Source organism: Triticum aestivum, chromosome 4A (assembly GCF_018294505.1).
Source record: "Triticum aestivum cultivar Chinese Spring chromosome 4A, IWGSC CS RefSeq v2.1, whole genome shotgun sequence".
In the NCBI taxonomy this organism is placed as follows: Eukaryota; Viridiplantae; Streptophyta; class Magnoliopsida; order Poales; family Poaceae; genus Triticum; species Triticum aestivum.
The window spans coordinates 530,235,698-530,307,786 of record NC_057803.1 but is presented as its reverse complement, the minus strand read 5'-3'; the positions used below and the strand labels follow the sequence as shown (position 1 = coordinate 530,307,786).

The 72,089-nt window shown below is 46.3% G+C and overlaps 2 protein-coding genes across 2 annotated transcripts; both read right to left on the bottom strand.

Annotated features, from left to right (window-relative positions):
- Window positions 1-7,869: 7,869 nt before the first annotated feature.
- LOC123086726 (putative receptor-like protein kinase At4g00960) lies at window positions 7,870-10,782 on the bottom strand. The gene is made up of 7 exons (XM_044508501.1): window positions 10,530-10,782; window positions 10,177-10,337; window positions 9,823-10,084; window positions 9,416-9,638; window positions 9,171-9,321; window positions 8,871-9,062; window positions 7,870-8,124 (listed from the first exon to the last, which is right to left on the bottom strand). Exons 2-7 carry the CDS (start codon window positions 10,333-10,335, stop codon window positions 8,098-8,100), a joined length of 1,014 nt encoding a protein of 337 aa, XP_044364436.1. The 5' UTR covers window positions 10,336-10,337; window positions 10,530-10,782; the 3' UTR covers window positions 7,870-8,097.
- A 4,770-nt stretch (window positions 10,783-15,552) lies between these two features.
- On the bottom strand, window positions 15,553-20,616 carry LOC123086725 (disease resistance protein Pik-2). Its single transcript, XM_044508500.1, has 3 exons — window positions 19,420-20,616; window positions 18,123-18,782; window positions 15,553-17,632 (listed from the first exon to the last, which is right to left on the bottom strand). Exons 1-3 carry the CDS (start codon window positions 20,482-20,484, stop codon window positions 15,833-15,835), a joined length of 3,525 nt encoding a protein of 1,174 aa, XP_044364435.1. The 5' UTR covers window positions 20,485-20,616; the 3' UTR covers window positions 15,553-15,832.
- Between the last annotated feature and the right edge of the window lie 51,473 nt (window positions 20,617-72,089).

The following is a 72,089-nucleotide window of genomic DNA, read 5'->3' as shown; positions in this document are numbered from 1 at the left end:
CAAGAGTACCTTGAGTTCAGTTAGGGCATGTTTGGTTGCCATCTCTCAACTAGGCTGCATTGCATGACATTGTGAGTTGGGTCTGGCTAAGTACAAACAACATTAAAACCAACATCTGCAACATGTTTTGTTGTCTACATCGACACTTCCTGCATTAGGGGGTATCTTTGCGCACGGTGTTTGGTTACCTGCATTTTTTGAACTCACACATAAGCACATTGTTTGGTTGCACATAGGGTATGAGAGCATCTCCAACAGGCGCCGGTCACGCCGCGCGCATATCGCCTGGTTTGGCGCGGCGCGCAGCGCTGGCTCCAGCAGTCGCGCTAAAATGTAGCGCACGCGACTCGCACAAACAACATATGCATTCGAAAACAAAAGCAAAAAAATCAAAAACAAACAAAAATAAATAGTTCAATTTCGTTTATTACAACTCAAACAAACAGTTTATCGTTCAATACAACAAATAGTGCGATTAAACACAACAAATAGTTCAACAATACAATAACGAATGCATAAATCATGATGCTCTTTGTCGTCCATTCCATGCCACCACTCCTCAATGAGATCCTTCTGAAGATCATTATGCGTTGCAGGACGTCGAATGGCATGATAGGAGGCAACAAAACGGGCCACCCTTTCAGCCCTCCATCGCACTCGCACGGGATATCCCAAGAGCTCATACTGAGAGTAGTCTACATCTTGGCCACGCTCATTCTCGATGATCATGTTGTGCATGATCACACAAGCGTGCATTATGTACCAAAGCATCTTTTGATCCCAAAATCTAGCCGGTCCTCTCACAATAGCAAATTGGGCTTGCAAAATCCCAAAAGCTCTCTCCACATCTTTTCTAGCCGCCGCCTGAGCATTGTGGAAATCAAGATTTTTCTTACCTTCTGGCTTTTTCAACGGCTTGACAAAGGTTTGACACTTTGGATAGATGCCATCCGCTAGATAATAGCCATAGTTGTATGTACGGCCATTTGCTATAAACTGCACTGGTGGCAACTCCCCATTTGCCATCTTACTCATCAGTGGTGACCGGTTGACAACATTGATGTCATTCAAAGATCCAGGCATTCCAAAGAATGCATGCCAAATCCAAGTCTCTTGATCGGCCACCGCTTCAAGGATTATAGTGGAACCCTTTTTTTGGCCGTGGAATTGCCCATGCCATGCCTTTGGACAATTATTCCAAGTCCAATGCATGCAATCTATTGAGCCAAGCATGCCAGGAAAACCACGAGCTTTGTTCATCGCTAAAAACCTTGCGACGTCTTCAGCATTGGGAGATCTCAAATACTCCTCGCCAAAGACTTGCACAATTCTAACTGCGAAGCGCTTGACACACATGATGGATTGGCTCTCACCCATAGCCAAGTGATCATCAACTAGATCAGCCGGTATACCGTATGCCAACATACGCAAAGCGGCTGTCACCTTCTGAAAGGTGTTATGCCCGAGCTCTCCTGTGGCATTCCTCCTTTGCTGAAAAAAGTGGTCATGGCTCGCTAGTTTCTCTGCAATGCGCCTAAACAACTCGGTGCTCATCCTACACCGGCGATGAAAATACGACTCGGGGTATGTGGGATTATCCACAAAATAATGCCTGATCAATCTATTGTGGTCATCGATCCTATCCCTCCAAAAATTTTGCCGACCCATAACCGAACCACCGTGCTTCGGTTTTTTATTAATATGCATAGCTAGGATCATTGCAAGATCCTCCTCCTCTTCCATATCAAGTTCTTCTTCAGAAGAATCATACGAGAACTCATCTACAATGTTGAATACTATGCTATAAATAAAAAACTACAATCAACATGCACGAAATTCATGGCTTTTGGGCAATACATACCTTCTAGGCGTTTTGTCGAACACCTTGCGGGCGCCGAGCGGCGCCGAGCGCGCGGGCGCTGTTCGTCGGCGGACCAGCACGCGCGCGGGGCGGCGGGCCTAGAGGGGGCCGGAGAAAGCGCGCGCGGGGCGGGGATAGGCCGAGGAAGCGCCGGAACGGTCGCCGGGTAGCGCGGTCGGCGGCGGCGGCGTGGCTGGATGAGGGGTGGGAGGTGCGAGCGAGCGCGCGAGAGTCCAGCGCGCGGGAGCGGGCGCAGCAAATAAGCGGCGCGCGATTGCATTTCGGCCCGCGCGCTGGACTACGTATGTCGCGCTCGGTTTTCGCACGCCCGCTGGAGCAACTATTCCGGTTGTGCGCGCTAAAAGGGGGGATTTTGCGGCATGGCGCTAGTTTGGCGCGCCTGTTGGAGATGCTCTCAGGTGTGCTAACATTGTACCCTATGTGGTGAGATTACCTTGCACGTTCATAGCTACCACACCAACACCACAACACTACAATGGCAATGAACTACACGATGATGATGAAGTTCTCCACCCCAAAGTGCAGTGCTGCCTTGCCAACTTCAACCTTGCATGCTTGCTTTCGCACAAACTTGGCGTAAGCATGTTCTGCCACCTGCCTAGTTTAAACCCTCTATGGCTACTGTCGTTGTACCCTAAAACTTGTTGGTTGCAAGGTTCCCATGAAGTATAAACCCCTGGTGCCCTCCCAACGAACACCACATACTACTTGTCCTAGCTGTGCACAAAGAGTAATAATTGAGGGAGCAAGCAAACAACAAGCAAAGGAGCAGACAAAACAACAAGCAATGGAGAAGTAGTAAGCATGCATGATAATATGGCGTAGAAAGTTCAACCTATCACTACTATGGTGTCATCCTACCACCACATCAAAAAGAGGGTGTCATCCTACCACCGCAAGTTCACGATCATCATGAGGGGTTAGTATATACCACCTCAACAAAATATACAGACCATCAAACAAGTTTCAAGCCCTAGCTACACAAAATATACGTCGTCATCGTCGTCGTCGTCGCCATCGCCATCACCATTGTCGTCCAGGATCATGCGCGCAGTAACCAACACCAAGCTCTAGTAGTAGTGCTTGCCTTGCCAGCTCCTAAGCCAGAGCACCCTGTGGGCGTCTGCCATGGCAACAAACCCAACACCCTGGACATTGTTGTCCAGCAGATGGCTCAGAGCTATCGTGAGAGCCTCATCGCTGAAGCCACCTTGCTCCATGACGACGTTGTATAGGTCAGGGTGGATGTAGAGGGACTTGCTCTCCCTAATGGCGATTGCCACCTCCTTCACAGCCTCAGTCATGCTAGTGAAGACACTGATCTCCTCCTCCATCATGCCACCCCTCTTCCTCTTCCTATTGACCATAGGGACATGCTCAAATGGCTTGTCAGGGCCATCAAGGACTGCCTCTATGTCCGGTGTGTCTGGGAACTCTAGCATGGGAGAACCGAGAGGCTCATGCAGCCCATGGCATGCTTGCCGTGCCAAAGGAGAAGATGTGTTGCATCTAGTTGTAGCCCTGGACGGATGTGTTGAGGAACTCGTCGTCTTTGGGGTGGTCCTAAGAAAGAAGCATAAGTGTTGTTAATTGCGAGCAGGCAATGGTTGTCAGTGTGAAAAATCAGGGGGTAGTGAGCTAACCACGACATGGCCGGTGTAGCGCTCTGCCTCTAGAACTATCAAGCAAGTGTTCTGATCCCATGAGGCATCGCTAAGGTTTCTAAGCTTGGACAGTTGGATCTATCAAGCTCTCCACCTCCTGGGGTGCTTGTACACCTGGATGGCGGCCACCTCCTAGCTGCAGAACTCGAACACCTACTTCACAACGGTGTTCAAGTGCACCTCCTTGAAGCCATTGTCAGTCCTAACCCCACTAGAGATGAGCTCACACATCTGTTCAGCACATACGTGGACATGAACGGCTGCCACTTCATGTTGTCCCCCCTACCATCCTTCTTTGCCTTTGCGGCTGACGTCAGTGCACTGGCAGCAGCAACAGTTGGCTCAACAAGCACAATTGGCACAAAAAGAGAACCACTAGCTGATACCTCAAAAACCTTTGAATCGGCAGGCATGTATTCATCGGGGGGGGGGGGGGGGCTGGGAGTCCTCGACATAGGACGCGGCGAACTGGCTGTCGGACAGGACAAGTGTCTGACTAAGATCTTGCGTCTACGTGGTTATGTCCTATAATCGTAGGACTCATTGACAGTAAGCATAGCACACACATTACTGGATGATCTATGAAAGGAGGAGCATACATCACAACTAGCTACGAATCCATTGTGTTCGTCACTATCATACTACTCTAGCATGCTACAAATCCACCACCAATAGCTACCACAACATCACAATCTACCATTTTCTCATAGATCAATGCACAAATCAACCCTACCACATGATTGCACACCAAACACCACGACCACATGCTCTCAGATCTAGCTACAATGAACAAAGAGAAGGTGGTGATTGAACTCATAGAGGCCATGGCTGCAGCTCAAGGGGGAAGCAGGAACGGGCGAAGAAGTTGAGGATAGGAGTCACCTACGTCGTGGACCGCCCATCGGTGAAGGAGCGTCACTTACTTGCTCATCGGTGCCGATGCGCATCGGCGGAAAAGCTCAAAAGGGGGAGAAGGATGGCGGGAGTTTGGGCAGTGAGAGGAGGGGGTAAATAGGGGCGGCCGAATTGGCGGGAGGTGAGCCGAAATGCTCCCTCCGATTTTTCGGAGACGCGCGTGAGCTCATGCCATCTCCATGGTATCACGAGCTCAGCACCGCATTCCCCTCCCCTACTTCGACCGAGCCTGGCTCTCTAGAAACTGCAGATTCGGGTGTCATAGTTGGGCCTAGCTAGGAGGTGCTTTAAACTTCGTGCGATGCAGGCCGAACAGTGCATGCAAGCAACCAAACAGGTCGGAATCTTCCCGCGCGGGCCTGGTTGGGCCTCATGTAGGCAACCAAACACACCCTTAGGTTATTTAGGCTAGAGAACTTCACTGAAGAACCATTGCAGCAATGAGCCTTGAGCAGCTCAAGACTTCTCAGTATGTTCGCCCCAAAAGTAACATCGAAGTTGGAGGAGTTGAAGGCAATCTTCAGGACCTTGACCTTCTGATAAAGTAGGCAACTCAAGTCCATTCTATTTCACACAAAAATGGATCTTACTATCTTCAACAACAAAACAATGCCAGGCACACCCTGCACAACGGGCTCCAGTCTCCCCTTCGGGGCTTCAAGGCCAATAGACCACACCAACTCCATCCTTGCGGTCGATCTGCCGGATATCTCCAACAACAAAGATAGGGAGGATGGATACGTTGCTCACCATGCATGGTTGTCCTCTACTTCCTCCTAGAGGCGATGAGCCTGATGGATCATGTCATCTTCGACCTCTTCGAGGAGGTCGCACGCCCGCCAAGCCGAAGATCTTTGAATCTGGATGTCTACAACAACAAGGAAGAGGGGAGGTAAGACACCGAACTCACCAAGCACGGTGTCCTCAACTTCCTCCTAGGATCAACAAGCCCGGCGGACTATGTCACCTCCAACACCTTTAGGGGGGTCGGCACAAGATCATTCTTCATTCAAAGGAATCCCTCAAGACCTTGCCGAGCAGTCTAAGACGACACATTGGGTTCGGCATTAACCCCTATGCAGCAGCTACTGACGGATCAGTACGCTGAGGGTGCCTAGGAGGCAGCACACCTAGCGAACCTAAGTATTTCCAAGGTCGGATTCATGCAGACGGACCACCACTGTCGCCAAAACAACAGGAGCACGCCTGGGTTCTCATTTTTGAATACAAAAGAATCCAACTCCACATGCATTCAGGGTCTACTTCCGTTGCAATACACTGGGGGTACCCGACCTCTGGGAAATATGGCTGCCAGGCCGGCCCCGGAGCCTGGTTATTGTTTGGGCCCCTCACCTCTAATGGTGGGCCTCCTCTAGAAGGATATATTATTACTTGTACCGTAAGACATGATTCATAGAAAACTTGGGCAACAAGCCATGTAACCCTACCCCTCATCTATCTATACAAGGGGAGGTAGGGACCTCCCAAGGAGGCACTGAACAGATCCAACACATGTACACCTCATATGAGGCCACATCAATAAAAAACATGCAGGATGTAGGGTATTGCTGAAGGAAATATGCCCTAGAGGCAATAATAAAGTTGTTATTTATATTTCCTTATATCATGATAAATGTTTATTATTCATGCTAGAATTGTATTAACCGGAAACTTAGTACATGTGTGAATACATAGACAAACTAAGTGTCACTAGTATGCCTCTACATTAACTAGCTCGTTAATCAAAGATGTTAAGTTTCCTAACCATAGACATGAGTTGTCATTTGATTAACGGGATCACATCATTAGAGAATGATGTGATTGACATGACCCATCCGTAAGCTTAGCACGATGATCGTTTAGTTTGTTGCAATTACTTTCTTCATAACTTATACATATTCCTATGACTATGAGATTATGCAACTCCTGAATACCGGAGGAACACTTAGTGTGCTATCAAACGTCACAACGTAACTGGGTGATTATAAAGATGCTCTACAGGTGTCTCCGATGGTGTTTGTTGAGTTGGCATAGATCGAGATTAGGATTTGTCACTCCGATTGTCGGAGAGGTATCTCTGGGCCCTCTCGGTAATGCACATCACTATAAGCCTTGCAAGCAGTGTGACTAATAAGTTAGTTACGAAATGATGCATTACGGAACGGGTAAAGTGACTTGCCGGTCACGAGATTGAACTAGGTGTGATGATACCGACGATCGAATCTCGGGCAAGTAACATACCTATGACAAAGGGAACAACATATGTTGTTATGCAGTTTGACCGATAAAGTTCTTCATAGAATATGTAGGAACCAATATGAGCATCCAGGTTCTGTTATTGGTTATTGACCGAATTGGGGAAGGGGTTAGCCCGCCTTTGCTTCTCTCCTTCTCCCTCTTCCTTCTTCTCCTACTCCAACAAGGGAAAGGGGGGAAACCTACTCCTACTAGGAGTAGGAATCCCCCTTGGGGCGCGCCATAGAGAGGGCCAACCCTCCCCTCCTCCACTCCTTTATATATGGGGGAGGGGGCACCCCATAGACACACAAGTTGGCAGTTGTCGTAGCCGTGTGCGGTGCCCCCCTCCACAGATTTCCACCTCGGTCATATCGTTGTAGTGCTTAGGCGAAGTCCTGCGTCGGTAACTTCATCATCACCCTCATCACGCCGTCGTGCTGATGAAACTCTCCCTCGGCCTCAACTGGATCAAGAGTACGAGGGACGTCACCGAGCTGAACATGTGCAGATCGCGGAGGTGTCGTGCGTTCGGTACTTGATTGGTTGGATCGCGAAGACGTTCGACTACATCAACCGCGTTACTTAACGCTTCCGCTTTCGGTCTATGAGGGTACGTGGACACACTCTCCTCTCTCGTTGATATACATCTCCTAGATAGATCTTGCGTGATCGTAGGAAAAATTTTAAAATACTGCGTTCCCCAACAATTACCTCACCATGAGGGCATGAACCTAGGTAAACCCTTGTCTCGCGTCTACCCCAATCTAATCCTCTATGCGCGCTCCACCCCATGAAGAACCATGTGCAGGGATCTGACGGTTTTCTGCACCGTCACTCCACATGGGAAGATGCTGCTCATAAATTTAGAACATACACCAATGATCGGCTACTAAATAGGATGGTTAGTGATGACGCAATATCATTGACTAGCCACCTATAACAGTCAGTCCGTGCTGCCATATTGTCAATTTGAGGTGGACGGTGCCCTTAGCACTGACCGGTCAAGACTAGCCTTGTCAGTGTTAAACTGCCTAGTTAGCTCTCAGAGACTCATACTGACGCCACTTTCAGAGCCTGTCTGTGATGAGCTTCATCTCTGACCAGTGGCCACAGATGGATCAATGATGAGGGATCGGTGGTACAATGAACAGAGACAATAACATTGCATCATGAAATTTCAAATTCTTATTTCAAACTGCACTGAACAGAAGCAACAACACTACATTTGGAGTATAAATTTTTTGATACAAGAGATACTGGATTAGCAATTACCATAATAAATTTAACAAGTTCCACGATGACATGCAACATTATTTCCGCAATAAATTCATTCTAGTAATAACAGAGCAAGCTCTTTCTTTCCATGTTGCCCTTCTTTCGTCAATAGAAGATCCCAGTTTATGATCGCATGGAAGTAGTGGAGAACTGAAATTTTGTAGAGTATATGTAAGCAACACCAGCTTAAATACAACATAAGTTAAATGCAATTATGTAAACAGGGTAAACACATAATAACAATGAAAATCTACACTATAAGTAAACTATGGATAGTCGGCAAAAACCAAAGGAAACCAAGTATGCAAATTTGATTATGTTCCTTCCTTTTAGAAAAGGATGGGGTCGCAGTATCTTAGTCCAAGCATTTTGGGGCTGCAAATGAGAGAAAAAATCAATTCTTTTGAAAGCCTTATGCAACTTAACTAGCCATACCAGGCAAATAGTTTGAATGCAATCAGGTAACTTCACAAACAAAAACTATGCAGCATATTAAGATTTTGACTGTCCGGTTATTTGTGCTGTGGTGAATGTATTTTACTATCCATCGTGAGAAACTAGCCGCAAAATTTGAATAAAATTGGCAGGCTAGTTACACAAACGAGTTTTTAAGATCCACCTCGATCCCAGCCATAGTCTAATTTGATCAATCAATATGGATTTTGGAGGGTACATCATAACTACACAGATTTCAAAATATGCAGATGTACTTTTGTGGAATTTTGCCACTTGAAACATTAGTGTATAGGCAGCAAGCGAACAATTTAAGCGGTGGGTTTCTCAGAAGCGGCCAGAGTAGACTACTGAAAGATATTAGAAATTCCTCTCTTCACTTGCATGAAACAAAGTGATCTCAAAACGGAGCCTCTGATCTAGTCCATATTTAATTTTCATACCTGGTTTGCCCTTTTGCTTGCACAGCGGCCATCGAGCCTCTGAACAATGCTTTCGATTGAGGGTCTGCTCTTCCGATCAATGCGCACACAATCTAGACCAATTTCAATGCATACTTTTACTTCCTGGAGGCCATTTGCATTTAATTTTGAGTATCTGGATGCTATGTGTCCTTCTGTCCAATTTTGACGTACCTATGTAAAGAATTTCGAACAGTTATCCTAGGTGACAACATAAAGTTAAACTCTAACATAAGCTTCTTGATTTCAACAATTAAATCAGCATGTAGTATTCTTTCTTACTCTTTCGATAAACTCCCTTGCTGAAGGTTCGTTCTGTTTGGGGTTATTCTTCTCGCCGGTGGTAGTCTCGATGATTAATAGGCCTAAACTATATATGTCTGACTGAGCGGAGATTTCACCTCTGTATAGGTATTCTGGGGCTATGTATCCGCTGCATATAATTAGCAGTGATAATTTAATACGCATTGCTAGAAAGTGAAGATGCAATTTACAACAAAATATTAGAACAGTTCTGGTCAGCTTACTATGATCCCACAACATTCTGTGTGTTTGCACGTGTTTGTTCTTGACCAAAGAGCCTGGAAAGTCCAAAATCCGCAATTTTCAGTATCATGTTATTGTCCAACAGTATATTTTGAGGCTTCAAATCCATATGGGTAATAGGAATCCTATGAAGAAAGAGTAAACCATCGCAGATCCCCTTAATTATTTTGAAGCGCGCATCCCAAGCCATGTTAATGGGTTTGTCTGAAGTTAAAGATTAAGTTATTTCAGTAGCTAAGATAGTAGTTCAAGGAATAGAACATGAGAAGGTAATCCGTGCTCCAAACATTGTAAAATAACTAAATATTACTCCGTCCGTATCAAAATATAAGACATTTTTGTACTTAGGGAGTAGATGAAACTAAAATAGAAATTTATCATCACATACCAAAAAGGTTCTTCTGAAGGCTTCCCATAGGTAAATATTCGTAGCAGAGTAGGCTTTCATAAACATCTGCAACAATATATCTTCCATTGTTTTGAACAACTTTCTTTTGTCCTTCATGGCAGTACCCAACCAACTTTACCACATTCTTATGGTGGAGAGCCATGATATTCTGGACCTCATTGGTAAACGCTTTGTCGCGTGCAACCGGTGCACTCTCTGCAAGCTTCTTCATGGCAATCCTTTGGCTATCTGGCATAACTCCCTGTTCAACCTCAAAGATACTTTTTCAGCAATCATTGTCATTTTCGTCAACAAATTCCGAAAATGCGAAAAGTTGTCGAGGCATGAACATACCGTATAAACCGTTCCAAATGCACCCGTACCAAGAATGCGATGGTCTGAGAACTGATCTGTGATAGTCCTCAAGAAGTCCAACGGCAGTTCCTTGGGTAATGTGCTTAGAACAGTCTGATTGTTCTCCTCCGTATTGGCTCCTCCAGCGTAAGTGGCCATTTCTGATGGTATGAGAAGTGATAGATGTGAGCTGCTGCAAGCCATGGATTTATTGAAACAATGGAAATAAAATCTACCCTTTTTAAGAAAGGAAAAAACATGTAAGCCATAACATCTTGTTTTAACTGAGCTATAAGCATGGTTGTGCTACAATCATCTGAAAAACAACAAGGTTCTTAATAGACAGCACTGACCTGGAGAAGATCCAACACTTAGGTATGCTGCTATAGATGCTGGGAAGGGGACAGCGAAATGGGGGTGAGAGGCTTGTGAGATGAATGGTTTCTGCTGGCCGAAGGTGCTTATAAATCCATCGCAAAAAAGAAAAGTTGCTTATAAATGAACCCAACGAGATCTGGATTGAGTTGACTTGACTTGACTCTCCCTCGAGTATTTCTCCTTCTTTGAAAAGAAAACGGGGGATCTGTAGCGCGTGAGGACCTCCACCGTGAGTCTGCCTCTGGGGTGGACGTCGGCGTGTCCGTGTACACTGCGAGGTAGGATCCAAAACACTGCGAGGTAGTGTCCGTGTACAAAGCGCGTCTCCAGTAGTCGCGTTGCTTTTGGAAAAACGAGAGAGGCTAATGCTAGAGGGTAAGAGCATCTAGCAGACCCCGTATATATCCGTGAGACCGTGACCCGTAAAATAACCGTTAAAATATGGGTCGGCGTGGAAAATTCTGCCCGAGCAGACTCCTCAAACGCGACCGATCCGTAGAAGATTTTGCGGGGTGCGGCAAAAGTTCGACCTCAACCTCTAGATTCACAGGATGGGAGGCCGACCGAGCTCGCCCCCTATCAGCAGCGAGATTTGGCGGGAGAGAACTTTCCGCACGGCCGTTCCCGCTTCCCCCCCTCCTCGGCCGCCATTGCCCCGCCACCGCGCGCTCCGTTTCGTCTTCCCCGCCATGGAAGCCTTCCAGCCGTCCCCCGACACCATGGAGGAAGCGGCAGGGCAACGTCGTCGTTCAGTGCGGCAATCCGGCTGGCCCCGCCGAAAAGGCACGCGCACTGGGCGCCTCCGCTGCTGCGCGATCTGCCCGGCCGCCGGCGGAGAAGGTGAGCAAGGTTTCGGGCGTGAAGCGGAAGAAGGTTCCAACGAAAAGGCCGGCGCCTTCGTCCACTCCCCCCGCCCTGGCGACATGTTCCCCGACGATGCCGTTCAACGGAGCTGCTTCTACCATAGGCGAGGTGTTCGATGAAATGGCCGGAAGGTATGCATCTTTGATCTTTTGTCTTGCTTTTCTTTTCGCCATTGTGGTTTTCGTGACTTAATGTTACTCAATGTAGCGGCGGTTCGAACAATGCCACTGCCGAGTTCGTGAACTTGTTGGACACCAACGCCGTCGACATCGATCAAGCCCCGTTCGCTGCTTTTGATTACAATGAAATGGAGGGTGGTGTGGATGATCACTGTGGTGAGGAAGAAGTGGAGGAGGTAGATGAGGGTGCTTTTGAGCAAGCGCAAGTAAGAAAAAGCGTGAGATGAAGAACTACACGCTCTTGGAATATCAAATCTTGATCAAGGCTTGGAGTGCGGTGTCTCTTGATGCTTGCAGGGGTACGTCTCAAACCTCGAAGAGATATTGGCAAAGAATCCGAGATCAATACTTCGGCATGATGGCCAAGTATCACAATAAGACATCACAGACCTTTCGGTCAATTCAAGGTCGTTGACACGTGATCAAGCCGATTTGTAGTCGTTGGACAGCTTGCTTGGAACAAGTTCGCAATGCACCTCCAAGTGGAACCGTGGAATCCGACTATGTGAGTTAATTTACACGTCCCAAGTTGTGCATTTCATTTGCATCATATGAAGTGATTGCATCATTTGACCTTATTTTAAATGCGTAGGACAAAATTGCCCAACAAAGATACAAAGACATGGAAGCTTCCGAAAGCTAATTTTTTAAACTTGAGCATTGTTGGGATATGCTCAAATAGTGCGAGAAGTGGAAGTTGATTGACAAAGAATCCCCACCGAAGAGAGGGTCACTTGTAAACATGGATGAAGATGAAGATAATGATGGCCCAAGAAACTTGAACAAGCCCGATGGTGACAAGAAGACAAAGGAGAAGATCAAGAGGGAACACAAGACATCGAGCTTGCGGGACAAAATTGTTGTCAAATTTATCGAAATTGCTGTCAAATTCGCTCAATTTGGGGGTTTCAGTTTGCGGGTCCAAGCGGCGGCACCCGAACAGACCCCGTGCAGCCGACCCGTAAAAGAGCATCTACTACGAATATCCTTTTTTCAGGGTCCATTTGCGGGGTCTGACTCTGCCCTCGCCCGTGTCGGCCCGCAAAGTCGTTTTTCTGCGAACTGCAAACGCGTTTTGCGGGTTGGCATTATATGGGGTCTGCTAGAGATGCTCTAAGAGAATCTCCGGCCGTTTGCCCCCGATAATACTACACGCACGAAGAGAAACAACGGACTCTTACGAACTCCCCTTGCGTGCCCTCCACTAATTGCCCCCCCTGATTTCAGTGGTGGACCCACCTCATTAACCCAAATCTCAGCCAATCACTTTTGACCACTCCGTTAAACCCCTCGTAAACAGCTGGTGAGTCTAGCATCTCTCGTTCACCCTCCAGGGGGCTTGAAATATCGCCGCCTGGGGGCTAACCGGTGCTAAAATCGGCGTGGGGCGATCGGGTTTCCAGCCGCTGCCCCAGGCACCGATTTCGGCCCACTTTTGACGCAAATTTGCCCACTTTTTAGCCGGCTTTCGGTGCAAATTGGCCCGCTATCGGCACAAATTGACCAATTTCGGCCCATATTCGCTGTGCTTTGGCGTAAATTCAACAGGAGCTATTTTATATCACATAGTTCATCACAGAAAATCAATAGAAATCAAATAGTTCAATACAAATTATATAGTTCAACAAATAAAAAACTCATATTTAATCACACGTCGAGCTAGGCGTTGCCCTTTAGCCTCCATAGGTGCTCACCAGATCTTGTTGTAGTTGTTGATTCACCAGTGAGCCTCGGATCTCCTGATGCATATTGAGGAAGGCCGTCCAGTTTGTCGGTAGGTGGTGATCAACTTGGGCAAGAGGACCCTGCCTGTAATATGGTTCAGTGTCAAACACTGACTCTTTCTGCTTGCTCTCAATGATCATGTTGTGCAAGATGACACAACAAGTCATGATCTCGCACATTTGATCTTTTGACCAGGTCTGAGCGGGGTACCGGACAACAGTAAATCGAGATTGAAGCACACCAAATGTGCTCGACATCCTTCCTGCAAGCCCCCTAAACCTTCGCAAAGTGGGAGTTCTTACCTTCTAGCACAGGGTTTGAGATAGTATTCACAAATGTGGACCATCTCTGATAGATGCCATCTCCTAGGTAGTATCCCTTATTGTAGTGCCGCCCATTGACCTCGAAGTTCATAGGAGGAGAAAGACCTTCAACAAACTTGGCAAAGACAGGGGAGCACTGCAGTACGTTGATGTCATTGTGAGTTCCTGGCATACCAAAGAAGGAGTGCCAAATCCAGAGGTCGTGTGTGGCCACTGCCTCAAGTACCACACTACAACCGCCTTTGGCGCCTTTCTACATCCCCTGCCAAGCAAATGGACAGTTTTTCCATTTCCAATGCATGCAGTCGATGCTTCCAAGCATCCTAGGAAATCCTCTTACCGCATTCTGTGCTAGGATTCGAGCCGTGTCTTCAGCATTGGGTGATCGCAAGTATTGCGGTTCAAACACTGCCACCACTGTCCTGCAGAACTTGTAGAAACACTCAATGGTCGTAGACTCAGCCATGCGCCCATAGTCTTCCAGTGAATCACCAGGAGCTCCATATGCAAGCATCCTCATAGCTGTCGTGCACTTCTGGAGTGAGGTGAATCCAAGTGTGCCGGTGCAATCCTTCTCGCCCTTGAAGTAGCTGTCGAACTCCCGGATGTAATTCACAATCCTGAGGAACAGCTTTCGGCTCATCCAATAACAACACCGAAATACTTTGTCACCGTGCAGTGGAGCGTCGGCGAAGTAGTCGGGGTAGAGCAAGCAGTAGCCTTCCAGTCGATGCCTCTGCTTTGCCTTCAGCCGGCCCGGCGCCGAGCCACCTCGCCGCGGCTTTGCATTGCTCGCGAGAAGGCTGGCCAGGCGGCGACGACCATGAGATGCTCTTCGTCTTGGGCGTCGGCATCGGCTTCCTCCTCCAGCAGCGCTGCGAGCGCCTCCTCGGCGTCCGAGTCCATCGCCAAGCTAGGCGTTTCACGGGCGACCGTGGTAGGCGTGCAGCGCCGGTATCCCGCCCTGCGCGGCCGGAGCGCAAGAAAGCTCGCCCAGGAACGGGATGTATGCCGCGGCGAGGCTCTCTCTCTTTTCCGGCGAGGGAATGGCCTACCTAGCGATGTGTTTTTGCCTGACAATGGTGGCCCAGACGCGGTTTTCCCTTCCGCCGGAGCACCCAAGCCCCCCCCCCCCCAGTGCGCTGGGTTGGGCCTGGGATCGCCGGGCACAAAAACGGACCGAGCCGGCGGATTTCAGCATCTTGGGGGCGCAATTGTTGGGGGGGGGGGGGGTTCGGCGCCGGCGTGAAAAAGATCGTCCTGGAGGGCCTGTCGGGGACGCAGCTGGAGATGCTCTAATAAGCCAGCCCTCATCCGGTGCATAAGAAATACGAGAAAAGAAAATTCATTGGAAGAACAAAATCAAGGCGCCAGAAGAAGAAAAACTGCTGTTTGTGCCGCCCTCGGCTCAGACCAGCCCACTCGGAAACCCCAAAGGCTCCGATGTGGTCTCGCCGGCATGAGCCAACAACGAGGGAGCACACACAGATTGTTGTTTGGGGACATAGGACCCAGCGAAGAAGAACAAGATCTGAGATCTGTCTCCTCTCCCACTTGGTCCATCGGGGCGATTCCAGGATTTCCGCCGATCCTGTCCTCCCCCGTCAACATCTCCAGTTACATCCTTTATTACTACTAGAAGGTAAATGAGGCATGTTTCTTTTTGCTTCTCTTCACGATCTAAAGCAAAAAAAAAAAAAAAAAAAAAAAAAAAAAACAAACAAACAAACTGAAATTACTAAACCTCTATTAGTCAGACCACTGGATGTCTGAATTTTATCCGAATCAGTCGGTTTCTCTTTTCTTCTCAATAAACAAAACATCAACTAAAATAAATACAAGGACCAAACAAATATTATGTACAACCGTATTACTCTTTTTTTCGGAACGCGCATGAGAATTGTGCGTCGATTCAGTAATAAGAGAGAAAGAGTTTTTGAAACATTACAATGGTATTGCTCTAAAAGAAGAAAGAAAATGAAAAAGGAAATTTAAAACAAATGATGACAAAGTTCCAGCGTTCATTGGCATGATTCTTTCTTACGCGCAGGACAGTTACACATCTGTATTCCCACTGAAACAACAGGATCGCGTAGTAGGCGTGGGGTGGGGGGACAAACAGAAATGAACAAGGACAATGACAATGACCAATCAGCAATCAGTCAGTATCCATCAGGATAAACGTGGCTATTCCTCCTGCTCCAAAACTGGTTCGTTTGGATGCTGGGCAAGTTGGCTCTCCAGCTCTTCCTTCAGTGCGTTGTCACAGCAACCCTTCAGCAAGAGTACCTTGAGTTCAGTTACGTTATTCAGGCCGGAGAACTTCACTGAAGAACCATTGCAGCAGTGAGCCTTTATCAGCTCAAGACTTCTCATTGTGTTTGTCCCAAAAGTAACTTCGAAGTTTGAGTTGAAACCGATGTCTAGGACCTTGACCATTTGGTAAGTTGGCACCTCAAGTCCAGCCTCTTTAACACAAAAATGGACCTTACTATCTTGGAGCAGCTTGATACGGAGAGTGAATAGTTTGGATAGACTCCCAATGAGCTTTATGTCATCCTCTGTCAATATGGTCATCTCCAAATCCAACTTTATCAGCATGCTAAGCTCGTCGATCTTCAAAACTGGCAACTTCTCCACAGGCCCATGCAGTTTAAAACTCTGCAGCGTCTTCAAAGGCAGGACGATGCCAGACAAACAACTTTGACTGCCCTTGTCCAGCTGCACCGACAAGGATTCCAAATGGACATGGCGTGAGATTGCAGAGGAGAACTTCTTGCTGTTTCTCCTGTTGATGCCAGACACTCCGAGCTTGCGCAATTGAGTCAGATCTTTGAGCTCTTTAAGGATGGCTTTCCCGCCTGATGCACCAATGTTGACAACACCGAATGTGTGCAACGTTGTCAGTTTGTTAATCCCTCTAGGAACCACAACACCAAATTGGCGGTGACGTCCGCAGAACTTTGGTACTGAAAGACATGGTGTTGATGATTCCTGTGCCTGGATAGAGGTGCCGGCACGGATGTACTGCAGCTTCTGTAGCTTTTTGATGTTCCCTGGTAGGTTCACAATCAATGTGTGTCTGATATCCAGAGTCTGGAGCTGCCTCAGATCACCTACTGAACTTGGCAAATGGTGAATCTCACGGCATCCTCGCAGCGAGAGGAACTTGAGACGACGCAGCAGCTTTAGCATCTTCTCGAGATCGGCATCCTGTACATCCAATGAATCCTCCAGGTCGAGCACCCGGAGCAGCTTCATGCTTTCAGAGACGAAAAATTGTCTCCACTTCCCAAACACCGTCAGTGACCGTAGCTTGGAGAAGTCCATGCTCTCGAACACAATCTTGTCTCTGTCCCAGCTCTCCCTTATGATAAGGTGACGTCCCGTGCGTTGTGTGGTTATCTCACAACAACCCTCCAGCTCAAAGACAAGGTTCTCTTCCATCCGCCGCGAGACGATGTACTCCCGGATGAAACCATTGACGCGGCACGAGATCATCCTTCTATCTCCTGAAGTAGCGGTGACTAACTGAGGTGGATGCTGGATAATACTCAGGTCAAGGAGATTGGAGAAGAACTTCTCCCCATTTTGCTCTGCAGAATTGTCTTCGCTGTCCCTGGAGTAGCCCTCCGCGACCCACCTCCTCACAACACGTCTCCGCCGGGGGCTCTGATCTCGGGGGAAAAGTGACATGTAGAAGATGCATGGCTTAAGGGAATCTGGGCAACTGCGGAAGTAGGAATACATCCAACTGAATAGGCCCTGTAGACTGTCGTACTCTGGATTGTTCTCCAATGTGTGCATGAACCTGTCATTGGTAGAACCTACCGTATCCATTAGTGTGACAGTCTTCTTTGCCAATATGCCAGCTATTTCAACTATTACTTGTGGAAGCCCGCCACACTTGAGAATAAGTTCATGTAGTTTAGCTGCTTCTTCTTCTCTGAGATCCTTCAGAGAGGAGTCTGGGTTCTTCCTTTGTACCTATTGTTAAATTAATCAAGAACTGACCATTCTTAGTATGGTAAAGACAAATTGCATTTGATGATGTTTCAGTTGCAAAATATACAGTTAGTAGTGGACGCAAACATAGTAAGTACATGCATGAGCTCTAATAATAGGAACTAAAAATGAAATTACTCGTTCACAATGCGTAAATAATTAATGAAAAAATGCCAGGGGAGCAAGAAAAAGTACCGCTATTTGTTTGCTACAAGAGGCATCCTAGCGTCTTTTATACAATAGATTTAGAACACTGCCAATTTCAAACACAATCCGAGACCAATTCTTATGGCATATATGAATTTTCAAAATGTTGGCAAAAAGAAAAAACCTAGTCTAATGTGTTTTATTATCTCCTTAAACAGTTACAAAGCAAACTAATGCACGAGCACTAACAGTTGTAAAAACAGGAATGCACAAAATCAGTCAGGAGAAGCTAAAACAGAGAAAAGTTTCTTGTGAATGAACATACCTCTTGGTGGAAGAGACTAGACGCTGCATCAGCTTGAAGACCTTTGACATTAAATATGAGCTCTTCCTTGTCCGCGCAACATGTGGCAATGCTTGCTTCTGACGTAATGGCAATGATAACACTTTTTTTAGAGGATCTAGGCAATAAGGCAGCTTTTATCAAGTCCCATTCTTTCTTGGACTGCAGATCATCAATAACAACAAGGCAATGATGGTGTTCCAGAAGATCACGACACTCTTGAATGGGGTTTTCGAATCTGATCGTTCCACGGTTAATAGTCTCATTGGCTTGAAGTGATTCAGAATGAAAACCCAAAAGTAAGCTCCGAGAGAAGTCCCTTAAATTGAATGGATGAGATACATCCACCCAACCATACTTAACAAATAGGCCATTGGCAAGAATTCTATCACAGAACAAGTTTCTTACGAGAGCTGATTTCCCAACACCAGCTATTCCCCAAACAGATATAACTTGAAAAGAGTGAAAACGTGCAAATGTTGTATGTTGACGAAGCTCATTCATTTCTGACTCACGTCCAATGATCGGGTACTCTTGCATCCATTCGGTGGCTGCACTATTTTTACAGGTGAGTATATTTTCAGAGCTCACTCCTTGCTCTGCTGGTCTCTCCTCTGCTTTCTCTCTATCACCTTGAGATCCCTGAAAATAAGAGAACAAATTCAAATTGATGAGCCCGGGTAGGCCTTGCAGAATAAATCAAAAACCTTTGTTTGGAAAGTTGATGCCTCCAACTGAAAAATTCATTTAATTTGTAAGTTAGAAGAGGTGAATGCTCATGGGTTGCAAGTTGAGGCTCTCATATCAATTGAAGTTGAATTGATCATTTCAAATGTATTTGATTACTAATAAAGTTCATTTTCCTTCTCAGCTGGAACCTGATAATGAACAAAGTCTACAAGTATCAACTTGCGCCACAAACAACTTAGTGGTCAATTCTATGACAAATAATACATGTTTAGATGATAAACTCTAAATATATTACACACTTTAAATAAGTATAATCAAGTACAGATTCATTCTCTTTTACTTGTGTTATCCTAGAATTGCAGCAATCAAACTTGGAAAGAAGCCCTGATGCACACAATTTGTGACCTCAGGATGGTAGCAGCAGATTTGTTGCCCAAAAAGTTATCCATGTCGATAGATTTTAAAGAAGCTTCTCGCATGATAAGATAATGATAGAATGAGTGCATTTGCAATCCTGCTAATTAATGTCGAAAATAGAATTGAAGGCAGTAATTTTGCTGAATGTAGTTGACGATGTTCTAGGCTTTACCTCTCTGAAGGCATAAACCGAGTGGTCAGCAGAGAACTGCTTCAGCTCCAATACTTGGTACGAATGACCCACGCACAAGCTTGCAATTTCAAACTGCTGCGTGGACACGATGATCCAGCTGCCATTCTTCTTGTCAGGAAGAAAAGTCCTGATAGCATCCCACTCAGCCATGGTGGACAGGTCTTCCAAGACGATGAGATACCTCACATCATTGACTTGCCGCACGAACTCCTTGAGGTAATCGTCTTGGGTGGCCTCCGACCTCGTCAGGACGCCTCTGAGTGCCTCTTCGTGTAACTCTTGGCAAGTGTTTGCGTAGAACTGCGCCGTCAATCCCCGGATGAAGTCGTGGGGATTGAAAGGATGCGCAAGCTTCACCCACGCGCGGCAGGCGAAGTTCTGGCAGCTCTCCGGGTCGCTGTAGGCCTTCCTGATGATGGACGTCGTCCCGAGGTCGCCGCCCGTCCCCCACACGGAGACCACCTGGAGGCCGCCGTCTTTCTTGGTGATGAGCTGGGTGAGATCCCCATGCTGCCGCTTCGTGATGTCCGTCGCCTCGACGAGCATGTGGAACGCCGTGGCGCCCATCGCGGCGCGGGCGGCCGACGGCGGCTGCTGATGCACGACGACGGGCTTGGAGCCGGAGTCGCTGATGAGGCTGTAGCGCGCGTTCCTGGAGCTCACGTCCTCCACCCGGATCTTGAGCTGCCGTATCTCGGCGATGGCCTCGTCGAGCGGCTGCCTGGCGGCCGACACGAAGGGCGGGAGCAGGCGGCGCCACCACTGGGACTTCTTGTCGAGGTGGAGGACGAACTCGATGCAGTCCTCCACGTCGTAGGCGAGCTCCCGGATCTGCCGCACCCAGGTCCTGACCACGATGTTCCTGGTGCGCTCGTCGTCGGCGAGCTTCAGAAAGGACTGCATCATCTGGAACTCGCCAGTGATGAACACGAGGTCGCGCTGCGCGCTCTGCCGCAGCTTGGAGTCCTCCTCGATGGCCGACTGGGCCTTGGTCAACGCCCCCTCCACCACCGATTTGGCCAAGCCCACCGCGAGGTCCGCCATTGCTGCCGACTCGGTCGCCGCTCTCCTTGGGCTGGCTGCTTGACTGCTTGGCGTTGTGTGTGTGTATTCTACGAGCAGCAGACGCGCATCGCGGAGCAGGTCGAGATGGCATTCTTATCGGGGAAGAAGAGTTGACTCGGAGTCGTCGCGTCCTTCCAAAATGCAAAGACGCCGATAACTGCCACACGTGTGGCATATATGATATACGTCCACACACCGTGTGTGGTGTGAGTAGGAGGCAGCCCACACGTGCAGTGTGTGAGTGGACATTAGAATTGTTTACGCGTTTGGGCGCGGCTACTTCGTGCCACACGCTCAACAAATACTACTTATCTTCACCCCATGCGTGTGGCACAAAGCAAAAATACCTACACGTCTTGACGCAGCTACGTTAGGTACCCGCGAGATGATGATTTAGTTGCCATCCTGGTTGGCAGATGTAGTTATCCGGGATGGCAAGTATAGTTGTAAAAGCATGGCAACTCTATCTGTTTTGGTTAACTATAGTTATCATGTCTAATTTATGGTAGTTGCCGCGTGTAATCAAACTGTAGTTGCCGTGTGTGATTAACTACTTGTCACATATGGTCAAAACATTAGTTGCCATGTGTGTTTACCTAGTTGCCACGTGTGGTCCAACTATAGTTGCCATGTATTGTTAATCACAGTTGTCATGTGTGTTTATCTGGTTGCCACGTACGCGCAACTGCAGTTGCCGTGTAGCAAAGAATCACAGTTGCCATGTGTGTGTACCGAGTTGCCACGTTCACGTAACTACAGTTGCCATGTAGCAAAGAATCACAGTTGCCATGCGTGTATACCGAGTTGCCACGTTCGCGTAATTGCAGTTGCCATTCACAAGGTAATAGTGTCGTGTGGGCGCGCATGATCTAGTTGGTGGCTGTGTAGGCGAAAAGCAGTTCGCCCACACAATGCAGCTGGCAAACAGTATGGTGCGGGCGTGTGGGCAAACTCTCCAACGCCCACACACCACCCCCGTCCTACGTGGCACATCAAATCTACCTTTTCGTATCAAGATTCATGCAAAAGACAGTGAACGATAATACAGGCGTGTGGGCAAATTGGGTAACGTCCACACGTGTAAGCGTTAGTGTTTTCGAAATGCAAAAGGGCATGGCTGTCTTTTTTTTAGGTGTCAAGAGCATAGCTGTCATGAAACCATGAAAATGCCTGGCTGAACCAGAGATGGCCAAATGGGCCGGCCCGGCCTGTGCCACAGCATGACCCATCGAGGCCCGATTAGTAAATGTGTCGTGTCGTGCCGGCATGCGTGTTGCGCTCTCAAGCCCGAGCACGGCTCATTTGCTAATCGGGCCAACCCGTTGAAACATCAAGCATGTAGGTCCACGTGTTGTTTGGATGTGGCATAATGGGCAGTTTTTAGGCCGTATATATACAATGGATTGTGTCGTGCCGCCCCGCATACAGCCTCATGGCCCATGCACAACCCTTGGTGTGCCGTGTCAAGCCCATGTCGTCCCGTGCTAGCGGGCCAGCCTAGCTGGCACGGACCAAATGGCCAGCTCAAGGTTGAACCGACCGGCATTTGCACCGGTCGCGAGTTGTGCTATCATTGGCCCAGGCGAGATGGGCTCCATAGCAGCTGTTGAGTTCCTTTTTATACAACAACGATATACAGAGAAATACACATGATGTGGCACATCATTGTTCTTGGGCTAGCCATGTCAGGCTTTGAACATATAGTTCTGCAGGGTTTTGCTGACAACAAATGGACTAAGTGGATATATTTGATTTGTAGGTTGATATTAATCAATCTAACTAAAATGCTAGATAAGTTTCAGTGGAGGTTAACTACTGATGGTGTCTTCATCGTGAAGTTTATGTATGAGGATCTTATGAATTCTGGACCTATTTTTCATAGAAAAAATATCTAAAATATAAAATGTTCTTGCAAGATCAAAGTTTTCATGTGGCTTTTGCAGAGGGAGGTAGTTCTTACAAAACATAATCTTGCTAAGTGTAATTGGTATGGTAGCAAAAAATATTGTTATTTTTAAATCAGGAGGAGACGATTCATCATTTATTTTTATCTTGTCCGTTTACTATCTTGATTTGTTTGCATGATTCATGTTGCCTACAATTTACCGCCGTCAACGAGCATTCCAAATATGTTTAGAAATTGGTTGGGTGGTATTCATCATAAGCCTAAGGGCCAAATCCATGTGGAGTTTGTGTCATTCTATGGGCAATATGAAATTGTTAGAATGTGTGCATTTTTAATATATCATCTATTCTCAATTTCTTGTTGTTTGGTACTCGTTGACTTGAAATTGGTTCATGTTTAGTATAATGAATGTGTGCACCATATGATGCAGAGGCTGGGGTACTCCTCTTTTTGAAAAACTGGGACCCATCACTAAGGACGCAAAAGAGAAAAAGTTGGCAACTAGCTAGTTTTAGTGTCTCTTTCCTTCCCCAGCGACGGTTTGAGCCGACACAATTGGCATTGGTATCACCCCGAGATTTGTTAGAGGGAAACAACAAAGGTGGCTCGACTTTGGGAGGGGGCAATCGTGGTAGATCAACCTTCTAATGCACTCGTGGGACAAATGGAGCATGGCATGGGAGGAGGGCACTTCTCAACGACGGTGATGACTACATGTAGGACTGCAGGTTGAGGACCAGCAGCAATGGCTTGGGTTACGATTGGGGCTAAGTTCCGCGACACCGGCAGTTCCGCGACACCGGATCCCTACAACTTAGTTTGGTCCGTGTTAGTACTTCTTTCTGCTTGGGCCATCACGGACGCCTCCAACCAAGCCTCACGCCACATTTCATGACCCCTTCTTGATCCACAATCGTGTCGCGTTTTCCGCTATTCGCCAGTTGGGCTCGCTGCCAGATGAGTCCCTTTGGTGATCCGGTAACGGATAGCAGAAAATGTTCCTGGCCTCTTTCCCCTAGGAGAGACCCTGAGTTATCGAACCCACGAGAGAATGTGCACCTTTAAGATAAGGGTTTCTACCATGTTTTTGCCTGAGTTTAAATTTCAGTTTTTATACCGAATCGTAATCAAGTTGCAAATGTGAGGAATTAATTCTTACAACCGTATATTTGTGACCGGATCATCATTATCTTAATTTGTAGTTCCAATGTGAAAGTTCGCCTAGATAGAGCAGTACTCCCTCTGTAAAGAAATATAAGAGCGGTTAAATCACTAAGTAGCAAACATGCAATGGAAGAATATGTTTGCTAATACATTTGGGAATGTATCAACTCAAATCATTTCATTCATTATGTGGGAAAGGGATCCTGCCTTGCAGGAGATTATTGCAGACGACGATGAAATCTGCAGCTAATATGTTGAGTCTGACACCAGATTATAGAATTTGGGTTCTTCCTTTTGATTTGCTATAAATCCGACAATGGGGAAACACATATTTCTCTGTCCAGCCCCACAAACAACATAAATTTGCAGGCAAAAGACCCTAGCATCTTGCAGTGAAGACCCAGAGTGTTTTTGTTTTCTTACAAACAAGGAAAGAATTTAGACAAGTCGGACGGATTTTCAGGAGAAATTTCGGTAGCATAATGCATTGGGAAGTATCCAAATCACCACTTCATTCATTCTGAAATTCATTCATGCACTCGCAAGTCAGTAGATTCACGGTACGACAATCAGCTGTTGATAACCCACAAGTATAGGGGATCGCAACAGTTTTTTAGGGTAGAGTATTCAACCCAAATTTATAGATTCGACACAAGGGGAGCCAAAGAATATTTGAAGGTATTAGCAGCTGAGTCAATTCAACTACACCGGGAGATTAATTATCTGCAACAAAGAGATCAGTAGCAAAGTAGTTTGATAGTTTTGATAATAGTGACAGCAGCAACGGTAACAGTAATAGTGATAGCAGTAGTTTGTAGCAAGTGTAACATTGATGATAGCAGTAGTAACACAGGAAAACCAATAAGGATAAATTCGTAGGCATTGGATCGGTGACTTGTTGGATGATATTCATCATGAGACAGTTATAACCTAGGGCGATACGGCACTAGCTCCAGTTCATCGATATAATGTAGGCATGTATTCCGTAAATAGTCATACGTGCTTTATTAAAAGAACCTGCATGACAACTTTTGTCCTACCCTCCCATGGCAGTGGGGTCCATATTGGAAACTAAGGGATATTAAGGCCTCCTTTTAATAGAGAACCGGAACAAAGCATTAGCACATAGTGAATACATGAACTCCTCAAACTACGGTCATCACCGGGAGTGGGCCTGGTTGTTGTCGCTCCGAGGTTGCCGGATCATAACCGTAGTAGGTGACTATAACTTGCAAGATTGGATCAAAAACATGGATATAATGATGAATTCATAAACGGTTCAGATCTGAAATCATGGCACCTAGGCCCAAAGTGACAAGCATTAAGCATGGCAAAGTCATAGCAACATCAATCTAAGAACATAATGGATACTAGGGATCAGGCCCTAACAGAACTAACTCGATTACATGATGAATCTCATCCAACTCCTCACCGGCCAGCAAGCCTACAAAGGAATTACTCACTCCCGGTGGGGAGCATCATGGAATTGGTGCTGGAGACAGGTTGGTGATGACGAAGATCAAAGATCCCCCTCTCCGGAGCCCCAAACGGACTCCAGATCTGCCCTCCCGAGGAAGAACAGGGCTTGGCGGCGGCTCCGTCTCGTGGATCGCGATAATTCTTTCTCCTTGATTTTTTTTCTGGAATAATGTAAATTTATAGTATCCGAGGGTCATCAGCGGGGCCACCAGGTGGGTACAACCCACCTAGGCGCACCAGGAGAGGGGGGCGTGCCCTGGTGGGTTATGCCCACCTAGGGCCCCCTCTCCTGTGGGTCTTGTCTCTAGAAATTCTTATTATTGATATAAAAAAATCCTCAAAAAGTTTCGTTCCATTTTGAGAACTTTTATTTCTGCATAAAAACAACACCATGGTAGTTGTGCTGAAAACATCGTCAGTCAGGGGTTAGTTTCATTCAAATCATGCAAATTAGAGTCCAAAACAAGAGGAAAAGCGTGAGAAAAAGTAGATACGTTGGAGATGTATCAACTCCCCAAGCTTAAACCTTTGATTGTCCTCAAGCAATTCAGTTGATAAACTGAAAGTGAGAAAGAAAAACTTTTACGAACTCTTTTGCTCTTGGTTGCATAAATAAGCTTAAACAACACCCAGGTTTTCAGCCAACATTATAACTAACCATGTCAACAATAACTCTTAAAGATTATAATGATTCATATCAATGACATAATCAGCTAGCGAGCAATAATAAGATATCTCAAACAGCAACACGTTGTTAAAACAATATGATATAATATGACAATAATGGTATCTCGCTAGCCCTTTCTGAGACCGCAAAACATAAATGCAGAGCACCTTTGAAGTTCAAGCAGCGACTAAACATTGTAATTCATGGTAGAAAAGATCCAGTCATGATGCACCCAACATTAGCTATACACAATGCATAAATCATGACCGCTGTGCTCTTCTCAGTTTCTGGCGCTTATTTATAGAAGGTGATTGTCGGTGTCAAAACCGGCGGATCTCGGGTAGGGGGTCCCGAACTGTGCGTCTAAGGCGCATGGTAACAGGAGGCAGGGGACACAATGTTTACCCAGGTTTGGGCCCTCTTGATGGAGGTAATACCCTACGTCTTGCTTGATTGTTCTTGATGATATGAGTATTACAAGAGTTGATCTACCACGAGATCAAAGAGGCTAAACCCTAGAAGCTAGCCTATGGTATGATTGTATGTTGTCCTACGGACTAAACCCTCCGGTTTATATAGACACTGGAGGGGGCTAGGGTTACACAAAGTCGATTACAAGGGAGGAGATCTACATATCTGTATTGCCTAGCTTGCCTTCCACGCCAACGAGAGTCCCATCCGGACACGGGACAAAGTCTTCAATCTTGTATCTTCATAGTCCAACAGTCCGGCCAAAGGATATAGTCCGGCTGTCCGGAGACCCCCTAATCCAGGACTCCCTTAGTAGCCCCTAAACCAGACTTCAATGATGATGAGTCCGATGCGCAGTATTGTCTTCGGCATTGCAAGGCGGGTTCCTCCTCCGAATACTCCACGGAAGATTTTGAACACAAGGATAGTGTCCGGCTCTGCAAAACAAATTCCATGTACCACTGTAGGAGAATTATACTTCCACAAATCTAACCCGCTGACACGTTTTGACAGCATGACATCATGCCATGGCCTGGTCATTATTCGAACCGTTTTTCTCAACCAGCACCGCACATATCGCGAGGCGGTTTTCTTGACACGTCTTGTCGAAGCAGAGATCGTGTTCCCCTTATTACGGGATTCTCATCAATACGGACGTGGGTAACCCAACCGCGCCATCAATTACGGCGCTTGGGGAATAAGCGATTTTACCAGGCAAGTGGGGAGGCGCATCGCCTCCTCCGCCCTTATAAAGAGACAAGGATTCACTCTTCTCACCCACGCCTTCTTCCTCCTCGCTTACCCATTCCCGCACACTCGAGCTCTAGCGCCCAAGCTTGCGTTTTTCTTCTCAAACCACTCCAAGCATGTCCGGAGCAGGAGGCAAGTGGATGGTCTCCTCCGTCACGGAGGAGAACATCATAAAGTTACGGGAAGCCGGATATCTGGCCGCGGATATCACGCACCGGCTGCCAGATGCAAGGCAGATCATCCCAACGCCCAAACCCCATGAGAGGGTAGTTTTTCTTACCCACTTTGTCCGCGGATTGGGATTTCCTCTCCACCCGTTTGTCCGCGGGCTCATGTTCTACTACGGGCTGGATTTTCATGATTTGGCCCCCAATTTCATCCTCAACATCTCGACGTTTATCGTCGTGTGCGAGGCCTTCCTCCGCATCAAGCCCCATTTCGGCCTGTGGCTGAAGACCTTCAATGTCAAACCGAAGGTGGTGGTCAGCCAACAAACGGAGTGCGGAGGCACCATGGTGGGCAAGATGCCTAATGTCACCTGGCTTGAAGGCTCCTATGTGGAGACCATAAAGGGGTGGCAATCGGGGTGGTTCCACATCATCGAGCCGCATGACACCAACTGGGTGGCGGCCCCCGAATTCCGATCCGGAATCCGCACACGGCTCACCTCCTGGAAAGAGAAGGGCCTGTCCTGGGGTTCCTCGGTAGAGCTGACCGGACTCCAGACCTGCATCAAGAACATGATGAGCAAGAAAATAAAGCTCGTCAACATGGTCCAGGTCATGCTCTTCCGCCGGATTCTCCCGTGTCAACAACGGGTATTCAACTTGTGGGAGTTCGACCCGGCCAAGCACCAGACGCTACAAGAGCTCTATGACATGACGCACGAGGACGCCTGGAGGGTGCTGTTCAAGGGTGCCGAGGTACCTCCTTCCCTCACCGAGGACCGCGGACTCGGCGCAAAGCGCCGTGCCAATCCGGTAAGTTTTTATATTTCACAGGGTATCCATTTTCCCTAGTTTAATCATGTGCAGGATCTAAGCCTTCCATGCCTTTAATAGGACTGGGTGAAGAAAGCAGATCAGATCGATTGCCCTGCCCCTTGCCCGAAGATCCTGCAGATGCTCTCCTAACGGAGATGCTGGTTCTGGCACCTTACGAGGTGCCGGTGAAGAAGGCCAAGAAGAAGGCCGCGGGGACCCGAAAGGGTCTCCGGCGCAAGGTTGTATCGGACTCATCGTCCGATAACTCCAACGCGCCCTCCTCCCACGAAAACGAGGAGGAGGAAGAGGAAAGTTCTTCCCCCCCAGCCAGGGGAGACAAGAAAAGGAAGGCCGACCCAACCGAGGAGGCCGAAGGGTCCAAGAAGGGCAGGACCCTCCCTCCGGACTGCTCCACGACGGCCGCCTACAGCAGCGACGAGTGGCTACCCAGGGTCAAGCCCCTGGCGAAGTCGTAAGGATCCGGACACCATAGTAATTCATGGTATGTTTTACTGCATTGCTTCTCCTCATGCTGAACATGATTATGCAGTCCATTGGACTTGTCGAATATGAACAACAGTTCTCTTCCGACCGCCTCCACTCCTTGCCCTATGGACAATGTCGAGGTGTTGTCTCAACAGGCACCGGGCCAAGGGGAGGCAGTCCTGGGGGCGCCTCAAGGTGACCTTCCGGACCCTGGGCGCAAATGGAGCCGGACTCCCATGGGCTCCAGGTTCGGCCCCTAGCCGAACACTGCACCGGAATCTTCGGTGGTTCCGGACTCCGGCGGGCGACCCCCCGTTAAGGGGGGCAAGCCCCCCATGCCGGTGTCCTCTGTCAATCCAGAGGCACCGGACAACTTGCTGGAAGCGCTTCGCGGCGCTTCCATCGACGAAGAGCACCGTACTATCATGAGTGCGGTGATCGAGAAAGTTCAGTCCACCAAAAATGGACTGACTGAAGCTCGCGCCAGCCTCCTAACAGGCTTTGAGGTAAGCAATCAAAATATAAGAAAATATTACCGCATAGATAATAGACCTTGATGCTCTGTTCGGCGTTCGAGTAGAAGGCCGAAATAGAGGATCAAATGATGACTCAGGAGTCTAGTCAGAATATATCTATGTGTATGTGCAGGCTTCACTGCTGGCTGCTGCCGCACTTACTGTGGAGGTCTCTGCGCTGAAGCAGGACCTGGAGCGGTCCGAGAACGAGCTTGGCCTTACCAAGAGGCAGCTCGAGGAGAGCAAAGGTAAGAAATACCTTGTCTATATAAAATAAAAGAAGTTCGGGTGTAAAGTAATAGGATCATCATGAATTTTCCAGGGGCCACGACCGAAGTGGCGACCCTGAAGAAGGCGCTGCCCGAGGCCGAAGACAAAGCGGACAAGGAGCGCATTGAGCGGGAGAAACAAGAAGCCCGAGTGGGTGAGGTGCAGCAAGAGCTCGAGGCTCTCGCCAAGAAACACGAGTCCTTGGAGCTTGACTCTAAGACGCGAGAGTCCGAGCTTGAGAAGGCGCTCGAAAGCGCCCGGAGCACCAAGGCTGAAGCCCACAAGGCCCTCCAGGAGATTGATGCGGAGAAGAAGATAGCAGCGGGCAAGGCATTCATTATGCAAAGCAAGCATGTGAAGGAAACTTTACTTTTTCTTACCCGAGTTCGGAGCTCTCCAGGAGCATTTGCAGATCTTCCCTGCAGTGTACTGGATGCCGTGGAGTTTGACCGAGCTGAGGAGGGGAGCTCGACGGAGAAGTTGTTCTGGTCTCAGTATACTGGGACCGAACACCCAGTGCCCTTGAGCGACCAGATGAAGCAGTTGCTCGAGCTTCACAAGGCGGCTGAACAAGCCATGAGGGGCCTTATAGTCCAGATGTGGCCTGGCGAGCCCCTGTCCAGCAGCTACTTTGGTCTGGTGAGGCGGCTCGTCGACGCCTGCCCATGGCTTGAAGTCATAAAGCGTTCCGTCTGCATCGAGGGTGCGCGCAGGGCTTTTGCCTAGGCGAAGGTGCACTGGGCGAAGCTGGACGCCGTGAAGCTGGTGAAGGAGGGGCCGCCGGAGGGCAAGGAGCATCGTTGCCCCGAGATGTATTATGAGAGTGTCCTGAAGGGTTCCCGCCTTGTGGCAGATGAATGTGCCGGGGATGTAATTTTCGAATGAACATGCTCGTGTGATCCTGTAATGTGAAACAAGTTCATCTGTGCTATGCAACGCTTTTTAATTTAAAATATTACCGTCTATGCGGCCGTTTACAAAATCTGAGAGTTGGCCAGTCGTCGGCTTCTGCCCCCATGTAACTAGTACTGGGGTGTTCGGGATAAACCTGAGCACTCTTTACTCCAATTTTGGGTCCTTCAAGGGAGGTGTTCAGCGCAACGAACCAGAAAATTGGACTATAATGCTTTATCACTCTCACTTAGCCATAGAAGTCTACAATTTTAAATTTTGGCGAAGCCCCTGGTATTCGGAAGGCCGAATTTCGGGCGCTATACATGCCTAAGCCGGACAAGGCCGACTCCTCGCCCGAAGCGGAAAAAGTCTTTAAGGACTTGAGACCTCTCGAACAGCGACCAGTCTCTCGCCTTATCATGACAGTCAGTTTTTGGCTTTCTCTACTGAGGTGCTTGTCCGGAAGAATCGGGACACAATCGCAGTAGTTCTCCCACCGCTACCTTAGCCGATATAGCGGAACGTAAGGTACCAAAGCATGGGAGCCGGGCAAACCCAACTATTGACCCAAGACATGATTCGGAGCTGATGCATATAATGCTATAAGTTTGGGGTGCCGCACTGTCGAAAGTGTTCGGACTTCTCGCACCATATTATGGGGTAAACGAAAGCCCCTGGCGTACTGACCGTACCCGAATTTACGGGTGCGGATTGTCGCAAATGGACATAAAGGAAAAAAAGAATGAATAATGCAATGATAGACTAATGCTATGCATTGTTATTTAAATAATATGTCGAAGTGTACTGGTACAGGTAGTGAAATAAGCAGAAAGTAGGACTATTCGAAGTGTCCTATCCAAGGGTAAGCTGCGTATGGATAGTAGAAAGCGGGTATTATTATTAGAGACCACCTGGGGGTTCCCGTGTACATCTTAGCTTCTTGCCGCCTTGGTTGTTCCTTCCCGTAATGTGTTTGGCAATCATACTGCTGGAAAGGGCTTCCAGAGAGTTAGGCCCTGAAAGAGAAAAGAAATGATAAAGATATACAGCCCCTAGGGTGGTTAAGCCGCATTGCAGGATGTGCCCTGATCGTGCCCCCACCTATGTCCATTGTATTTTCAGTGCGTAATTATGTACGCGCGGCACGGATTTCGTCGCTTGACTGGGACTGGGATGGGGGCCGAATTGCTAGGCGAGCTCTGAACGTGCCAGGTGATCCTGTTGTAGTTTACTCCGGAGAGGCTTGAAGGTGTTCGGGGGCTGTATCGCCGAATTAGTGGTTTGCCTTGAAAGGTTGCTTTGTGCTTCTGCTGCGAGGGCCGCACTATGCTCTTCCGTGCGGAGCGAGCGTTCTGTGTTTCCATTCACTGTTATGACCCCCCGAGGTCCTAGCATCTTGAGCTTGAGGTATGCGTAATGCAGTACTGCATTGAATTTTGCAAATGCAGTTCATTCGAGCAGTGCGTGATAGCCACTGCGAAATGGGACGATGTCGAAGATTAACTCCTTGCTTCGAAAGTTGTCCGGTGATCCGAAGACCACTTCCAGTGTGATTGAGCCCGTGCAATGGGCCTCTACACCTGGGATGACGCCCTTAAAGGTGGTTTTGGTGGGTTTGATCCTCAAGGGATCGATGCCCATTTTTCGCACTATATCCTGATAGAGCAGGTTCAGGTTGCTGCCACCGTCCATAAGGACTCGAGTGAGGTGAAATCCATCGATGATGGGGTCTGGACCAGTGCAGCGGATCCGCCATGACGGATACTAGTGGGGTGGTCCCTGCGATCAAAGGTGATCGGGCAAGCAGACCATGGGTTGAACTTTGGGGCGACGGGCTCCATCACATAGACGTCCCTTAGTGCATGCTTCCGCTCCCTCTTGGGAATGTGGGTTGCGTATATCATGTTCACTATCTTCACTTGTGGGGGTAACCCCTTCTGTCCTCCCATGTTCGGCGGCCGGGGCTCCTCCTCGTCATCACTATGCAGCCCCTTGTCCTTGTTTTTGGCATTTAACTTGCCGGCCTGCTTGAACACCCAACATTCTCTGTTGGTGTGATTGACTGGCTTGTCGGGGGTGCCGTGGATTTGACACGAGCGATCCAGTATGCGATCCAAACTGGACGGAGCTGGAGTACTTCTTTCAAATGGCTTTTTCCACTGACCGGATCGAGAGCCTCTGAATCCGGCATTGACTGCCGTATCCTCGTGGTTATCACCGTTATTGCAGCGCTTTGGTCTGTTACGACATTGTCTGCCGTTGGCATCTTTAGTATCCGAAGTGCCCGGATTCCTCGATGTGTTATTGCTGCGAGCCAGCCAGCTATCCTCGCCCGCGCAAAAGCGGGTCATGAGTGTCGTGAGGGCTGCCATAGACTTCGGCTTCTCCTGGTCAAGGTGGCGGGCAAGCCACTCATCATGGATGTTGTGATTGAATGCCGCTAGGGCCTCTGCGTCCGGATAGAAGACAATTTGGTTTTTCTTAGTCAGGAACCGAGTCCAGAATTGTCTGGCCGATTCCCTTGGCTGCTGAGATATATGGCTCAAGTCATCAGCATCCGGTGGTCGCACATAAGTGCCCTGGAAGTTGTCAAGGAATGTGTCGTGGAATTGTCATGTCAGATGTCCTAGCGAAAGGACTTAGTCGTAGGGCCATCGCAACTAGGAAGCTTAAAGGAGTTAATCGGGACAAAGGACACGAGAGATTTTATACTAGTTCGGCCCCTTACGATGAAGGTAAAAGCCTACGTCTAGTTGTGTTGATATTGCTGGGGTTTCGATCACCAAGAGGCTAATTCGCCGGCTTGGTTATCGATCTCTTGTTTCTTGCCCTAAGCTGCCACTGGGTCATCCCCTTATATACACGGGTTGACACCTGGTGGCCTATAGAGTCCCGGCCAGCTCATAAATCGGGTTCGGCTCGGTGACTTCTTTTACATGCCTTTCCTCACAAGCCTTTCCTTACATACGGTGGTTTACAATATTGGGCCTTAAGCCGCCTCTAGGCCTTTATGCCTTCTATAAGATTTAATAAACTATCGCCTTGAATGTTTACTATGCTTCCTTTGTGACCCGCCATTGGGGCTGACCCGGCCCCTCCTGGGTGGGTCATAACTGATAGCTATATCCCCAACATTAGGCCCCAGGTTGACTTTGAACTTTGTTCTTTGTCAATCTCCAACAGTTAAACAAAAATCCATCTTCCTTTCCTCGCAGAAGTTTCTGTAACCCGCCATGACGTCATCTCTGGAAAACACGAAAAACTTTTATGACGTCATCTCTCAATGGATCTTCATCTTTAATACCTTCCAAGAATCGAGGCGTCCATTTAGTTAGATAATCATTATTCGGGTCTTCCTAGATTTTCGCGCCCGCCTGTTCGCTTATCCCTTATAAATAGGCATGCCCCGGTCTTTCTCATTTCCTCTCTTCCTCGTCTTATTCCTCTCGCAACCCCACTGCATCTCGAGCCCCGCCGCCATCGCAGAGCACCTCGCCGTCATCGACCTTGGCTGCTGCATCAACCAGAATCAGTTCAGAGAATGGCGGCGATCTTCCATGGAGGATCCGTGGCTGTAAGTCTTCGTCCTCCTGTTCCTCAGATCCGCATTTAGGACTTCTAGGTTTTCCGCATGTTCTTCGCAGTTCATCGCGGCTTCTTCGTAGTTCTTACACCGCCTCCTCTTCTTGATCCAAAAAAGAAATATATGCTTTGTGCGGTAGCTGTTTGGTGCCTACTCCTGAAGCTAGTAGACCCCTTTTTCTAGTACAAAGGCCGCATTAGGACTGATGAACTCATCTGTGCTATATTTTTAGGTCTAGATTTTTCTTCATTTTGAACGGCCATTTGATCCATAATAATATCCAAAAGTTAAGAAACCTGTTTGTCTCAGCACTTAACCAATCTTGTTGCTGGTATTTCTCAAACGTCTGTAGTCATGGTGGCTTATTGTGCCAGCTTACTTTTCCTTATATGACATTAGCCCTTACTTAAGCCGCCATTACTCCCCTATATCATCCTCAATTACTTTCACCATTGTTATTGAATTAAGCCGATATGTTGCTTTCTTTTCAGTTCGTGTTTTGAACATCATGCCGTCCAAAGCACCGACTGTCTGCAACTGGGTTCCCTCAACAGTCACTGAAGACAATCTGAAGGAATTCTTTACCATAGGTTTTTTGCCAGGGAAGAATGTTATGTCCTACCATGTGCCTGACCCGGAGGAGGAACGGCCCAATCCAAAAGATGGTGAAGTTATCGTCTTTTCTGATCACATGAACCGTGGCTTTTCCCCACCCGGCTCAAAGTTCTTCAGAGATGTCCTCCATTTTTTCAAACTCCACCCTCAAGACATCGGGCCTAATTCCATATCCAATATATGCAACTTCCAAGTTCTCTGCGAGGTGTACCTTCAAGAAGAACCGACTATGGAACTCTTTAGAGAGTATTTTTATCTGAACCGCAAAAATGAGTGCACCAATGGCCCTAGCCTGGAACTTGGGGGTATCTCAATTCAGCGTCTACAAGGCGCTGTATCCCCCCTAATAGTCTTGCCAAGTCATCCCAAGGACTGGAATCAGACTTGGTTCTATTGTCAAGACACTTCACCAACAAACGAGCATCCACTGCCGGGTTATCGCTCAGAGCATCTTGACTCTAAATTTGCACTCCCGGACAAGCTCACTGCCGCCAAACACAAGAAGCTGATACCATCCATTAAAAGGATCAATGCTTTACTGGGGAACGGCTTAACCGGAGTCGACTTAACCCGTTGCTGGGTTGCGTGGCGGGTCATCCCTCTAAGCCGCCAATCCAAACTGATGTACGAATATGGTGGAGGCCTAGATGACTCTCTTCATCACAGCTCTGTTCAATTAACTGAAGAAGATATTGTTTCAATGTCAACTCTTCTGGTGAACGGTAAATACGAAGACTGCAGTAAAGTCGGGTTAAACCCTTTCTGCAAGCTTAACCCGGTGCCAGAGGTAAAGAACCTCTGCTCTCTTCCTCTTTGCATTTTTCTCAGCTGTTTTAAATACTTGCATGACCTTTAATCTTGCTTGTTTGTTTATAGGCCAAATCTGATTTCTGGAAAGCCAAGTACGATCACGAAGCTGCCAAGAAAGCCAGAGCTGCCGCCATAACCGCCAAAAAGACGACCCGGAGATCTAAGAAGAAGAATAAAAGCACCGCTGAAGATCTGTTGAAGCTTGATGATGATACTTCTGAGTCAGAGGTAGCCCTTGACTCCCTTGGCCAGCTTTTTAACAATCTTATTAACACTGATTATTGCCAGGACGACACGGGGGCCAGTCAGGCCATGGAAGAAGAGGTAACTATTTCCTCCGATTCATCCCATTTGCCAAGACAGAAACTTCGAGTCGTAACCCGAAAAGTAAGGTTTTCACACCCTTTGGCTTATCTGGACCCTCATTTTCTTTTGAAAAAGCAGCAACATGGGAGCTGCCATCAGGCCCGGAACGTCGATGAACCACCTGTTGCTCTTCAACAAACTCCTCAAAAGCGCGAGAATGAGGTTTATTCCTTCGCTTTTACTTTCTATTAATGGATCTTCTCCCTTGCATTACTAACTTTATTTTATCTTTGTAGGAGGTGTCTCGCTCTTCTGGCGACTCATCTCAAACTCAATTCCCGGCCTTTAAGACTGCCCCTGGGTAAGGAAGAAATCATCTTTCCTTCGTGTCTTTCAAACTGCTTTTTTATACTGACTGTTTCATAATATCTTTCTTAGTGGCCAAGCCAAGTCCAAGAAGGCCATGGTGACTAGGCCGGCGGAAGACCTGCCAGTTCTTGCACCTGAACTAGCCATGCCACTTTCTCCCCCTCAGACGGAAGCACCAGAAGACCCGGCTATCAATACTCAATCAAATCCTCCTGAGCCGTCAGCTGACGCTACCATCATTGATCCCTCTGCTACCGGACCATCCAGCTCAGCCAACCCGCCATCGCTGTCTGCCCAGGATGTTCTGATTACTGGGAGCCGCTTTGTTGAGCCGGGGAATCCCACCGTGTTGGCTCGTCACACGGCTAAACAAGAGGCTTTGGAGAGACAAAAAGTGTGTTTTGGCATTTCTCGTTATAGCCATCTGAACGCCAATGACATATTGTCTGGCTATCTGAGCCATGTGCACTCCAGTCGTGACTCAGAAATCGAAATGGTCAAGCAGTTGCAGCTGAAGTATGAGGTATGCTCTTCCATCTTACTTATATTCTGCCAGCCCCCAAGTCTTCAGATTATGATAAAACCTTCAATGATCTGTAGACTTATGATATAGGCTAAAGCTTTACCTTTAGATGTTTCTGGAGTCCAATAGAATAGAATAAATTTCACGGGTAGTCCCCAAGGGCCGGTTCACTTGACCATAAATGAGCCGGTACTTTGAATTTCATAACTGTCTTCTGCCGAACTCAACAAATATTGTAGTCCGGCCTAACCTTGAGATACTTCCTGAATATCATACATTAGCCCCCAAGTGCCAAGTGCTGTTACTTTGTAAAGTACTTGGGACTTGAAGTATAGTATAGTCATAAGAATTTGTTTTGGCATACATTAGCCCCCAAGTGTCAAGTGTTTTGTAGTGCGAAGTACTTGAGACTTGAATCTTGACTCTTTGAACTTTAATTGAAACCTTGACACACTTGTGTATGTTTTGTAGAATGCCTTATCTGAACTAAGCTCACAATTAACTGATGCGAAGACCCGGCTGGCGGATCAGGAGGCAGAAATCAAGTCTGCTGACTCCAAACTACAATTAAGTCTTGCTGAGACGGAGCAATTGAGAACCAGCTTGGCCGCTAAGAAGAAAACCTGGGCTGAAGAGAAAACGCTGGTGACACAACGCGCCGAAAAAGCTGAAGCAGCTCTTGAAGAGGTTAGTACGGAGCTGACCGGATTAAAAGACCGGGTGTCACAGATGGTTGCCACCATCTTTGGTATGTCATCTGTACTGATCTTTGTACCTTCTGCTGACCCGGAATATAAACCGCTAGCTGACCCTTTGTGGACAAAATATGTGCAGGCCCGCGAAGCAAGAATCTGAGCCAAGATAATGTGACTAAACTGAAGGCGGTCTATACCTTAGTGGAGCAGTTGTACATTGGCGCACAACGGGCACTTGCCGCTATCTCTCCTGCCAATCAAGGACCCAATCGGCTCAGTGATGTCTTGAAAAGCTGTCAATCTTACCCGCCAGGTTCCAAGAAGTCAAGCGATCCTGTGCCAGAGCTGGAGCTTTGACTGCCCTGAGCCTCTCCAAGGCTTGGGTGCCAGATCTAGACCCGGCGGATGTAGCCAGAGGGTACCCCACGGTGAAAGAAGACGGGTCTCTGTTTGAACAGGATGACTTCATTGCTTGCGTGAGGGAGGTGCGACCTCAGGCCACCATTCTCGGAGATGAAACGAACATCGATAAATACCAGCCGGGTTTTGATTTGGAAAATAAGAACATGGCGACTCCTTCCTACAAAGTGACAGACCTTATCCCGCCCGTTCGTCAACACACTTTCACTCTAGAGGTTAATCCGACTGGATTGATTGACGATGAATCAGAGTTTGTTGATGTGAACGGCTTTGATTGGTCCAATCCCAGCTTTCAATTAGTAGAAGGAGGTGAACCGGCGAGGGAAGAGTGAGAACCATCCTTGTGGGCTTTAAGAAGCCTTGTAATAGAATTAGCTTTGAAACACTGCATATTTTGCCTATGCCATCGTGCATAAAACACCGTGTGTGACTCTATGCTTCCTTGTTTCAATATATGCATAAAAATCATGGTTATCCTTGTAATATCTCCACTCTCTTCCTGTAACAAAAAGGAAATACTTGCTTGGCGGTTTAACACCGAACGGGTCAGAAGACCCGGTTCATGACCAAAAGTTTTATCATAGTAGATGAGCAGAACTAAATGTAAAGGAAAAAACAGGTTTGAAATAGCCTTGGAGTAACACATAAAGAAACTGTTCATAAACAACAGTCATACATGTATCTTCGACCTCTAGACCACCGGTTTATATGACCCGGGTGGTGAGGCTGATGATCCAGTGAAGGAAAAATGCCCTAGAGGCAATAATAAAGTTATTATTTATTTCCTTATATCATGATAAATGTTTATTATTCATGCTAGAATTGTATTAACCGGAAACATAATACATGTGTGAATACATAGACAAACAGAGTGTCACTAGTATGCCTCTACTTGACTAGCTCGTTGATCAAAGATGGTTATGTTTCCTAGCCATAGACATGAGTTTTCATTTGATTAACGGGATCACATCATTAGGAGAATGATGTGATTGACTTGACCCATTTCGTTAGCTTAGCACTTGATCGTTTAGCTTGTTGCTATTGCTTTCTTCATAACTTATACATGTTCCTATGACTATGAGATTATGCAACTCCCGTTTACCGGAGGAACACTTTGTGTGCTACCAAACATCACAACGTAACTGGGTGATTATAAAGGTGCTCTACAGGTGTCTCCGAAGGTACTTGTTGGGTTGGTGTATTTCAAGATTAGGATTTGTCACTCCGATTGTCAGAGAGGTATCTCTGGGCCCTCTCGGTAATGCACATCACTCAAGCCTTGCAAGCATTTCAACTAATAAGTTAGTTGCGGGATGATGTATTACGGAACGAGTAAAGAGATTTGCCGGTAACGAGATTGAACTAGGTATTGAGATACCGACGATCGAATCTCGCGCAAGTAACATACCGATGACAAAGGGAACAACGTATGTTGTTATGCGATCTGACCGATAAAGATCTTCATAGAATATGTAGGAGCCAATATGAGCATCCAGGTTCCGCTATTGGTTATTGACCGGAGACGTGTCTCGGTCATGTCTACATAGTTCTCGAACCTGTAGGGTCCGCATGCTTAAAGTTCGGTGACGATCGTAATTAGGGTTTTTGTGTTTTGATGTACCAAAGGTTGTTCGGAGTCCCGGATGTGATCACGGACATGACGAGGAGTCTCGAAATGGTCGAGACATAAAGATTGATATATTGGAAGCCTATATTTGGATATCGGAATCATTTCGGGTGAAATCGGGATTTTACCGGAGTACTGGGGGGGTTACCGGAACCCCCCGGGGGTTAATGGGCCTACATGGGCCCTAAGGGAGAAGAGGAGGGCCGGCCAGAGCAGGCCGCGCACCCCCTCCCCCCTAGTCCGAATAGGACAAGGAAGGGGGGGGGGGCGGCGCCCCCCTTTCCTCTTTCCCCCTTCCCCTTTCCTTCTCCAACAAGGCAAGAGGGGGGAGTCCTACTCCCGGTGGGAGTAGGACTCCTCCAGGCGCACCCCTAGGGGCTAGCCGCACCTCCCCCTCCCTCCTTTATATACGGGGGCAGGGGGCACCCCATGACACACAAGTTGATCTTCATGATCGTTCCTTAGCCATGTGTGGTGCCCCCTTCCACCATATTCCACCTCGGTCATATCGTAGCGGTGCTTAGGCGAAGCCCTGCGTTAGTAGAACATCATCACCGTCATCACGCCGTCGTGCTGATGAAACTCTCCCTCAACACTCGGCTGGATCGGAGCTCGAGGGACGTCACCGAGTTGAACGTGTGCAGAACTCGGAGGTGTCGTATGTTCGGTACTTGGATCGGTCGGATCGGGAAGACGTACGACTAATTCCTCCATGTTGTGTCAACGCTTCCGTTGCCGGTCTACGAGGGTACATAGACAACACTCTCCCCTCTCGTTGCTATGCATCACCATGATCTTGCGTGTGTGTAGGATTTTTTTTTTGAAATTACTACATTCCCCAACATCCAGTCCTTTTTTTGAGAAGTCAATGCTTCTAAACACCTGATGATTCTTATGCCTTGGCGGCTTATTGTCAAATAGTCAAGCCGGTGAAACGACCATGCTGATTGTTGTTATTTTATTTTATTTTCTAAAATTGAGACAATAAAAAACCAATAAATCCAAAAACACCAGATGGTAAATAATATAAATAACCTTGTAATGAAAGGTTGGGGGTTTCTGATTCGAATACGATCAGTAAACCGGACCGAAGGGGTTAAGCTAAGATTCGAATACGATCAAATAGCCCCCAGTGGCTTTGGCGTTGCGCCGATCAAAAGGGTACCGACAGCTATGTTCTCTTTGGTTCGAAGACGACCTATGTTTGAATAGGAAGCCCCCAAATGACCTTGAGAGGTTTTTAACGACCCTGATTCGAATACGATCCAAGTCGAACCCAAAAGGGGTTAAGCTATGATTCAGATACGATCAAGAAGCCCCCTAGTGAGTTTGGCTTCAAGCCGATCAAGAGGGTTACGACAACTATGTTCTCTTTGGTTCGAAGACGGCCTATGTTTGAACAGGAAGCCCCCAAGTGACCTTGAGATTTTTAGCTAGATTTGAATACGATCATAAGCCGAACCAAAAAGGTTAGACTTGATTCAAATATGATCAGCTCCTTAATAGTCATTTTAAATAGTAAAAAAGAGTAAAGATTTAAAATCTTTGAAAAGGAAAAGGACAGAGGTCCTGCTTTATTACTTATCATGATATATACAATGTCAAAGTATGTACATAATGAGAGCCGGTGGCTCAGGTGTAGTATGGCCGAAGTTGAGCAATGTTCCACGGCCGACGGGTCTCTTCCTCCGACTTACGTGAGTCTTTATGCTCTCGAACGTCAATGAGGTAATATGACCCGTTGTTTAAGTTCTTGCTAACCACAAAGGGTCCTTCCCAAGGCGAGGATAGCTTGTGTGCATCTGACAGGTCCTGGATGAGCCGGAGCACTAGGTCACCTTCTTGAAAAGTCATGGACTTAACCCGGCGGCTGTGATAACGGCGCAGGTCCTATTGATAGATTGTTGATCGAGCCGCTGCTAAGTCTCTTTCCTCATCCAATAAGTCAAGTGCATCCTGTCTGGCTTGCTCGTTATTAGCTTCAACATAAGCCGCTACACGGGGCGAGTCATGACGGATGTCACTAGGCAACACTGCTACCGCTCCATAAACCATGAACAAAGGTGTATAACCTGTAGACCTGTTAAGAGTGGTGTTGATACTCCACAGCACCGAGGGTAACTCCTCTACCCAACAACCCGGCGTTCGCTGCAAGGGAACCATAAGCCGGGGTTTGAGACCTTTTAAGATTTCCTGATTTGCTCTCTCAACTTGACCATTGGATTGAGGATGGGCTACAGAAGAAACATCAAGCCGGATATGCTCACGTTGACAAAACTCCTCCATAGCCCCTTGGGATAGATTAGTGCCATTGTCAGTGATAATGCTGTGTGGAAAACCAAAACAAAAAAAATCACCTTTTTCATGAACTGAACCGTCGTGGCCGCATGACACTTACTCACTGGCTCTGCCTCAACCGACTTTGTGAATTTGTCAACTGCCACTAAAAGATGTGTCTTTTTATCCTTAGACCTTTTGAAAGGTCCAACCATGTCAAGTCCCCAGACCGCAAACGGCCAGGTGATTGGAATCATCCGCAACTCTTGAGCTGGCACATGTGCTCGCCGTGCGAATTTTTGATATCCATCACACCTACTAACCAGATCTTCTGCATCGGCATGAGCCGTTAACCAGTAAAAACCATGACGAAAAGCTTTGGCCACAAGAGATTTTGACCCGGCGTGATGACCACAGCCGCCTTCATGGATCTCACGAAGTATTTCTTGGCCTTCTTCAGGAGAAACACACCGCTGAAACGCTCCGGAGACGCTGCAATGGTATAACTCTCCGTCTGAAATCGTCATTGACTTAGACCACCGGGTTATCTGCCGGGCCAGGGTCTCATCCGCTGGCAACTCGCCCCGGGTCATGTAAGCCAAGAACGGTACTGTCCAATCTGGGATGACGTGAAGAGCCGCCACCAACTGTGCCTCTGGGTCAGGAACAGCCAAATCTTCCTCTATAGGTAACTTAACAGATGGGTTATGCAAAACATCCAAAAAGGTGTTAGGTGGCACCGACTTACGCTGAGACCCCAACCGGCTTAGAGCATCCGCTGCTTCGTTCTTCCTACGGTCAATGTGGTCCACCTGATAACCTTTAAAATGTCCTGCAATAGCATCGACTTCACGGTGATAAGCCGCCATGAGAGGGTCCTTTGAATCCCACTTGCTTGACACCTGTTGAGCCACCAGATCTGAATCGCCAAGACACCGGACCCGGCTCAGGCTCATCTCTTTGGCCATTCGAATACCATGGAGCAAGGCTTCTTACTCAGCTGCGTTGTTAGTACAGGGAAACATCAGTCGCAACACATAACAAAACTTGTCACCTCGAGGGGAAGTTAAAACAACTCCAGCCCCCGAGCCTTCCAATTGTCTGGACCCATCAAAGTGAATCGTCCAATACGTGTTATCTGGTTTCTCTTCTGGCATCTGTAGTTCTGTCCAATCATTAATAAAGTCAACCAGCGCTTGACATTTGATCGCAGTACGTGGTACATACTTCAACCCATGAGACCCAAGCTCAATGGCCCACTTGGCGACTTGTCTAGTGGCTTCTCTATTTTGAATGATGTCTCCCAATGGAGCAGAGCTAACCATAGTGATTGGGTGACCTTGAAAGTAATGCTTGAGCTTTCGGCTTGCCATGAATACCCCATATACGAGTTTCTACCAATGTGGATATCTTTGTTTAGACTCAATCAACACTTCACTGACGTAGTAAACCGGCCGATGGACCGGATGTTCCTTGCCAGCCTCCTTGTGTTCCACCACAATCGCCACACTAACAACTCGGGAGTTAGCGGCTACATATAACAATAGCGGCTCTTTCTCGACCGGAGCAGCAAGAACCGGTGGCGCAGCAAGTTGTTTCTTCAGATCCTCAAAAGCAGAGTTTGCAACATCGCTCCAAACGAAATCATCTGTCTTTTTCATCATCTGATACAAATGCATTGCCTTCTCCCCTAACCGGCTTATGAACCAGCTCAAAGCAGCGACACGACCCGCCAGCCGTTGAACGTCATTGATGCATACCGGTTTGGCCAGGGAGGTGATTGCCTTAATTTTCTCCGGGTTAGCTTCAATACCTCTGTTAGACACCAAAAAACCCAAGAGTTTGCCAGCGGGAACTCCAAAAATACACTTAGCCGGGTTAAGCATCATCTTGTAGACCCGAAGGTTATCAAAGGTCTCCTTCAGATATGTTACTAAGGTTTCCTATTTTCTGAACTTCGCCATGATATCATCTACATAAGCATGAACATTGTGCCCAATCTGATTGTGAAGACAATTCTGCATACACCGTTAATAAGTCGCCTGGGCACTCTTAAGCCCAAAAGGCATAGACACATAGCAGAAGGCTCCAAACGGAGTAATGAAGGATGTCTTCTCCTGGTCCTTAACTGCCATTTTGATCTAATGATAACCTGAATAAGCATCCAAAAAACTCAAACGCGCGCAACCCGCCGTAGCATCAATGATCTGATCAATACGAGGGAGGGCAAAAGGGTCAGCTGGACAAGCTTTGTTTAAATCAGTGTAATCCACACACATATGCCAGGTGCCATTCTTCTTGAGTACAAGCACCGGGTTAGCCAACCACTCTGGGTGAAAAACTTCCACAATGAAACCGGCCACCAAGAGCCGGGCCACCTCTTCTCCAATGGCCTTGCGCCTTTCCTCGTTGAACCATCGGAGAAACTGCCTGACCGGCTTAAACTTTGGATCAATATTGAGAGTGTGCTTAGCGAGTTCTCTCGGGACACCCGACATGTCAGAAGGTTTCCATGCAAAGATATCCCGGTTCTCACGGATGAACTCGATGAGCGCGCTTTCCTATCTTGGATCCAAGTTGGCACTGATGATAAACTGCTTGGATGAGTCGTCGGGCACAAAATCAACCATCTTGGTGTCATCAGCTGACTTGAATTTCAACACCGGCTCATGCTCCGTTGTTGGCTTCTTTAAAGATGTCATGTCTGCTGGGTCAACATTATCTTTATAAAACTTTAACTCCTCTGTTGCACAAACAGACTCAGCATATGCAGCGTCTCCTTCTTCACACTCCAGGGCTATTTTCCGGCTTCCATGTACTATAATGGTGCCCTTATAACCCGGCATCTTGAGATCCAATTACACATAACACGGCCGAGCCATGAACTTGGCGTAAGCCAGCCGTCCGAACAGAGCATGATATGGGCTTTTGATCTTAACCACCTCAAAGGTTAATTTCTCCGCTCTGGAATCATATTCATCCCCAAAGGCTACTTCCAGTTCAATTTTACCAACTGGGTATGCCGACTTGCTAGGTACCACATCATGAAAACAGTGTTGGATTGCTTAAGACTCTTATCAGTCAACCCCATCCGACGAAACATCTCATAGTAGAGGATGTTGATGCTACTGCCTCCATCCATGAGTACTTTAGTGAATTTATATCCACCAACCTGAGGCACTACTACCAAGGCCAAGTGACCCGGATTATCAACCCGGGGAGGATGATCCTCTCTGCTCCACACAATAGGCTGTTCTGACCACCGTAAGTGCCGTGGAATCGTCGGTTCAACGACATTGACAACCCTCTTGTGAGGCTTCTGGTCCCTCTTGCACAAGCTAGTGGTAAACTCATGATATTGCCCACTATTTAACTGTTTTGGGTTGCTCTGATATTCGGACTGTTGCTGCTGATTACCTTGGCCGGTTTGTGGATTATAACCTCCTTGGTTACCCGTATGACTCTGACCGTGAAAGCCGCCTCCACCTGAACCGGCACCCGGGTCATGAAAGCCGCCTCCACCTGAACCACCGCCAGGGTCGTGACTTCCATCAAATGCATTTGAATTTTTAAACGCCTTCATGATTGTATAGTCCTTCCACAGATGGGTGGTTGGCTTTTCCCGGGTGCGGTGTCTTGGACAAGGTTCATTCAATAGTTTCTCAAGGGTGGGACCTGACTCGCCCGACCGAGGGGGTTGCCCACCCTTGTGCCATTGATTGTTGCCCTGCGCATTGGTGTTAGCCACAAATTCGTCAGCCTTATGTTTATTACCTCCTTGATTTGTTGGGTTATGCTGGTGACCCTTGTCGTTGTCGTTCTTCTTTCCCTTCCTTGTCTTTTCTTCATCAGACACAGGGTCCTTGGTACTATCAGAATCAACATACTTGATGAGAGCCACCATCAACTGCCCCATGCCATTGCAGTCACGTTTAAGCCGCCCCAGCTTCTGCTTCAGAAGTTCAAAACGGCAATTTTTCTCCAACATTAAGACTGCCGAGCCGGCATCCATCTTATCAGATGAATGAATTATCTCCTTGACCCGACGCACCCAATGGGTTGTGGACTCACCTTCCTCTTGTTTACAATTAGTAAGGTCCACGATTGACATAGGTTGCTTACATGTGTCCTTGAAGTTTTGAATGAACCGGGCCTTCAACTCCGCCCATGAGCCGATGGAATTGGGTGGCAACCCTTTCAACCAAGTGCGAGTCGTTCCATCCAACATCTTGGTGAAGTACTTAGCCATCGATGCATCCCTGACCTACAAAAGCTCCATTGCCATCTCGTAACTCTCAATCCATGCCCCAGGCTGCAAATCGGCCGTGTAGTTAGGCACTTTACGAGGTCCCTTGAAGTCCTTAGGTAAGCATTCATTCCATATAGCCGGCACCAAGCAAGGAACGCCTCCGGTCCTTGTGGCTACTCCTGCCTCAACAGAGGTTGCTGGATAAGCCAGAAAAGTTTGATGAGCCGCCTGCTCAACTGCCAGTTGAATCGCCCGCTCAGCCTCTTGTTGAATCCTCTTCTGATCCGCTAAGTTAAGGGCTCCTACCTGCACCGGCCCATGCCTGCGCGGCTGGTTGCGGCGTTGAGTGTTGCTTGACATATCAGCTGAGTCCATATGCCTGCTATAGCTCGGGCTCCGGCTCGGGCGAGGGGTTGAATGGATTCTGTCTCGACTGTAAGAGTACGCATCCTACTGTGCCAAAGCTGTCTGAAGAAGCTCCCTCACCCTTCGTGTCTCGACTGCTGTCGAAGAGTCGCCTTCCGTCGGGAGAGCCGCCAAACGAGCCAACGCAGCAATGAGGTTTTTCAAAGGATTGGAGAAGTAACCTGGCGGGGTTGGTGTATAATGAGGTGGAGCGGTATGCATGCGAGGTGGTTCCATGGCCCGCGGCTGAACCGGTGCTTTGGGTGTCGTGATCCTATTTGCCTTCAGTGGGTTACTTGTACCGGCCCCAGGTGTATGGAAAAGGTTCCTAGGATCGAGTGTCAGAGGTAGACGTGATTGAGTTTTCTGATGCCTTCTTGTAGTGACCTCGTTTGACGTGTTCAGATCCACCGAGAGCCAGAAAGTCTCCGCTTGAAGCTGCTGAGCACGAGCGTCCAAAGCCGCCCGTTCCGCAGCCATCCTGACCTCTTCAGCTGCTAAGTTTTCCTTGGCATGTGCCATCTCTTCGCGCACCCGTGCCACCTCCGCATCATGCTGGACCTTGTCTGCCAGTTCTACCATGGAGTCAATAGGGCCGTCAGCTTATCCGTGAGGTCCATTAGTATCTGAGCCAGGGAGCGCGCGGGGTCTCCTGACACGGCCGCTGCCGAACCGGTGGCCGTTGCTGTCGCAGCCGTGGAGTTCTGTCCGGGCTGGGTGCCTGCCATGAAGACTCCAGCTTGATTTGGCGGCTCAAAGGGGTCCGGAATACTGCTGCCATCGGAACATCCCCCAAGCATGCCATCCTGCAGTTGATACAACGAGTTCGTCTCGCCTGTGGATGACGTAGCGTCAGAACAGATGGCTGTCTCACCACCATCCACTGATCCTTCTGAATATTCACCTCCATGGATGCAGCCCACAAAGACACGTTTTACGGTGGGTCGGGCCTGGGCAGGTCTCGCACGCTGAGCCGTCTCGATGATGCCGGTGTAGATGTCTGGCTCAGGGCCTGATTCGCCGATCCGGCTGATGAAGACATGAATCCTGCTGAAGGGGACCCAGTACCCATACTCGATTGAGCCGGCCTCGGGGCCCCAGCCTTCATCGTCGATGTAGAGCTTGCCGTGACGACTCGTGGTCATCTGGCCCATAGCGTATCCCTTGAGCCCTTCGAAGTTGCCCTTCAAGAACTCAAATCCACCGTGCGCTGGCCCCACTGTGGGCGCCAGCTGTCGTGGAATTTTCACGGCAGATGTCCTAGCGAAAGGACTTAGTTGCAGGGCCATCGCAACTAGGAAGCTTAAAGGGGTTAATCGGGACAAAGGACACGAGAGATTTTATACTAGTTTGGCCCCTTACGATGAAGGTAAAAGCATACGTCTAGTTGTGTTGATATTGCTGGGGTTTCGATCACCAAGAGGCTAGTTCGCCGGCTTGGTTATCGATCTCTTGTTTCTTGCCCTAAGCCGCCATCGGGTCGTCCCCTTATATACATGGGTTGACGCCTGGTGGCCTATAGAGTCCCGACCGGCTCATAAATCGTGTCCGGCTCGGTGACTTCTTTTACATGCCTTTCTTCACAAGCCTTTCCTTACATACGGCGGTTTACAATATTGGGCCTTAAGCCGCCTCTAGGCCTTTAGGCCTTCTATAAGAATTAATAAACTATCGCCTTGAATGTTTACTGGGCTTCCTTTGTGACCCGCCATTGGGGCTGACCCGGCCCCTCTTGGGCGGGTCATAACTGATAGCTATATCCCCAATAGAATGCGTCTTCCAGATCCTCCCAACTGCCGTCGGAGTCTCCTGGCAAGCTATTTAGCCAATGCCGAGCTGGTCCTTTGAGTTTTAGTGGTAGGTACTTGATGGCATGTAGATCATCGCCGTGAGCCATGTGGATGTGAAGGAGGAAATCCTCTACCCATACAGCGGGATCTGTTGTACCATCATATGATTCGATATTTATGGGTTTGAAACCCTCCAGGAATTCGTGATCCATAACTTCATCAGTGAAGCATAGGGGGTGTGCCACGCCTCTGTGCCGGGCTATATCACGACGCAGTTCATACGAGTCTTGTCTGCTGTATTCGGCCCGGCCAGATTTGCTTTTGGTGTGTCCGGCGCGACGATCATCGTCCCGTGTTGGCGCGCGTGCTCGTGACCCATATATTGACCTTGCAAGTTTTGCCTTACTGTCCAATACATCTCGCAGGTCCCGTGTGTTGCCCCGGGCCTTGGTATTTTTGATTGAGTGGCAGCGGGGTGCAGGATGAACTTCAGGCTGAAACGCCTCTCTGGCTCGGCCACGAAGTGGCCGGTCAGCCGCATCGTACACTGGTGAATGAGGTTTCAATGCTTCCTCCTCGAGGTGAGGTACCAACCTGCGTTTTGGGTAACTCTTGGAGGGGCGCTCGAGTTCGTATTCCTCGGCCGCAAGGACTTCGGTCCATCTATCTGCTAGCAAGTCTTGATTAGCTTGAAGCTGTTGTTGCTTTTTCTTTAGGCTATTTGCTGTGGCCATAAGGCGGTGCTTGAAGCGCTCCTGCTCGACGGGGTCCTCAGGCACGATAAATTCTTCGTCGCCGAGGCTCGCCTCGTCTTCGGAGAGAGGCATGTAATTGTCTTCCTCCGGTTCTCCATCCGCTGGCTGCTCTGGAGGGCTAGCTTGTTCATCCTCCGGCTCTACATCGTGCTGGAGGGGATTGTGGTTGTCTTCGGCACTATCCGAAGTGTTATTATCTCCTGTGCCGGTATCACTACTTTTGCTGTGGTGGGACTTAGAGCGGCGCCGCTGACGTCAGCGCTTGGGTTGCTTCTTGGAGGGGTCATCCTCCGCTGTCTCGTCGCCATTGCCTTCTTTAGGGGTGTCCACCATGTATATGTCGTATGATGAGGTAGCGGTCCAGTGCCCTGTGGCGGTGGTTCTTGCTCGTCTCCTGCATCGTCGTCCATACCGTCGATGTCTTCGGAGTCGAAGTCGAGCATGTCAGTTAAATCATCGACAGTGGCTACTAAGTGGGTGGTGGGTGGGCAGCGAATTTCTTCGTCGTTCGCATCCCATTCTAGTTGGACATAGTTCGGCCAAGGTTCTCCTGACAGGGAGAGAGACCTTAATGAATTTAGCACATCGCCGAAGGGCGAGTGCTGAAAGACATCTGCAGAGGTGAACTCCATGATCGGCGCCTAGTCGGATTTGACGGGCAAGGATGTAAGCGGCTCGGAGTCCGTGGCCGAAGGTGAATCCAGTTGTTCGGCGACACGGCTCTCGTAAGGGGTGAAGTCAGTACCCGGCTCTATCGCCACCGAGAGTGCGGCCTCCATGGCGAGGTCTATCCTTCCGCTCTCGGATGGCGCGATTTGCTCCGGATTGACGATCGGAGTAGTTGCAGATGCGATGTCCCGAATATTGTCCGACGGCAGAGTTACGTCATGCTCGTCGTGACTGTGCGGTGCACCTGACATGGGCTCGAATCCATCGAAGATCAAGTCTCCGCGGATGTCGGCAGTGTAGTTTAAGTTTCCGAACCTGACCTGATGGCCAGGGGCGTAGCTGTCGATCTGCTCCAGATGGCCAAGCGAATTGGCCCGCAGTGCGAAGCCGCCCGAACACTAAGATCTATTCGGGAAGGAAAACCTCACCTTGGACCGCATCATTACCGATGATCGAAGGAGCCATCGAGCCTTATAGTGACGGCACGGTGGAACTCTCAATGAAAGCACCAATGTCGGTGTCAAAACCGGCGGATCTCGGGTAGGGGGTCCCGAACTGTGCGTCTAAGGCGGATGGTAATAGGAGGCAGGGGACACGATGTTTACCCAGGTTCGGGCCCTCTTGATGGAGGTAATACCCTACGTCTCGCTTGATTGTTCTTGATGATATGAGTATTACAAGAGTTGATCTACCACGAGATCGTAGAGGCTAAACCCTAGAAGCTAGCCTATGGTATGATTGTATGTTGTCCTACGGAGTAAACCCTCCGGTTTATATAGACACCGGAGGGGGCTACGGTTACACAGAGTCGGTTACAAGGGAGCATATCTACATATCTGTATTGCTTAGCTTGCCTTCCACGCCAAGGAGAGTCCCATTCGGACACGGGACAAAGTCTCCAATCTTGTATCTTCATAGTCCAACAGTCCGGCCAAAGGATATAGTCCGGCTATCCGGAGACCCCCTAATCCAGGACTCCCTCAGTGATGACACAACATAAAAGTAAATAGAAAGTCCCTTCGCAAAGGGAAGTAGTGATTTGCAGAGGTGCCAGAGCTCAATTTTTAAAAAAGAGATAAATGATATTTTGAGACATGCACCCTTCTTATTCACTTCACAACCATTAGTTATCAACATCTTCCATGCTAAGCATGCTAGTGGCGGTCCCCAAGTGGAAAGTAAAGGTTTTGACTCCATTGGGAGTTTTTGTTTGATTATGTAAGAGATGAACTCTTTTTGTATTTTGAAGTTTGGGATTGGGCATCCCTATTACCGCCCATTTCCTCGTGCCGTGGTGAGTGAATAAACACTCGACCTGAGGATAACATGCTTAGCACGAAAGATATCGACCACCTCCTATCATTCCATGAACGATCCAGGCACACAAAATGGATAATTTTTTAGAAGTTTTTAGAGGTGGCACATGCACATTTACTTAGGACGGCAAGGTAATGCCGTATATAGGTAGGTATGGTGGACTCATCTGTTATAACTTTGGGTTAAGGGTTTTTGATGTACAAGCAGATTCCCACTTAGTACAGGCGAAGGCTAGCAATTTTAAGATTGGGAAGCGGCCAGCTAGAGAGCAACAACGATCATAACCAGCCATTATGCATAAGTAACATTGGACACAAGCATGAGTAGGATATGAACACCATGAACATAAACATTATAGAGGCTATGTTGGTTTTGATTCAACTACATGCATGAACATGTACCAAGTCAAGCCACTCGAACATACAGAGGAGGATACCATACATCATACTACATCACAATCATTTTAACGCTATGTTGATATCCAAGATAAATCATTATCCACTCCTAGCTACTTATGCATGTCATGAGAAACTATAATCTCTAATTGTCATTGCAAACATGTTTAATCATAACGGGCTGAATCATGGGCACTAGGTTAAACATATTTACACAGACAAGACAAGTCGAGTTCATACCAGTTTCTCTTTGTCATGGCCAGCTCATCGAATATCGTCATTATTGCCTTTCACTTGCACGACCGAATGATATGAAAATAATAATAGTGCAAGAGTGCCATGGACTAAGCTAGAATCTGCAAAACATTTTATTCAACAGGAGAAGACAAGGTAAAATGGGTTCTCATTGTTCAACAGTTATTCATATGAGAGCCACTCAACATTTTCATCGTGGTCTTCTCCTCGGTACAACTCGAATAAAATAAAAGAATTTCAGAGAAACACACTGAAATGTTTTTGGATTTTTGGGTTTTCTTCAACAAGAAATTAATAAGCAAAAACAAGAAAAACTATATACACAGGAAAGCCCCCAACAAGTAAAAGAAGAACAAGAAAATCTTTTTGGATTTTCTTTTTAGTGCTACTACCAAGCATGCATAGAAAGTAAATTAACTACAACTATTTTTTTGGTTTTTCTAATTTTTCTCAAACACACAAGAAGAAAGCAAGAAAAAATAAATCTAAGCATGGACGATACAATAAAAAAGTTTGAACACCAACAAATGGAATGATATGTGAACATGAATATAATGTCGGTGAGAACACGTACTCTCCCAAGCTTAGGCTTTTAACCTAACTTGGTAGTAAATCAGTAGCCTGGAGGGTAGTAGTCGGCGTGGTAGCTCATGGAGGCTCTCGGGGCGGAGGCCTCAGCACGCCGTGCTGCCAACACTGCTGCGTCATGAGCTCGGTCCTCGCTCTCAAGAACAAAATATCTTTCCTTGCTGTGATAATCAAAGAGAGCTGGCGCATGCAAATATGTGTCCACAACATGTGATTGGTTAAACAACAAATTATAAGTGAAGTTATCAGCCCTTCCCGAGAGAATCTTATCCTCTTTTAGAGCATCAAAATCTAAATATTGAGTGGGTAGGATAGGGTCAAAGGGAAGAGGTGCAACACCTAGTCCTCATGCTAAATGTGTGGCATAAAATCCACCATAGAACCAGCCACTTTTGGCGTTATGCTGAACTCTACGTGCAAAAATCGCTCCAAGGTTATAATTCCTTTCACCAGTGAGAGCGCTGTGAATGAGGCTCAAGTCTGGCAAGCAAAGTATGCTATAGTCTTTCTTGTCTACTATGCATTTTCCATTAAATAATGCAAGGTACTGAATTGCGGGAAAGTGAATGCTCTTTATTCTTCCTTGTCTCACTCCCCTATTTTCACCGTAACAAAGGCTAGTCAAGAAAGACTCATACTCAGCCTTTGCTAGCTCATCAAGCGAACCCCAAAATGGAAGTTTGCAATGGTAAGCAAAGTTCTCTAGTGAAATGGTATATGGTTCATCATAAAGCATAAACGACACCCTAGACTCACGTGGAAAATATTTAAATCCTTTGACAAATGATTCAGTGAGAAGATGGCGCTGTTCACACTTATCTGAGAGGTAGGGACCGAGACCGCCATTGTGAACATATTTCTCAAATTCCTCCTTGATGCCCACCTGCATCATATACTCATCGCAAGGCCATAAGCATGTTTTGGTGGCTGCATCTCGCGTGGAACTTTCACTTGGTTCAACGTAAGACCGGCGGGCAGAACTATCACTAGAGGATGCCCTCGAGGATCGTCTCCTCGAAGAACTCCTTCCAATAGGTTCATCATGTCCGCGTACAATTTTATGAAAATAAAAATATTGGAGTGACAAAAATTTGTTAACAAAACTTTGTAAGATTGATAGCAACTACTCATAGGGATACATATAGTCCATAACAAGCATTCAAACAACTTACAACACTAAAAATTCAATGTGCAAGCGCATCTACAGCAGCACCAAGAGTAGCTAATTATTCAAAGTATAAACCACTAAAACAAAAACTAATTGGATAAATGGTGGAGTCACATACCAAGCAACAATCTTCCGAAACAGTTTCAGAAATGGAGCTTCGAGCAAAGAGATCGAAATTGGCAGCAAAATGAGCAAGAAGTCGGGAGAGAGATGGAGAGTGATTTTTTTTCTGGATGTAGATGACAATGTGGGATGAAGAGATAAGTGAGGGGGGCCATGTGGGGACCACAACCCCCCTGGGCGCGCCAGGGGGAGTTGGCGCGCCCAGGTGGGTTGTGCCCACCTGGTGCACCCCCCTCTGGTTATTTTTGCACCAAATTTTTTTAAATATTCAAGAAAAAATCATATAAAATTTCCAGGGGATTATGAGAACTTTTATTTTTGGGTCATTTTTTATTGCACGGGAAATTCAGAAAACGGACAAAACATGACATTTTATTTTCTTTGACTAATAAAAACAGAGAATAAAAAGTAAGGACAGAAGGTAGTGCTTACTAAATTCATCAACTTCATACCGTTCAAAAATGATTCATTAATAAGGCTGATCAAGTCTTATTAACAACCACTTTCGATTAGCATGAAACCGAAGAACTTTCGTAAATCACTAAGTTACCTCAATGGGGATTTGCACTTCCCCAACAATAAGCATTTCATATTTCTTTTTGACAGTAGGTAGAGGTATTTGAAAACTTCCAATAGTGATTATCGGAGATTTTTCAATAACATTAATAACTTTCACTTGGAATTGCTTCTTCGGAAAGTGCACCGTATGCTCATTACCATTGATATGAAAAGTGACCTTGCTTTTATTGCAATCAATAACAGTCCCTGCAGTATTCAAGAAGGGTCTACCAAGGATAATCGACATGTTGTCATCCTCGGGCATCTCAAGTATAACAAAGTCAGTCAAAATAGTAACATTAGCAACAACAACGGGCACATCCTCACAGATACTGATAGGTATGGCAGTTGATTTGTCAGCCATTTGCAAAGATATTTTAGTAGGTGTGAGTTTATTCAGGTTAAGTCTTTTATATAAAGAGAAAGGCATAACACTAACACCAGCTCCTAAATCACACAAAGCAGTTTTCACATAATTCTTTTTGATAGAGCGGTATAGTTGGTATTCCCGGCTCTCCAAGTTTTTTAGGTCCTCCATCTTTAAAAGTATAATTAGCAAGCATAGTGGAGATTTCAGCTTCCGGTATTTTTCAATTATTTGTGATGATGTCTTTCATATACTTTGCATAAGGAGGCATTTTCAAGATATCAGTCAAGCAAATACGTAAAAAGACTGGCCTCAGCATTTCAGCAAAGTGTTCAAATTCTTCACCATCATTCTTTTTAGTTAACTCGGCTGGAAAAGGCATAGGTTTTTGAACCCACGTTTCTCTTTCTTTACCGTGTTTTCTAGCAACAAAGTCTCTTTTGTCATATCTTTTACTTTTAGGTTGTGGGTTATCAAGATCAACAGGTGGTTCTATGTCAACATCATTATCTGGTTCTTTATCATTGGTTGGTTGAGTGTCTTCATGAACCTCATCATTATCTTTTCATTATCATTAGGTGAGTGTTCATTACCAGATTGAGTTTCAGCATCTGAGATAGAAACTTCATTTTCATTATCAGGAGGTTTCTCTATTTCAGGTTCACTAGAAGTGTGCACAGTCCTACCATTTTTCCTTTTATTCTTCTTTCTAGAAGGACTAGGTGCACTACTGTTAGCTCTTTGTGAATCTTGTTCAATTCTTTTAGGGTGTCCCTTAGGATAAAGTGGTTCCTGAGTCATTTTACCTCCTCTAGTTGCAACTCTAACAACAAAGTCATGCATATTATGATTCATTTCATCAAGCAATTCTCTTTGGGATTTAGCAACTTGTTCTAGTTGGGTTTGAACCATAGAAGCATGCTTTCCAACACGTCTAACATCATTTGATATTCTAAATAACAAGTCACTCAAGCGAGCAATCATATCACAATTATATTTCAATTGTTTCATAACATTTGCATTGAAGTGATCTTGTTTTCTAATATAGTTTTCAAACTCATAAAGGCATTGACTAGGATGCATATTGTGAGGATTATCATTTTCATTAAACTTCATAAGAGAATTTACCTCTACCACCTTAGGCATTGGTGGTGTACTAAGCCCATGTATTTCTTCAATAGGAGGTAAATTTTTAACATCCTCAGCTTTAATACCTTTTTCCTTCATAGATTTCTTTGCCTCTTTCATATCTTCGGGACTGAGATATAATATACCCCTCTTCTTCGGAGTGGGTTTAGGCGGTGGTTCATGAATAGTCCAATCATCATAATTTTTCAATATGTTATTCAATAATTCTTCAGCTTGAGCAATAGTTCGTTCCCTGAAAACACAACCAGCACAACTATCTAGGAAGTCCCTAGAAGCATCGGTTACTCCATTATAGAAGATATCGAGTATTTCATTTTTCTTAAGAGGATGATCAGGCAAAGCATTAAGTAACTGGCAAAGCCTCCCCCAAGCTTGTGGGAGTTTGCACAAAGTTAAATATTTCTTGTAAGGCAGCTTGTTTCATATGAGCAGGAAAATATTTTTCAGAGAAGTAATAAACCATATCCCGGGGACTACGCACACAACCAGGAGCAAGAGTATTGTACCAAGCTTTAGCACCACCCTTTAATGAGAAAGGAAATAATTTTAGAATAAAGTAATAGCGAGTTTTCTCATCATGAGTAAAAAGGGTGGCTATATCATTCAACTTAGTAAGATGTGCCACAACGGTTTCAGTTTCATAACCACGGAAAGGATCATATTCAACTAGAGTAATTAGATCTGGGTCGACAGAGAATTCATAATCCTTATCATCAATACAGATAGGTGAAGTAGCAAACTTAGGATCACACTTCATTCTAGCCTTCAGAGATATTTCTTTATACTTGTGTAGTAATTTCTCTAGATCATCTCTATCATTACAAGCAAGAATATCTCTAGTTGCTTCTTCATTCATAACATCACCTTCTAGTATCTTAGGCAATTCCTATCTAGGAAGGCTAGTTCTAGTAGGTGTTTCAGGAGTTCCAATTTCAAGATCATCATCAGATTCAACATCATGTTGTATAACTCTAGCAATTTGTTTATCAAGAAATTCACCAAGTGGCCCGTCATCATTATCAAGCAAGGTACTAGCATCATCATAAACATCATTCATAGTAGAATTAGCATCATCAATAACTTGTGACATATCAGGATTAATAGCATGTGGTGGTGTTGCAATTTTACTCATAACAGAAGGTGAATCTAAAGCAGAACTGGATGGTAGTTCCTTACCTCCCCTCATCTTAGAGGGATAAATCCTAGTCTTTGGATCCTTCAGATTCTTCATAGTAATAATATGATAATAATCCCAAGTGACTCAACAAATATAGCTATGCTCCCTGGCAACGACGCTAGAAAAAGGTCTTGATAACCCACAAGTATAGGGGATCGCAACAGTTTTCGAGGGTAGAGTATTCAACCTAAATTTATAGATTCGACACAAGGGGAGCCAAAGAATATTTGAAGGTATTAGCAGCTGAGTTGTCAATTCAACCACACCTGGAGATTAATTACCTACAACAAAGTGATCAGTAGCAAGGTAGTTTGATAGTTTTGATAATAGTGACAGCAGCAATGGTACCAGTAACAGTGATAGCAGTAGTTTGTAGCAAGTTTAACAATGATGATAGCAGTAGTAACGCAGCAAAATCAATAAGGATAAATTCATAGGCATTGGATCGGTGACTTGTTGGATGATATTCATCATGAGACAATTATAACCTAGGGCGATACATCACTAGCTCCAGTTCATCGATATAATGTAGGCATGTATTCCGTAAATAGTCAAAAGTGCTTTATTAAAAGAGCATGACATCTTTTGTCCTACCCTCCTGTGGCAGCAGGGTCCATATTGTAAACTAAGGGATATTAAGGCCTACTTTTAATAGAGAACCGGAACAAAGCATTAACACATAGTGAATACATGAACTCCTCAAACTACGGTCATCACCGGGAGTGGGCCCGGTTGTTGTCACTCCGAGGTTGCATGATCATAACCGTAGTAGGTGACTATAACTTGCAAGATCAGATCTAAAACATGGATATAATGATGAATTCATAAACGGTTTAGATCTGAAATCATTGCACCCGGGCCCAAAGTGACAAGCATTAAGTATGACAAAGTCATAGCAACATCAATCTAAGAACATAATGGATACTAGGGATCAGGCCCCAACAAAACTAACTCGATTACATGATGAATCTCATCCAACTCCTCACCGACCAGTGAGCCTACGAAGGAATTACTCACTCCCGGTGGGGAGCATCATGGAATTGGTGATGGAGATAGGTTGGTGATGACGAAGATCGAAGATCCCCTCTCCGGAGCCCCAAACGGACTCCAGATCTGCCCTCCCGAGGAAGAACAGGGCTTGGCGGCAGCTTCGTCTCATGGAGATAGGTTGATTTTTTCCGGAATAATGTAAATTTATAGTATCCGGGGGTCATCAGCGGGGCCACCAGGTGGGTACAACCCACCTGGGCGTGCCAGGAGAGGGGGGGCGCTCCCTGGTGGGTTGTGCCCACCCAGGGCCCCCTCTCTTGTGGGTCTTGGCTCCAGAAATTCTTATTATTGCTATAAAAAATCCTCAAAAAGTTTGTTCCATTCTGAGAACTTTTATTTCTGCATAAAAAGAACACTGGTAGATCTGGTGAAAACAACGTTAGTCCGGGGTTAGATTCATTCAAATCATGCAAATTAGAGTCCAAAACAAGAGGAAAATCGTGAGAAAAAGTAGATACGTTGGAGACGTATCAGCCGTCAGCCCATGGCTCATTGTGGGTAGAAAAATAAATAAAGGTGATAACTTTAATTTTTTTTCACTACTTATTCAATAAAAAGATCCAAGCTTTAAGGTACTAAAAAAGATATGTATATGGTTTTTATTCATGAAATCAACAGGAATTAATGAAGATGTTTGGAATTCACAAATTCCTCCTGCCAAATCAGGGACCCTATCAATAACAAGGATCAAATAGAGCAAGCAAGCTCTTCACAACATTTCCTTCGGAGAAAATACAAGATAAACAAATCTAGTGAATCCAGTTCACAACATAAGCCCAACTTCCATTACTCCGTCATGATGTTCATCGTGGCGTCCTTCTTCACTAAGATGTTAAGTCCGATGAAGAACTGATTCTGAACCTCTAGACCTAGAACCTATTAGAAGTTAAAACACCTAGGAGAGACCCTGAGTTATCAAACCCACGAGAGGATGTGCACCTTTAAGATAAGGGTTTCTACCATGCTTTTGCTTGAGTTTAAATTTCAGTTTTTGTACCGAATCGTAATCAAGTTGCGACTGTGAGGAATTAATTCTTACAACTGTATATTTGTGACCGGGATCATCATTATCTTAATTTGTAGTTCCAATGTGAAAGTTCGCCTAGGTAGAGCAGTACTCCCTCCGTAAAGAAATATAAGAGCGGTTAAATCACTAAGTAGAAAACATGCAATGGAAGAATATGTTTGCTAATATATTTGGGAATATATCAACTTAAATCATTTCATCCATCATGTGGGAAAGGGATCCTGCCTTGCAGGAGATTATTGCACACGATGGTGAAATCTGCAGTTAATATCACTACAAAAAAAACACTTCCGTGATGATACGTGTTTGTCACAGTAGGTCGCTTTTTTTGTCATGCATGTACATCCATGACAAATTTATGACAGAATCAAGATAGTCATACCTGCGCTGTCGTAGAAGTTTTCCATGACATTACCAAAATTATCATCACGGAAGTGTCCACTTCCATGACAATAAATCACGCGTCACAGAAGTGCTTTCGTCAAGGGTGACCGACACGTGGCATCCACCATAACGGAACGCCATTAAGCTATCGGGTCGGGTTTTGGATCCGATAACCCATTAACAGCCACGACCAATGGGGATTTTCCACGTGTAAAATCATCATTGGCTGGAGGAGACACGTGTCAACTCATCCAATGGGCGAGACGCGCCTATGATATGTTGACACGTGGACCGGCCCATCAAGTTTAAATGGGCCCGCCCAACTGAAGGCCCACAAGATTTTGCGGACCATAATGGGCCGGCCCAGCTAAAGGCCCACGAGATTTTGCGGACCATAATGGGCTGGCCCAGCTAAAGGCCCACAAGATTTTGCGGGCCATAATGGGCCGGCCCAGGTAAAGGCCCACAAGATTCTTGCGTATCATAATGGGCCGGCCCAGGTAAAGGCCCACAAGATTCTTGCGGATCATAATGGGCCGGCCCAGCTAAAGGCCCACGAGATTTCGCCGACATTAATGGGCCGGCCCAGCTGTAGGCCCACAAGATTTTGAGGACCCTAGTAGGCCGGCCCATTAACTGGCTGCCATGTTTTGGGCCAAATGCCGGCCCATATTTGATCCGGTCCATTAATGGCCTGCCACGCTCCGGGCCTAATAGTGGCCCATATGAGATCCGGCCCGTTAAAAGCCTACCACGTTCTGGGCCAAATTACGGCCCAGATCAGGTCCGGCCCTTTAAGAGGCTTTGGGCCTCAATTATGGCCCATATCAGATTCGGCCCGTCAACTGGACACTATGCTTTTGGGCCCACTTGCTAAAGGCCCACTTAGTAATTCGGCCTGATATTAGTTTTGGCCTGTTAAGGGCCCGTTTAACATTTCGGCCCTATATTAATTTCAGCCTGTTAAAAGCCCGTCATATAGTTGGGCCTAACTACGGCCCGGTTTGCATCCGGCCTGCTCGCAGCCGATATCTGATTGGGCCAAACAAGGACCGAGACAATTTTTCGGCCTGTTAAAAGCCCGTGATTTGATTCGCACAATCATGGGCCGGGGTTCATTTCGGGCTGCTGCCGGCCCGTGAGCTGATCGACACGTTTCAGGCCCAACCTACATCGTGATTGCATGACGGCCCGATTATGTACCGTAATTTTACGGTTTGGCCGGTTTACTGCGAAGACAGGATATATATACAGTAAAATAACTGCAGCATCGTGAATAAGAAAAAACCTATACTATACAATAAAGAAATTACGGCATATTACATCCACTGGGCATCAAAGTTCGCCACTATGATAATAAAGCACAAGCAGACAACAGATTACATACACTGGGCATCAAAGATCGCCACCAGTGCAAATAAACACGCCGACAAAATAATATACAAAACCGACAGCACTTCAATAGAGTTCAAGAAAGGTTAGCCCTGCTGGGGAGCTGCAGCGCAAGCAGCTGAGCAAGATGATGAGACTGCGCTTGTTCAACACTTATATCTTCCTCACTCTGAAAGATAAACAAGCAGACAGATGACAGGTTTTGCACATAAAAGTATCAGTGCTGACAATTCATCACATTTCTTACTGACGAATAAAGTGACACAGTTTAAATTTGCATTAACACAATATGGTATTGTTCAGGTCAAGACATGGCAGGAAATGACATTGTGAAGGAGTTGGCAGCTTCACGACACCACTGGATTACAGATCAAGAACTCATAAGTATCAATGGTTAGTGTGCTGTCAATTTATACCATTTCAGATTGGCAAATAAAGAGATGGTTTAAATAATAGTAGAATGATATGACATTGTTCATAGTTAAGACATTGCAGAATATGACATTGTGCTGTAGTGGGTAGGTTCACCACACCACTGGATTACAGATGAAGAACAGAAGCATACATGCAGTGCAAAAGAAGATCACTTGCTCTGTATAGTTTAATTTACATGGTATGAAGAAGGAACTTGGTTGTACAACTGAAAACTTAAATTGAGAAAGGACGAACTTTTGTTTATGAACTACATATAATAAACTTTAAACAAGCAATTTGATGCAAACACCAAAAATAAACAGCTGTTGCAGTCATGCCTAACCAAATATATACAACAAAGTTTGAAGGCTTGAGATGGACAAACTTACATTATTGGTGAAGACAGGCTCTATAAAGGCCTTGTCCATGCTGATGGGGGGGCAATTCAAGAAGTTTACCACAGAATCTTCTTCAAAAGCATTGCCTTTATTCTACATTTTGTTAAGAGTAAATATAGATGTGATAATATACGAAAAATGGAGAATATTTAAGATAAGATGAAGAGTGATGCTACATAACCAAGTAGCTATAAATGTAAGTGCAGCGATACAGGCAAAAGGTACAACCAAGAGCAATGCACAGCTAAACTTCTTCAGTACCAACCTTATGGTAAGAGTAAATATAGATCTGATGTGTAGAAAATGGAGGGCAAAGGAAAATAAGCTGCAGAGTGATGGTACATGAACAACTACCTGTCATTATAAGTACACTGATAAAGGACATCATGTACTTACAAGAACAATGCAGAGCTAAAAAAACATTGGCATTGGATATATTCTACACTAATGTAACCATTCATACAGATCAGATAATTTGGAGCGAACAATTGATAAGCAAGCTATCATGCATACTGCTGTCACATAATGAACCAGGTATGTATGCAAGTACAGTGATACAGGACAACAGGTACTAACAAGAGCAAAGCAGCGGGCAGCATATTTGCGATATCCTGTCGTTCTTGTCAAACCGGAATTCTTCTTCGAGCAGATTTCCTGCAAAAAAGATCCGTAAGGCACATGCGGAAAAGTAGAAGTTCAAATTGTCATGTGATTTCATAGACAGTACCTCATCCTGGGAACGAGACCAGTGCATAACAAGGTTTTTCCATTCAATGTCTTCTAAATTTAGCACAGGAGACTTCACCGGAAATTCGTTTATAGACTTGCCATCAAAGTGTGATTTCCTCAGGTAACACCGATACTGCTGCAATGCTTCCTTGAAAAGCACAAGCAAGCTTTGCTCGTCATGACTATCCAGATTGACCCTCGCCTAGTTACAACAATGTAATGTAAATCATTGATGTGTTCAATCAGCAGAAAACAGGAAAATAATAACCATGAATAATAGCACTTACACGTAAGTTGGACAGGAAGATGTGAAAATGGTGTTTGTCTTCACAATAATCTTCCCATGATGGGAATATATGCACGTAGTCCCTAACAACATTGAAAGCATTGTCTTTTAAACTGGGAATAAATGGAATGGGGTTCCAATCTGCAGGAATTGGCCGTCTCTGCAGTTGGGATAGGTCTTCGGCCGGTGGACTTGCTGTACTTTTTGCTGGAGTGGGATTTTTCTGTGGTACAGCTGGTGCTATGGCAAATGAAATCGGTATACCTTTTGCTGGAGTGCAGGTCCTGTGTGGTGGGGCTAGTGGTGTGGCCAGTGAAGTATGGGTACAGTCTGCTGGAGTCGGTCCTACGTTTTGTGTCACTGGTTGTACAACCAATATAAGTGGGGTGCTGTCTGATTTCTCCGGCACCACCACGTTTTTCAAGGACTTTGCTGGTGCTCCTTCAGGTTCGGCAATCACCCTCTTCCTTTTTGATGTCTGATGCACAAGAACAACATTTGAGTGGAAAAACATGGTATGATGACAGATGGAATATGTATTGATAATGGATGGGCATGGCATCTCGACATATATGATGAGTAAACTAAGCAGATGGCGGTGCAACAAAGTAGAAGAAATGCAAGACAACATATGCAAGATACGCGCAATCAATAAAACCTTGCCAAATTAGAACAGGCACCTTGATGGGTGAACAGGACAGGCCATCTGCCTTTGACTCCTCGAGGTTAGAATAGTCATTAGGATGATATTCTGAACAAGAATCAACAGGTGGGGAGCGTACGAGTTTCATTGCTTCCAGAATGGCACTCAATGCCTTGCTGCCAATTTTGTAAGTCATTGCAGTGTTCCACAATATTCTTCTGATGCGCGGATTCTGATATTCACTGTAATTGCGTATAATATCTGAGAACCATGAAAACATAAATAGTTGTGAGATTATCTTTGTAATGCAGATGATATTCTAATATAGGGGCGCCCCTGTAAACACTTGTGTGCTATCACTGGATTCTGATGAGAGAGCTCATGTGTGCTGTAATATGGTGCGTGCATTTATATAATCTGGCACAAGTACACAAAAAATAGGCTCCAGAAGTAAGGATAGCTGGCAGATGATAGGTTCATAATATACTGTATAGAGAGTTTATTGCCAAACCATGATAACAAGAGCACACAGCAACTAGGCAGATCATAGTGTACATAACAGGGGTACACCATAACCAGGATATATAAATCGGGAAAGTGGAACTGGCTGGAAATTACGGTGTTGTATTGCCGCTAGTAATTGAAAGCCTATCGATCACGTACAGGCCAGCTCTATCAGCTGTTGACTGCAGATGTCCCTGCTCCCCTTCCTGACAAGGAACATACTGTGCTTCCCATACAGAACACCGCACGGGCCGCCGGCCGAACCACCGGCCCCACCGCCTGTGTTCCTCCGCCACCCCCACCCCCGCCCCCACCCGCGTCGAGTTTTCTTCGTTCGACGAGGCCCCACCACCGCCCCCCACAACCACCGTCCCCACCCGAGCCCCTTCGATCGCACCGGCGAACTCCGGCGAGCTCTGAAAAATCGACTGACCCAATTTTGAAATTTAGTCTACTGTGATTTAACTAGTGTGGAATATAAAAGGGGAAAACCATAAGCATTGCGAGTATGGTGTTGAGCGTGCCATGGCGGATCTGAAGGTGCAAACCGGACAAAGGCAACTTCACAACCAAGACAAGAAATCAGAGTAAAGCAGTGGCGATCTATTTTCTTGCTGCGATAAATAAGTTGAGCAGATACGAAAGAGTACCGCCTCTGGTGCGGCGCCGTGTACGCATCTGCTGAGAATTTGACGGTGCTGCGGTAGCGATGGCTGTCGGCGGCGTGGAAGCAGATCTAGGAGGGTAGACGGTGGCGGCGGGGCGCGGTGGACGAGACGGTCGTAGGAGCGGCGCCGGCAAGGTGGACGACGGCGGGGATGAAGCGAGAGGACGGGATGCAAGGATCCCGGTCCGAAGCCGTGGATGAGAGAGGTCGATCTCTTGTAATGGACGGCGGCGTCGGGGTATCAGCTCCGGCATGGTGGAGGAGGACGGCGGTGGATGGGGTGGCGGACGGCGGCGGACGGAGGAGGGTGGGGTGGAGAGGGTGTTTTGGCGCCCACGGAGTACGAATGGGGAAAAGGGAGGTAGAGAGGAAGGGGGAACCATGTATTCAGGGCGCGCTTGTCTCAAATGCGAGGAAATTTACAAACTTAGCCCCCGTTTCAAATTTCTACTACATCACAGCAACACTAGTCGGTTGGGGATAGGACGGTAATCTCGCATACACCGAATATTTGCCGACGAGAGTTTGTTTTTGGCGCCCACCATGTATGAATATGAATCGGGGAGGGAGTCGATTTCGGCCGAGGACACACTGTGTTTTGGCGCCCACCGTGTATGAATCCGGGTGAGAGGCGGTTACGTCACGTTTGGGTGAAATTACAAACCTACCCCTATCGAAACCTATAGAAATCCAGCATATAAGCTTTGCATGGCAGGGATAGGCAGTAGTGATTTCCATCTCGCAGATTTTGGTTTCGGGCGGTTACTGCGACTTTCCCCGCTTCGTTCAAATTTTGCAGAGTGCACGTTTACCGTGCCAACTCAATTCGAATCCCGTTTGTATTCTATTTTTTTTCGGGCGGGATCCATTTTCAATTGGAATTACATTCTATATACATCATTTTTTATATATACTTTCAAAAGCACAACAAAGAATTCTGCTCCTTTATATGTATAATATGATTTACAAATACAACGATCTCGAAACCTTAAGGTTGAATTCGAAAAAATTTAACCAAATTATGTTCTACTAAAATGTATGGATCAGTAATATCTACATATTAAATAACATAGATGTGCGTGAATTCATATGAGTATGCATGTTTGATAGATCAATTTTGGTTCGAGTATGGATTACATGTATCATCATCTCGAATTCAAATATTTGAATCCCTTTTTTGTTCACTCCTTTCACGCCCATCTCTCTCGCATGCATGCTCCTTCAGGTAGCTATCACTCTCTTTTCTCCAGCTCACCCGCACGCTCACTTCATGTTGCTCCTATCCTCGCAAACATGGTCTCTCGACGTCTCCCTTGAGAAGTGTCACACTCTCCCTATCATTATAAATTACACGGTTTTCATTATCTCTCACGTCTCTACTGTTCTCTGGTATCACTCGGTACCTAAGCTTCTTTTCACCGCCAAACACACAGTCTCCACTCGTCTTTCACTTTGTCTTTCTCTCTATGGGATTCTCTCACACACCCTATATGTCTCTACATATGACTCATACCACTAAAATTACTCTCTCTATCTCTCCTGTAGACACAACATTTGTTGCGGTCTCCTTTTCGTCTCCATCCCAGACTGACATTATTCATTTGTTTACCGATCAGACAACCCCGACTACCGTCTCCTCTCTCTCTCTCACAGACACACACGCACAACTCCTGCTTCCACTCCCCTTCCCGACTACCGTCTCTCTCTCACACACACACAAAACTCTCGCTTTCGCACCCCGACTCGTATTTCTCTCACAAACATTTATCGACTAGCTAGCCTCTAGATAGGTTTATACACCCGCACACTCGTGCTTCCACCATCGCATACATGTCTCTCTCCCGCTCCTTGTATCTATGTAGATTTTTCTTCCCTTCTTGAGACACGCCCTCTCGATCGTGCACACACACACTATCGCCTCATTTTAAGCTGATACCTATCGCACACACACTCCTTGTGTCTTTGTCACACATTCACTCCGTCCTCCTCCACTCGCCCTCTCTCTCACACACACATGGGATTTTTGCAACAACTAGCAAGATGCCCATGCGTTTGCACGGAACATCAAGATGCATTTGTATGAGTAGTTTATCTTGTGGGGGAAAAGGATGAACGAGGGAAGGCCTTATTTGCAAATGTGGAGAGGGGTGTGGGTATCTTTTTGCAAAATTGCCATAGTTTCCTTCCTATCCGTCAGCTATAGATCGGACGGCCTATATTGCAGGATGACAGGCACACGATCATCACCGACAATGCTTATTATAAGAGTAGGGATAAAAAATAGAGTTGGTGATGATGGTGGGCCTGCCATCCTGCAATGTAGGTCGTCTGATTTATATCTGACGGATAGGAAGGAAAATATGGCAATTTACCCGCACTCTTCACCACATTTGCAGATAAGGCCATCCCTCGTTCATCCTTTTCTCCCACAAGATCTTGATGTTCCGTGCAACGCACGGGCATCTTGCTAGTAAGAGTAGAAATTAGACATATACCACTTCTCGAATCTTGAAACCAACAACATTCCTCCCTTATCTCATCAAAACCGCCAAAGGAATATATTTTGAGTGAAACATAACATATTTTTAGTGATATACGTATTTCAAAGCTAGACTTTTTTTCTATCAAATCGGTGAATATGTATTAATTAATCTACTTTGATCGTGTGGCAACGCATTGGCACATTGCTAGTAGTTATTATAATTTTTTGGACACCAGACAAACGGTGGAGTACATATACGAAGAGAAGAGGCGCACACACGCAGTCGGCCTCTCGCTGTCTCGCACACATGAGTGTTACGTAAAGGCGATGTTAACAAATAAACCCTAAACCCAGGGCAATTGCATCGGGTACGGTACGTGGTGGAGCACCTTTGTAGGAATAGTCAGCTCGCGTGATAATTTGATCCGTAGGAGTTGATGGTCGGGACCACAGGTGAACGACTTGGAGCGCGGTGGCTCGCCAGTTGCCACAGATCGAGTAGCCACGTTTAAAATATCGTTTTTTAGCGGGTTTAAGAGTTCCGATTTTCAATGGCGCGTTATAAGTAGTAAGTAGTTTTTAGAATGATTGGTATGGAGCGAAAATGGAATTCATAGTACTACGTACCTCCTGGCGTATGGTTGTATGGTTTGTTTTTTTTGCGATGGAGGTTGTATGGGTTTATGTTGCGAGATGTTGAACCTGGTAGTTCTAGGGCAAATACTATGGTTTAGATTTAGATGCTGGTTTTCTTTAATGAAAATCGGAAGGGGAAACCCTTCTTCGATTAAAAAAACTACTACCTCCATTCTGGTTTACTAGTCCCCATCGTACTTTGGGTCAAAGTTTGTCCATGAACTTTACTTGTAAAATGTGAATGGAAAACGAGATTTTGTTATACCCAAACAAAAAAGGACTGGAGGGAGTGATTGCTCTGACACGGACGCGACCTCTCATAGCGCAGGCATTGAACCGGCGCGCCAGCCAAGAGGGCCGCACTCGCTGCAGGCCCGGCTGAGCACGCCTCCTCGCCGCGTGCAACCAGCTTAAGACTGCCCTGCCTGCCTTCATTGAATCCGCGCATGTGCCGGCAACACGTCCTTCCACGAGCCGGCAGGCATTTTAGAATACAAAAAATGACTAAAATATAATTAATTTACGCATGGTCTTGACTTGTTGTGCTCGCACTGGTAGCAGGAACTAGTAGAGGATTTTCTTTATTTATAACTCTCCTCACATTTTTTTGGCTTTGAAGTGAATCATGGTTGTGGACATTATGTATGAATGTGCAGATATCTGTGAACATGAGTTTGATGTGGAAGTTGAACTTGGAATGTCGGGCTTGCTCGTGAACTATACCATGTCCAATGCTTCGTCTGTTATTGTTTGGAAAGTAATTGCTGTTATTACATGACCCGAAAAAAACATTTTGTGTCACATCAGTAGATGCACGGACATCACAACAGGCATGCTGACTGGATAAACATTTGAACCTAGCTATTATGAAGGAAATTTTGTATTGACAACAGTTTTAGATAGCAGGAGACGCCTAGCCTGCTCTGCCTCTGCTAGCTTATTTCTGGCTTCTTCCATCTGTTCTTTGGCTTGGGTGGAGAGAGCATCTGATTGCTCTTTTCGCTTCTTCAGGAACTCAGGTACGTTCTTAAGGGCTGCTGCACGCTTTCTTTCAGCCTTTACTAATGCCACGAGGACATGAATAGCTGACGACTCCACCTGGCTTGTGTGTAATCCAGCATCATCTGGGAATTTGCACCTTGTGTCTAATCCAGCATCATTAGGGAACTGGCACCTTGTGTGTAATCCAGCCTCATTTTGGAAACATGATCTCGAGGTTGACCATACTTCCCTCCTCGCAGGAACTGCATCCTGACATGAAGTTACTTCTTTTTTAGATCAATACTCAGAGCAACCTAGATCCATTTAGTAGAAGCCAGATAAACAGAACTCGGAGAAGTGAATTCAAAAGGAAAAAATAAATAAAAACAGACTACAAGGTGAGAACACCCACTTCCTACATCAAGCTAAAAACGAAAGCATTAGGACGATTAAGACTCTTCTTATTACACATCGAAGAACACCACGCTTAAGAGAAACAGAAACTACAACATATATACATCGAAGAACACGAGGCTACATGAAAGTAATTGAAAGGGTGTTACTTACCAAAGCTCGTTTTACAGGTTCGGTGCAGCTCCTCTTTAACTTGCCACGCTCCTTGAAGATGTCCCGAATATCCCGTGTTTGGTCTTCATTGCTCCTCTGCATGTTCGCACTCGTGGTTTTAAAATCTCAACATGGCAAGAAAAATATACTACTAGTAATACTCGCACATCTTGTGGGCAACATTAAAGCACTCGTCTGCCATGTTAGAGCATCTCCAACAAGATAAACTACTCATACAAATGCATCTTGATGCATGCAATGCATGGGCATTTTGCTAGTTCTAAAAACCTTTCCATCATTTGCCACACTACTGGTTGCAGCTGAAAAACCTACCCAAGCACAGCGTGATACAGGAGCGATGCACAATTATAAGATGATATTCTGTTGGACAATGGAGGCTATAACCAATTACTTTTACGGGAACAATAGCACCCAGGAAATTTGAAGGGTAGGTATGAAACTGCACATGTACTGCTAAGTGATTCAATACACACATTACCAATCGAGGAGGAGAACGATGGTCGCGGCGGCCTCTATGAGTCATGGTCGGCAACGGGAGTCAGTTCATTGTCCACGACGGTGGTACTTCTGCGCTTGGCGTTGGCTTCCGGGAAGCAGATCCGAGACCGTGGAAGACGATTCCGGGGAAGAGGCTCCGTGTACAACGACGACGGTGGACCGGCTCCAATGCGGCGTACGAGGTCGTCGATGAGGCAGATGCGCTGCGGTGGACGAGTGCACCGATGTAAAGGGGAGGAGCACGAAAGCCGCGGTGCCATGGAGAAGTCTATTTTGCAGTGGGGATAGAAAATGGGGAGTATTCAGGTGTACTACTCTGGGTGCCTGGGTGGGGTTGGCTGGGTAGGGTGAACCTGAAGTTACGAAAACAGCCCCCTACCAAGCGTCATCTGTAGGCCTGTTCTGAAGGCTATGATGGTAACTTCCCACTGCTCGAATCAGGGTCACGGGAGATTTTCCCGCCGACCTCAAAATTTTGTGACACTGGACTCCCCGTGTGGCGTGTTGAGTGATTCGGCTAAGCAACTAGCGAGTAGTAGTAGTAGTAAACTCTGCATATTAGGTTTGACCGAAGTCAAACTTCCTAAAGTTTGACCAAGTTTATAGAAAAATATAAACATTTACCATAACAAATATGTATGATGTGAAAGTACATTCAATAATGAATCTAATGGTATTTATTTGTTATTGTATATGTTAATATTTTTTGTTATAAGCTTTCTGAGAGTTTACAAAACTTGACTTTGACCAATGCTAATACGCGGACTTAAATAAAAACGGAGGGAGTACACATTTGTTTTCTTAGTTTGTAGTGAACTAATCATTTGTTGAAATTGTGAAATAAATATATTAGGCTATTGACTTCGAATGTAATGGTCTATACAATTCAATAGTTACAATCATTGTCGAATCCCAAGATGTATACAAGGTCTATAGTACTTCACAACATGCTCAAACTCACATAATCCCAGTCAAATGAGAATCTAAATGCATTTCATAGTTATTACTTTGTAGGATGCAACAAGAACAACCATAACTCTACATCAGCCATTATAGAAGCAACATTTTGACATATCCCAATGTGTGAATGAAACGTGCAGAGAGAGCTTTTGAAGATGGAGCAGATAGGGCGGGAAAGATTGTATGTATGTGGACGAGAGAGTAGGAATCAAACCTAACAAGACAGAGAGAGAGAGAAGGAGAGAGAGGAAGAAGTTAGGTCTGTGAGAAAGATGCATACATGTAATATACATGAGATGCGTGTGCATCTGGATTCTGTATACGTGGAAGGAGAAGAGACAACATGTTTGATGAGAGAGCAGGAAAAACATGGACGAGAGGGGAAGGATCTCGTGGGTTGAGGGATTGACAATTTTGTGCGAGGGAGAGAGGGCGGGGGGGGGGGGGAGGAGTCAGTCAGCCGTCGTCACATCACCCTGCTTCCAAATGACCCCGCATTCTCTAGTGCAGTGTGGTCGCCGTCTTCGATCTGCTCGTTGCCCTCTTTGAAGATTGAGGTGTTGTGCATGTTGGAGTGCAAAGAAGCACAAGCAAGAGTGGTCGCTGTATAACCTTGGATGGGGATGAATTGTGTGCTCGGGGGAGTGTGTGTGCGTGTGTTGTGCTGCGTGTGTCTCTCTGTGTGTGTGTGTGTGTGTGTGTGTGTGTGTGTGTGTGTTAGATATTGAGAGAAAACAAACCTAAGGAGAGAAATGGGTATTCACGAAGAGATTGTGCAGGCCTTGAGGTGGGCAGGGGCCGGGTGAGGGTGTCAAAATGTGTGCGTTGATGCATGTGTTGCATGCAACCGTGCGAGGGACGGACGAATCGAGAGAGATGGTTGTTGTGTTATGGATGCTCCTCTCTCTCTCTCTCACACACAAGTAAAATAGAAGACCGTTCTCTCATGTATACACAACGTATCGGCATCTGTTTATGTCTCACTCATGCATGATCATTTGCACATTCACACCTCTCTATGTCTGTATCACACGCACACCGTCTCCACATTGCCCTTCCGCCACAACACACATATGGACACATACACACGTTCTCTCTCAGTCACACACACAAAATCAGTATTAAAAAAAACTAGGGCGCACCTAAAATGTCCAAATCCAAATAAACACGAACTGCAGCTAAATTCAAATATATGGAAATATTGCAGCGTCAAGAACTTTCACAGGAAAAAAAGTTGAGTAATACTCGAGGATTGTTTTCACACACATAAAAAGGTTCAGTGGATGTCCTTCGAGCGCGACACGGTGACGCACCGTTCGATCGACCGCGCGGCCGCGGTTCATGCGCTTGCACAGGATTCCGTATCGTGGTTGTGGTACTAACTAATAATAAGGGACATTTACATCTATGCCCCTAATTTGCGCCCACTCTCAGATTTACCCCTAATTTCAAAGCCTGCTCAAATTTGCCCCTCCGCTGTTAGGTGAACTTACAGAAATACCCTTCTGTGCCGTTACCGTCCGGTCAAAGCAGGTCAAAGCCGGTCAAAGGGCTTTGACCATCCTAAAAAAAATAGCAAAAAAATTCAAAAAATCTGAAAATTTGTGGGATCAAAGATACTCAGGTTCGCAAGGTGCGTGCAAAGTTTCGTGCTATTCATACATTCCAAGAGCTCGTGTAAGAGGAAAAACAATAAATATGTAAGCCTGTGAACAGTAAATTCAAAAAAAAGTAAGAAAATTCAAAAAAATATGAAAAAAAATTGGCATCAAAGAGGCTCGGGTCTGCAAGCTGCGTGCAAATTTTTGTTGTGTTTGGACATTGGAGGGGTTTGTGGAGAAAAAAACAAAATTTTGCTTGGGAAAAAACTTGGGAAAAAATGACTATTTTGTTTTTTCTTTCTAGAGCTCCTCGCATGTCATTTGATCACAAAAACTTGCAAGCACCTTGTGCACCCAAGCCACTTTGATGCCAAAAAATTTCATTTTTTTAATTTGTTTTGCTATTTTATTTCAAATTTATTGTTCACAAGCATGCAGATTAACTGTTTTTCCTTGCCACGAGCTCCTGGAATGTCCAAATAGCACGAAAATTTGCACACACCTTGGGCACATGAGTATCTTCGATCGCACAAAATTTTAGATTTTTTTGCTATTTTTTTCAGGACAGT

Coding starts and splice junctions, on each gene's coding strand:
- LOC123086725 (XM_044508500.1), bottom strand. CDS start 20,484: ATGGCGGACCTCGCGGTGGGCTTGGCCAAATCGGTGGTGGAGGGGGCG. Junction 18,783..19,419: donor CGGTTTATGCCTTCAGAGAG/GTAAAGCCTAGA, acceptor TCTTATTTTCAG/GGATCTCAAGGTGATAGAGA. Junction 17,633..18,122: donor CTAGTCTCTTCCACCAAGAG/GTATGTTCATTC, acceptor ATTTAACAATAG/GTACAAAGGAAGAACCCAGA.
- LOC123086726 (XM_044508501.1), bottom strand. CDS start 10,335: ATGGCCACTTACGCTGGAGGAGCCAATACGGAGGAGAACAATCAGACT. Junction 9,322..9,415: donor CAGAATGTTGTGGGATCATA/GTAAGCTGACCA, acceptor AATTATATGCAG/CGGATACATAGCCCCAGAAT. Junction 9,063..9,170: donor CAAGGGAGTTTATCGAAAGA/GTAAGAAAGAAT, acceptor TTCTTTACATAG/GTACGTCAAAATTGGACAGA.